Here is a 72,089-nt window from a genome sequence, read left to right on the forward strand (position 1 = left end):
AAAATGAAGAGGAGACAAAGAAATAGCAGAAATTGATTCTTATTTTTTGAAAACAAAAAACATTTTCCACCTCTTTTGAGTAATTTTTTAAAATTCAAAAATTAACTTTTGTTGATCGAGATTTTCCATTTCACACCAAACATAAAAAAGAAAAAAAAAAATTCAACAAAAATGAAGTGAAATACCAACTATAGTATACGTAAAAACGCATTTTTATTGGTTAACAACCATGACAAAAAAAAGCATTTTAATTGGCCAGATTGGGCTGACAAGTCTATGCCAGATCTTAACTCATATTGACTGTGTTTTGATTGCGTGTTTGCGCGTTCACGTTCACTATTTCTGCGTTTTTTTTTTTTTTTTTTTTTTTTCCCAAGCCGCAGTTGTTGACCAGATTTTCCATGAACAGTGCTTAGATGTACTGTTTATGGACCCACAAATTACACTTTTTAACAACTTTTTCATTAAAAATGGGTCTCACAGCACTATTTACACATTTAAAAATTATTTCGCTACAGTATTTTCAGTTTCAGTTTTCAATTTCAGCAAAAATAAGCTCAATCCAAACAGACCCAATTGTCGCCGCAATGAATTTTATATTTAAGTTTGAGCTTTCTCATGTCCGGTGTCCCCACTTCCTCAACCTTGTCTTCCAAATTAAGAAAATAGAGGGAAAAAAAACCATAATAGAAAATTAATTAAAATTCAGCTACTAAAAGAAGAAAATGAAGAAACCATGGCTACTTTTATAATAAGATACTCCATAATATTTATTTTTTTGGTAATATAAAGGACTTAATCTAATCACTAATTATCAGTCCTTAAAAATCTTGCAGTTAAATAACATTATCTAATTTTTCTCTTAAAAAAAAAAGATTAAATCCTCCTCCCATGCTTATTATAAAAGAAAAAAAAAATTGCGGAATTGCCAATGAGAACAAATAGACTCATTTTCATAGGTACAATTTTTCATTCAATAATTTGATTATAATTTTTTTTATTATCAATTTCTATGGATAAGTTTAAACTTAAAACGTACCATAAGAATTACTATCAAAGCGCAAATCAAGAAATAGGTTATAGTTAACTCAACTAGTAAGATTTTTTGTCGTTAAATAAGATATTTAAGATTCGATCTTTTTTTTATACCAAAAATCAATTAATGTTTTGATCCGATAATATCATAAGTTTTTTATTTTTATTTTTTTAGAGAAAGTTTTAATTTATGACATCTTTTTTTTACGATAGCTTTTTACCATCAGATTAAGATACTAGTCTGTTTTTTGTGACTGTTTGGATTCGGCTGAAAAAGCCAACGTGTCTGCGTTTGGCATTTTTTTTTTTTTTGATGCACACATTTCTGAGTAGAAGACAAAGTTACTGTTCACGTACACAAAGTTACTGTTCACGCATTGTTCACACACTGTTCATGCACTATTCATGGAACCCACAACCGCTTTATTAAAAAAAAAAATTAAAAATGAGTCTCACGGCACTATTCACATATTCAAAATTATTTTTCTACAGTATTTTCAGTTTTCAACAAAATAAGCTGTATCCAAACGGACCGTTTACATAGGCAGAGATTGAATCCTATATCTCTTATTTAACTATCAGAAACTTTATAATTTGAGCTAATCGGAATCCATCAATAATATAATAAGTTGAAACTTGAAACCATATATCCTTTCCCCCCCCCCCCCTAAAAAAGAAGTGCAAATTAGGAAAATGTTTTTATAATAAAGAGTCCTGTTAATTGGTACCTTAGGACAATTGTTAATAAAAAAAGTTAACGAATGCCTTAACGGCATTAGTTTAAGGAACTATTTTTAAATTTTTTAATATATTTTTATATTTTCGATAGAAGTAGTATTAAAACTTTCATAAAATGATTCATTAACAAATGTTCTAAGAATACCTATTAATATGATTTATTGTTAATAAACTATTTTAATAAAGTTTTCACACTACTTAAATATAAAAAACCATAAAAGTAATAATAATTTTTTTCTTTTCTAATAAAAAAATAGAATACAAAAGTTAGTGAGAAAAAGAAAAAGAAAAGTCGTCGGCAAGAGCGCGTTGTGTTCAAAGAACGCGGGGTGTCCTATAGGAGGCTACAGGCTAAAGACATATTCACATAGACATAGGGATATAGGGGTTTAAAAGTCATCGGCAGGTCATGTTTCAAAGTCAAACACTCTCATTCCTAAATACTAGTACTACTTAAATTCAATGTCCTTTTCTTTTCTCTTCCAAAATATCTAATATATCTTTCTCTTCTGGGCATTTCTCTCCTCCTCTCAAGTCACCAACACCACACTTTCTCCTAAAACAAATATCATGACTGGAAGAGAAATCCTCCACAAGATAAAGGTCAGTCACCTTTGTTAATGGGTGTCTTTGTTTTCTTCAAGTTGTTGTTGTTCTTGTTATAGCTCTTACTTATTCTTGAAAGTACAGTTACTTACAAACTGATTTTTGTGTAAGTAACAAAGTAGTAACTTTTTAGTTGTTTATTATATATGGAAACTTTTGAATGGTATTTAGATGATGTACATCAATGGTATGGATTTATAAGGAGCTATATTTATTTTTATCTGTGAAGTCAATGCCTGGGTGCTTCCTAAATTGAGTCATTGGTGTTTCCTTATTTTAAAGATTTGGGATAATGTTTCAATTTGGAAAATGTGGAACATTCACCATATTTTCAAATGTACGAACATGTGTTCTTAGAGAAAAGGTCGCATATTGATATTCGATATTCGATATTAAGACTGTCATTCATGATTGTTTCACACACATATATAATAAATAATGAAAAACTATGATAGAAAAAACATAATGAAATTATAGAAAACTCAAAACTTGATCTAGTATTTTATTTTTTTATTTTTTTGGTGAGAAGAAGATTGTTGATCTATCATGTTGCAGACTTAACAAAAAAATATACTATAGCCTAGCCTAGTGTTGAATCGCCTATTCATTTATTCAAACTGGGTGATTCAAAAATAGAGTTAGTTATTATGTAGTTGGTTTTCTTCTGTTGACAAGGTTCAGTATCTAGTTCTGTCGATGATGACAAATCCAAAGGCTTGTTTCTCAAAAAAAGTAAATCTGAGTTCTATTTCATGGCTATCCAAACTCACATGCATTTGACACTGAGGTTCTCCGTAGTTGGTTAATGCACTACATAACTCAAAACCTCTGCTTCTGTATATATTTTAACAGAGGATTTGCTTCTAGTGGTTGGATCCTATTGCTAAAACAGTAGTTCATATCTGTGTTGGTGGCATTCTGTTGAATTACATCTTACTCTTATGGACCTGTGATGTGCAAACTCAATTGAACCTCATTCCACTGGAAAAAATGTGTGAGTCCGTTCTGCAAATAATGGGCAATACAACAATTAAGTGATCAAATAATCATATAAATTGAAATAAAACATTTTATATAATTCATATAACATTTATATAAGCCCCTCCTTTTGCAACTTTACCACAAAAATTGCAAGGCAAGCCATTTTTTGTTTTTTGGATCAGCTAGATTTGAGTACTTACATACAATATCCGTTCTTGAATTTCCAGTAGCCATAATGCCTTGTGACTAATTACTAATATAAGTTATAATTTAATCATTTAATGAGTATAAGTCTATAAGAATTAGTCAATTTAAGATCAATGGTGAGCTGTGGGGTGATTGCAGTCCCAAATGCGTCTTCTAGGGTTGGGAAGAATAAGAAGCACACCATAACATTGAATTTTATATACAAAATCAATGATCTATAGCAATAGTGTTAAGATCCTATTGCTACAATTCAGTTATGGTTTTTTATTTATTTATTTGAAAAATATAAAAAAAAAGTGAAAAAAAGCACACCTAATGTGTGCTTCTTTGAATGTGCCTTGCTTTAGAGGTGAAAAGTACTGGAGCCTTAAGGCTTCACGCTCTGTGCTTAAGCCTGCTTTTACCAACACTGATTCTGCTACTGGTTGCCCAACATGTATAAATAATGTTGGACATTTAAATTATTTTTTTTTCATTTATACTGCACTAATGGTTTCCATACAGAGAGATAGTTAATTGAAAGTTCCAAGCATTTCAATGCTTTTTCTAAGAATGAATTCCTTCTCCCTTTTCATTCCCAAGAGGTTTTCTTTCATATGGAGACAGAAAATCTAAGGTTCAAGAATTCTATAAAGAGTTTATAGAAGATGTGCCCACAGATGAAAACGGTTTAGCAGTGTAATAAAAAATGTTATGACCTGATATGAGGCACTCAATATTTAAAATGCATCAGCAAGGGGCCTGGTCGATTGAATATTCCCCTAGCTTGAAAGTAGTTTCTGGAAAAGTTATGATATTAGCATAAGTACTTTAGATGTAAAGGAAGATAGAAACCCAAACTAAATTTTAAAACTATAATATGTGAGGTGAGGTGCTATGATGTATGTGTGATCCATTGTGGAAAGTTGTCGATACTCTAGACTTACAATGGTAGCACATATTGTTGATATTAAGCAGAAATGTCATACATTTCAAGAAGTGTACAATCTGATTTTTTTTCTGTTAAATGTAGAATTAATGAAAGCATAATTGTTCACTTGGGGTTAATTGCTCTCCATCACTTACTTTTTGAAAATCATGTTTAGAGTAATTACTTGTTCTTATTTGTTGGTTTCACTGGTTACTTCTTTCTAGGTGAAGGCCTTTGGTTCATCTGACACAGGAAAAGGCAAAAGCAAAGTGTTGAATCACATCACACATGGCTTTCACATGGTAAAGGGAAAATCAAATCATGCTATGGAAGATTATGTGGTTTCTGAATTCAAGCAAGCCAATAATAACAAAGAGTTGGGCTTATTTGCAATATTTGATGGCCATTCAGGCCATGATGTTGCAAACTACTTGCAAAGAAACCTGTTTGAAAATATTTTAAAACAGGTACTAAAAATATCATTCCCAGATGATTTTTATATTTATTTTCTTGCATTTGATTCTTGTGTCTAGTTTTTATTTTCTGCAGTTTCTATGTTCACTATCTTCATCCAAACTTTTTAAAAGAATTGTATTTTTCTTTGCTGCAAGCAGGATGACTTCTGGACTGAAACAGAGACTGCTTTAAGGAGAGCTTATCGTATGACCGATGATGAGATATTGGAGAAAGCATTAGTATTGGGGAGAGGAGGTTCAACAGCAGTAACTGGGATACTGATCAATGGTGAAAAGCTTGTCATTGCAAATGTAGGAGACTCTAGGGCTGTTATATGTAAGAATGGTGTAGCCAAACAACTATCAATTGATCATGAGCCAAGCAAGGAGAAAAGGCTGATTGAGAGCCGTGGTGGTTTTGTAACCAACCTTCCAGGTAATCAGCTTTCTGAAGTAATAACCACAGAGAAGAGATTTTGTGTTTATTTAGTGATAGATGAAAATTCAGGATTTAGAAGTTCCAAAATTTCTGTTATACACATCTGTTTTAACCAGTAGGTATTTTTAATTGAGCCACAGGAATTATTTGACTGTTTCAGTAGTATTGTGTTTTTAGGACACCGATGATGTCTTTGAACCAGTTACTTAAGATTGATTATTTTGTATAGGCTTCTGTAGCCGTGTCATGCGTAATGCATGTAATCTTTTATGGATTTGGATGTTTGAGCTTTTGCTGAAATATCAATTTTCAAGGACAAAGAATAAAGTTTGGCTAGCAAATTAAAAGGTTGACATTTGGATCATCTGTCTATCTGGAACCTTATTGTCCATTTTCCTATACATAACACTTGCAATGTAAAGAAAATTTTAAGTTCTTTTTGTGCTTTTCTTTATTAGATGGAGTATGAGATGTATAGTTTAGTTGGCTGACCATGTATTTGGAATTGAGTACTAATTTCTGATTCTTGCAGGTGATGTCCCCCGTGTTGACGGACAGCTTGCTGTAGCAAGGGCATTTGGTGATAGGAGCTTAAAGATACACCTTAGTTCGGAGCCTGATGTATCAGTTGAGGAGATAACTGATGATACGGAGTCCATTATTTTTGCAAGTGATGGGATATGGAAGGTCAGTTACTCTTCATGCTGGTTAGCCACTTCATGTTTTTTCTATGCACTTTGTAACAAAGCTATGGAGGATGATTTGGCTATTGGAAGTCAAACTAAGCATTTGCAACCTTACTTCACCTAGGAAAAGCAATGATGCAGCAAGTTTTTGTTTTTTGTTGCTATGTCTTATCCATGTGGTATTTTACTTATAATTTTGATTAAAGATAACCCTAAGAAATTTGATGACGTGACAAATTTTTTTGTTAAAACAAGTATGCGACGTGGTTAACTATCCATGTAGCATATGCCAAGTCAGACAAATTCCTTTGTCAATACATTCCATCACATTCAAATGTCAAACGAACCTAATTGTGACCTTTTAAATTTTTTTGTGGACTTGATTGTAACCTTTTGAACCTTGAGGACCTAATTAAAATTTTGTATTTTTTTGGATCAAATTAGGGGTGTGCCCTAATTTTAAAGCTGAACTAATGTTTCTTCTTTGTTTGGTATGTTTGCTGTTTGCATGCTCTTGAAATGTGGATTTCTGAACTTTTTTCAATGTTTGGGCAGGTGATGTCAAACCAAGATGCTGTGGATTCAATTAAAACCATTAAGGATGCTCAGTTGGCAGCTAAGCATTTGATCGAGGTGGCTCTTTCTAAGAAGAGTAAGGATGACATATCCTGCATAGTTGTTAAGTTTCAATGATATATTCTTTGTGTAAGCCGAGTTATGGTTTAAATGGAGGACCAAAAATGGGTTGTATGTGTGTATATGAGACACAAAATTTATATTGTGAACTGTAAAGATTATTGGAGACTTGGAGTCTTCTATAACATTGATGTAGGATCAAGAATCATATCCATTACTTTTCTTTTCCCTTAAAAGTTAAAACCACTTTTTAAGGAATGACAACATTATGGATGTGAAGAATAATTTGGATTGAAAGAATTTGAAGGTCATTATTGAGATTTGGATCAAATTGATCAATATTCTTACCAGCATCAACAATTATAAAGGCAATGGGGCTAATAAATATCAAATAATTGATGTAGAAAGGTTTTTTTTTTTTTTTTTTTAAAAGAAAAATCTTCTGTTTCGTTGACATCAAACAACTATAACATGGTTTATTAGATGTGGAATGCGATTGGCCGATAGGGTTTCTGGATCTCTTAAAACAACATCTAACTATAAGTAGAGAGTAGAGACAGGAACCAGCAAAATTGAACTCTATAATTTTAAACAGTTGTTGGAATAAAATTCACAATTTTCTATGTTGGCAAGAAATATCCCATTTTTCAGTCTGTATCACCATTTTGCTTGTCATAAGCAAAATCTATATTGTAATTTGTCATTCAGGGCAAGCCTTGTGGATGCACAATTCAAATAAGCTGTGTTTGATAGATTAGATTATGAGATGGAACAGTATGTTAAAAATAGAAGCAACAATATTTTCATTATCAATTACAAATTCATGTGGGGATTATGAAAGCTGTAATTTGCTCCCACTATCCTTTGTGAGGCTTAAAAAATTGCATTGCCTACTTAAACTACATTTTACGATATGAGTAATGTTCATTTATATAGAACCAACCAACATCTTCTGTGTAAGTTTTTCACCATGGGTCCATATTGTGACTCAATCTTGCAGATAGAAAAGAGAGATTGGTGTTTGTGAATGCCAGTGTGTGCATTGTGAATGTGAAAGAGACTTATAGGGTGCTATTCATGTCATTAGAAATTGGGAACTTAGTTTACACACCTGACTTGCCCAAAAGAGCAGCAAGGCAGGAGTAAATCATATGACTGGTTTGACATGCCAAGTCCTGTATGCACTAGCAGATCCTCCATTTATCAATTTTATCCCTTGCTAACTTATTGAGTTTGGTCTGATTGTAGCAGCCCCACAATGGTGTCAGTTCAGGCCCCTCTATGAAGTTCAATCATGGAAGGGAAGTCCCAAATCTGCACATTTTGGTTCATCCCATTTCAGAGCCTTGGCTGACCTAGAGACTATAAGCATAGCTGTTAGAAACACATCATAGTAATGTGACATGCTGTTAGAAACTATAAGCATAGCTATTAGAAGCACTGGTGATAGTTGTGACATGCTGTAGTGGTGTCTAAATAAACCATACAACTTTTGGTGGCGATGCAATTACAGATGTGAGATATTCAGTAGTGATGGATGTCAATCTAGCCTTGATGAAAAACATTAAATGGTTTCTACTGTCTAGTAACACTACCATTGGTTGTAGAGAATTCCAACAGCATTAAAGCTTATCATGAAGAAAATGGTTATAAGTTAAATCTGTACAAAAAGCATGACAAGAGTAATGAATAATCATATGGGTCCACTTCCAGCAAGATTAATAAGACAAGATTAATATATATTCATTGAGATCAAGATAAAATATTCAGTAAGGCTAAAATAACATGTTGAACAAAGTCTTTATAATGCATCCAACAGAACTCAAATGATAATACATGTAACCCAATCAACCCGCGTGCTTGTGAGACACACACTCCAAAAAGCAAACAGAAGATACTTTCTCCTATTGAAAATGCCCTTTTACTGCTTACCAAATCTGAGAACATGGTTTTAAAAACCGGATTGGACCGGCCGGTTCAACCACCCCAAAATTTGTTGGTATTTATTAGGAATAAAATTTTATGCATGATTTCCTCAAAAAGAAAAAAAAGTCATCAAATCTTTAAAATAAATCTGAAAAAAATATGTCCAATTGAGGTTTTGCTAAAACGCACATTAAAATAGGGTAGTAGAAAGAGGAAAAAGAAAAAGTAGAACCCTATAATTGAAAAATAAAAATAAAAAACCTATAAAACGGCACCACCATAGTATCGTAAATTTAAATTCAGTTTACCGTGCACATGAGATCCCACTCCCAACTATTTCGGTGATTGACAAGCGCATAAATCTCTAATTGGAATTTATGAGAGAGAGAGAGAGAGAGAGAGAGAGAGCCCTTTGAGCATGTGCAATGCATGTGCGATAGGAATAGTTTTATAATGTCTAACCCTAGTATCTGCACGCAATCTATATTCGTATCAGCACACAATCTCCACCTCTGTTTTTCTCATTGCTCAAAACCCACTCCAAAAAAAAAAAAAAAAAGCCATCCAAATGATAATTTAAAAAAAAATTAAAAACAAGAAATCTAATTATCACAGCAAGAAAAAACCAGAATTAAATCATCCAAATATATCACACAAAACAAACCAAAATCAGGTCAAATACAGAGGGATTCGGAAAGAAACCTGGAAAAAAGTCGGAGCCTTGAAAAGATGTGTGGTAGAATCGGTGGTCCTTGGCGGCGAAGAGGTGGGAAAGGCGGAGCATGTGGCAGTGGTTGGGGTTTCTGAGAAGAACAAAGAATGAGGATGAGAGAGGCGTTGAACATGAGAAAAACAGAGGTGGAGGAGGATGAGAGGGGCTTGGCTTGGCTTGGTTGTGTGCCGTCTGGGTTAGATTGAGAGAGTAGATGCCCTTGCTGGTCTGACGTTGCTGAAGAAAAACAGAGGTGGCTGGAGGTTGAGAGAGAGGAAGCTCTGTGGAGGAGATGAGAGAGCAGTGAGTGGCGTGTTTGGGGAGAAGACCTCCTTCTGGCTAACGCTGTTAACGTTAGGGTTATCGGCACTCAACTTAAAATGGGTCATGTTCGTTCACATGTCCCTTGCATGTCCCTTGCTTATGTGTTCCTTTATGTGCTTGACACCTCTCCTATTTGCAGTAGTTCCACCAAATATGTTTCATCTATTATTTTCACTACAATATTACTGTGCTTTCACCTCATCCTCTTCAGCAATGCGTCCCCTTCCCCCTTTATGGTATCAAAGCCACTCTTTTCTAGCCGGTGGTAGTGTGGTTGTGTTCTTTGTCTCTTGTCCGTGTCTACCCGAACGCTTGATATTCCGTTATTGTGTTCCCTTCTTACCGTCGTTGGCGTCACCCTAGTCGTAAAGTGAAGTCCTAGAACCTAGCTGTAAGGCCCGCTTGAGCCAAGAGAGGGCGTGTAGGGCATGAGAGGTATAAGGTTGGTTAGGGTATGTGTTACGAAATGCAACGGTTGTGAGAAAAACATGATAATTAAGTGTTGAACCTAGGATAGTATGGATAAGTTGTGGAAATCCAACTCCTCTATCAGCTCCAGGACTAGTTGTCCTCCTGATATTGTAAATGAAGAAGATCACACTATTGATGATAATGAGTTGATCCTTGATTTTCATAAATGGACTATTCCTAAAGTTGATACTAAAACTATTTATAAAACTAGTTTTGTTGAAAGTGCTTTTCATTCTGCTTACAAAGTTAGAACTGTTGAACAAATTTTCTCTATTTCGAGAATTCATGAAAAATGTTGTTTGTTTACTAAAAAGAATATTAATGACTTCCTTGCTGCTAAAAAATTCAGTTATTTGCATATTGGTATGATTCAAGTTGCTATTAAACCACTTACCCGAAAGGGTATTAATGCTTCTGTTCTCATGTGTTTAAGAGATGCTAGATTTAAGATTTTTAAAGATAGCATTCTTGGTATGATCACTGCTTCTATGTATGATGGTCCTGTTTATTTTAACTGTTATCCTGATCTTACTCTTGCTTTGGATGATCCTAATATTGTTAAAGCTTTGACATTGAATATTGCTTCATCGGGTTATCACATGGAAGAGGGTAGTAAGCCTTTTGCTTTGATCTACCGCATTTATTATAAACTAATGGGTACTCAAATGAATCCTTCTGCTATGATTCCTAGAGAACCTTCGGGTAAAACCATGTTAATTCAATGTTCAACTCCTGATGCTAAAATTCAAGTTCCAAAAATGATTCAATGGCAAGATGTTAAACTTCCTAATGATTGGTTGTTAGAACAAGAAACCCCTCCTGCTAAACCCATTTTTGATGAACTTGATCTTACTCATATTCAACAATATCTTGATGGTACTGTTAAAATAAGTTTTCAAAACAATCCACCTTTGAGGATCAACGAAGGAAGACATTCCTTTGCTGGATCTGAAAGTATTTCAAAAAGAGATCGAGAGATCAATGAATTTTTGAAAAAGAATTTGGAAACATCCTCTGATTTAAAGCTAAAAGGTATTTCAAGTGATAAATCTCAAATTAGCTCTGTTTACTATTCTACTAAACCTGAAACTTCCACTCCATTTAGTAAAACTGCTAATAAAGATGAGGAAGACACTGTTTCTGTTACTCCATCTGATTTTGATTCTCCTATTGAAAATCCTCCTGTTTACCAAAATCAATTAAGAGTTTTGACTGTTTTAAATGATGATTTTGAAATTGATTGGAATTCTTTGTACAATGAATTAATGCTTGCAATAAACAGAACCAAGAGAAAATATTTCCAAAATAATTTTGCTCAGTCTGAAAAAGACCGTGTTAAAAGAAAATGGTTGGAAATGATGAATCAATTGAAAAAACATATTTTGTTTTTTGATTTTCTTGAAAACCATTATATTTCAAAAGATGAGGTTTCAAAACAACATTTAAATGTGATAAAGAAATCAAATTTTGTTAAGATTGATAAAACCATTATTAGGTCTAGTCATCCTCCTCTTGATTCAATTTTGATAACTACTAAGAAAGATGAAGTGACAAAAGAGGAAGTGAAGGCCTCTCTTTTCAAAATTGCTGATGATCAAACTCCCATTGTTAGTCTTATTGAACAAAACAATTTTACTAATCAATCTTTGCATATTATTGGTCAACAGCTTGACCGTATTGAAGAAAAAATTGTTGAAAAATCTGTTTCTGTTAAAATTGAGAAACCTTTGATTGATTTACCCAGTCAAAGAGAAAAAGTTGTGTTCAAAACTTCTCAGTCCAAGACTCTTGAAATTGTTGAAAAAATGTTTTCTGATTTAAAAGTTAAAACTGAGGGTACTTCTACAAGTACTTCAGCTACTCGGACTATTTCCAAAAAAGAAATTGTTTCTGAAGAAAATACAGATTCTGATACTGTTTCTTCTGTTCCTGCAAAAAGAATCTTTGATGATGATTTCCCAGAAATTAAAAGATTTGTTGGGAACTCCAAACCCATGTCTTTTACTAAAAACTGCTCTTCAAAGCCTACTCCTTCTGATATGCAGTTTGAAGAGAGATCTTTTCAAACACAATTTTCTGTTTCTACTGATAAACTTTATGAATGGAATATTGATGGTTTGTCTTAACAGGAAATCGTTACTAAAATGATTCACATGTCTATGGTCGGTATTGCTTATCAAAATAACCATGATCTTAATCAACTTGATATTGTTAACTTGCTTATTACTGGTTTTTCTGGTACTCTGAGTGGATGGTGGGATTCCTATATCACTAAAGAATCCAGAGAGTCTATTAAACATGCTGTTAAAAAGAATGATGAAGGTTTGCCTATTTTTGATGAAAGTATTGGTCGTGGTATTCCTAACGATGTCAATACCTTGATCTATACTATTCTCAAACACTTTGTTGGTACTCCATCCAATATTTCATCTCATGATTATTTGAATAATTTGAGTTGTCCAACTATGTCTGAATACAGATGGTACCAAGATGTTTTTACTTCCAGAGTAATGCTCCGGAAAGATTGTCATAAGCCTTATTGGAAGGAAAAGTTTATTGACGGTCTGCCTCTTATCTTGGCTCATAAGGTAAAACAAGAATTAATAGATAAAAATGATTCTATTGATTATGATAATTTAACCTATGGTGATATTTTCAGTACTATTAAAAAACTTGGTATCAATATGTGTAATAATAATTCTTCTGATATTAAAATTGGTGGTAGAGGTTCTTGCTACAATGTTATTAAAACCAATGTTCTCACCAAAGGTAAAGAGGAAAAATTTAATAAAAAGAAATCCAAAGAACTAACTGTTAATGATTTACAACATGAAATTAATATTGTTAAACAAGAGATAAGCGAACTAAAACATGATTTTAAAGATATTAAAAGTGATAACAATAATCTTAACCAAGGACATGAGCATAAAGATGGAGATGAATCCTGTCAACAAGCTCTTCTTTCTGGTAAAGGTATTCCTGATGCTTTCACTAATTCTCAACTTGCTCTTGTTAATAAAATAATTCCTCCAAAATGGTTTACAAAAGTTAAAATTGTTGTTTCTCTTGATTATCATTTCACTGTTATTGCTATGATAGATTTAGGTGCGGATATGAATTGTATCCAAGAAGGACTGATTCCTTCAAAATACTTTGAAAAATCTACTGAAAGATTAGTTTCTGCTAATGGTTCTCAGGTGAAAATAAAGTATGAATTGAATAATGCTCATGTATGCCATGCTAATGTCTGTTTCAAGATTCCTTCTGTTCTTGTTAAAAATATGACTGATAAAGTGATTCTTGGTTTGCCTTTTATAAATGCTTTATATCCTTTTCTTGTTGAACATGATGGAATTACTACTGATCCTTTTGGACAAAAAGTAAAGTTCAAATTTGCTTTGAAGTTTGATATTGATACTAATACTGCTTCAAACATGATTCATGCTAAAATTAAACATCTTAAATTCCTTCAGCAAGAAGTTAGATACAAGAAAATTGCTGAACAAATTTCTGATAAATTGTTGCAATCCAAAATTGATAATTTTCAGAAAATGTTGATTGATGATGTTTGCTCCGATGTTCCTAATGCTTTCTGGCATAGAAAGAAACATATTGTTGATTTGCCATATGTTAAAGATTTTGATGAGAAAAATATTCCCACTAAAGCTCGTCCTATCCAAATGAATGTTGAAACTGTTGAATTTTGCAAAAAGGAAATCCATGATTTGTTGCAGAAAAAATTAATTAGGAATAGCAAGTCTCCCTGGTCTTGTTCAGCCTTTTATGTCCAAAAAAATGCTGAGATTGAAAGAGGAACCCTAAGATTAGTCATTAACTAAAAACCCTTGAATAAGGTTTTAGAATGGATTCGGTATCCTATTCCCAATAAGAATGACCTTGTCTATAGGCTGAGTGAAGCTGTTGTGTTCTCCAAGTTTGATATGAAATCTGGGTTTTGGCAAATTCAGATTAGTGAGAATGATAGGTACAAAACTGCTTTCACCACTCCTTTTGGACATTATGAGTGGAATGTTATGCCATTTGGCCTTAAAAATGCCCCAAGCGAGTTTCAAAATATCATGAATGATATTTTTAACTCCTTCAGTCATTTCACCATTGTTTATATTGATGATGTTCTTGTTTACTCTTGCTCTATTGACGAACACTGGAAAACATTTGAATTCGTTTCTAGATACTATCAAAAGAAATGGTCTTGTTGTCTCAGCCAAGAAGGTTAAACTATTCCAAACCAAAGTTCGTTTTCCTGGCTATGATATCTCTGAAGGACAGATTCGTCCTATAGATAGAGCCATCCAATTTGCTGATAAGTTTCCTGATGTTATCATTGACAAAACACAATACTTAGTTAATTAATAAAAGATAGTTTCTCAAAACAAACTTACCTCGAACATCTTGAGAAACAATATTAGTTGGACAACAACTTGCAAAGCAACAAATCCTAAAATGAGGCGCTAGCCTACCTTAATTTTTTTTTTTTTTTTTAAGAATTAACTTATGAATGTGATTACTCTCTCTCTCTCATATATATTTATATGGTCTTTGTACTATTTTTTTAGAATTAAAATTTTATGGTACGTACATACTGAATACAATATTCCTTTTACAACGCTTATGAAACAGTTAAAATTAAAATGTTAAAAAATATATACACATTTTTGTGGACTAGAAAATGTGAAACTGGGTTATATTGCTACAATACCCAATTTAATTATTCGGTGGTTACGTAACCCAGTATAAGATCAAGGTTAAACATAACATCACTAACGTGATAAATGCTCGATCAATAATAATTTATTATTTAAAAATGTATTCAATCAGATCATATAGATATATCTTCAACACAACATAGGTCATCAAAAGGATTTCAAAGACTTGAACTTTTATTGTATTTGAAAAATGTTTCTAAAGGGATCTTGATTGATATTGCTCATCATCATTCAACCATTACATTAAAACTAGTTTTCGGTGCTGGTTATCTAGTTACAAAAGTAATCCAAACCAAATTCATTGCACTACATTGCTGGAATTCATGTTGATAACAACATAACCATTGACAATAACAACAATTTTAATAAAGACAAGGTGACCCATTGTTACCTTATCTTTTTTTACTCTGCTCAGAAGGTCTAACTAGCCTCATTCAAAAAGCTATGAATGAAGACAAGATCAGGGAGTAGTCTCTATGTCGGTATGGCCTACAAATGTCCCATATATTTTTTGTTGATGATACTTTCTTGTTTTTTCATGCTCAAATTAGTGACATTCAAACTGTTCAAGAGATTTTGGAGTTATATGGAAAGTTTCGGGCCAACAGATTAATATAGAAAAAACCACTCTCTTCTTTAGTGAGTCTGTTTCTCTTGAAGTTAAAAACTCTATAAAATCCCTCTTGGGGTCCCTAAAATTAAAATATATATATGAGAAGTATATGGGATTACTAGCGGTGGTAGGCAAAAATAGACAAGCTAGCCTTAATTTAATTAAGGAAAGGATGTGGGGAAAATTACAACATATAAAAGAAAAATTATTGTCGCAAGGTGGGAAGGAAGTTCTTTTGAAAGCAATAGTGCAGGCAATTCCCACGTTTGCTATGAGTTGTTTCAAGTTACTAGTGGGTCGATCTCTATAAAGATATTGAGATGCTAATCTATAAATTTTGGTGGGGACAATGTGGTGACTGTAGGAAAATTCATTGCAAAAAATGAGAGACTTTATGCAAGCCAAAAATGGAGGGTGGTATGGGTTTTAAGGATTTATGTAAATGCAATGAGGCTATGTTGGCTAATTAAGCAGGTCTAGAGACTTATTCACGATATTGATTCCATTTTCTATAAGGTATTTAAAGCCAAGTATTTCCATAGATGTTCTCTTTTTGAAGCAAAAGTATCATCTGGATCTTTTGCTTGGAAAAGTATTCTCCACTCAAGGAAAGTTGTCTCTTTGGGTGCAAAATGGAGGATTAGGGATGGCTCCCAATCCTAGATTTATGATTCAAATTGGCTGCTAGGGGATTCACAAGGCCATGTGATATCTCCCTTGTCTTCTCTGCCAAAGGATTCTTTGGTTTCTATGTTGATTGACCCTAATGCACATAGGTGGAACCTGGATATAATTGACAAAAATTTTCTGCCCTTTGAAGCCCAAAACATCAAGGTTATCCCACTCTGTGCTATGACCTAGCTTGACCTTCTGTATTGGCCACGTAGTAGAGATGGCTCATATGTGGTTAACGAAGGATATCAATTGCTATGTGAGGAAGAGAATAGGGAGTTAGCTTTGGCTTCTAGCTCTAAGGGAGTTAATTATTTTTGGAAGAAAATTTGGGGGTTGAAGGTTCTAGGGAGGATTAAACACTTCATGTGGAAAGCTTATTCCACTGCTCTGCCAACCAAATAGAACTTGATGAAGAGGAAGATCATTAGTGATGATGACTATCAGTTATGCTTGAGACAATCTAAATCTACAATGCATACTCTTTGGGAGTGTGAAGTGGTTTGGTCTGTCTGGGAATCTAACTTTTCCTGGATTGATTGAACTGGTATGGCTAGGTGCTCCTTCAAAAACCTGGTGGATAAGGTTCGAGACAAACCTCACCTACTTGAACTCTTTGTTGTAATTGCTTGGTTGTTAAGGACTTGACGGAATAAAATCCAAGTGAAGGAGAATGCTCTCCCTTTGAATCAGGTTGCTCTTGAAGCTAAGAGATTTTTATCTCTTCGTAGATCCCATAGAAGATTCCCAAGGAAGAAATCTCGACCTAAATCAGTGAGTTGGGGCCTCCTGACATACATGGCTCTAAAACAAATTTTGATGAAGCCGTCTTTCAAGATTCGGGTGAAGCTGGGTTAGGAGTGGTGATAAGAAATCATGAAGGTGATGTTATGGTTGCTTTGTTGGAGAAAATTCCTTTGCCTTCATCCGTTGTAATTTTGGAAATGCTAGCAGCTCAATGTGCTACCCTGTTTGTCCATGAAGTAGGTCTCCATGATTCCATTATGGAGGGGGACTCAGAAATTGTCATCAATTCTCTTACAAAGGGTTATATGATTCAATCTTCTTTTGGCCATTTAGTTAAGGATACTTTGTTTTATGTTCACTCTTTAAGGAGTTTTTGTTTTTCTCATATTTTTAGACAAGGAAACTATGTTATTGATGCATTAGCTAAGAAAGCTAAGTTTTCTCCTTCTTTTTTTGTCTGGATGGAATCTGTTCCATCGGATATTAGTAGTTTTGTAATGGCTGATGAGCCTATTTCCTAATGAATAAATCTTTGGATTGTTTCTCTTATAAAAAAAAAAAGTAAGTTAGACCTTCTTGGTGAATTTGAACAAAGTACTCTTAGCAAAGGTGGCAGGCCCAGCTCACCGTTGGCTGGGCCTGAAGTTTATTAGTTCTAAAGTGGGCTCACAAGAAGGATGAAGAGACTCAACACAAACGGGTTCAAACATAGCCTTAAATTTCTTAAACATGAATGAATAAAGTGTTAATTGTAAATTGCAGTAATGTGTATAGTTAGATTTGTAACTTTGTTAGACGTTGAAGAGATTAGAGTGATGTAATTGCCATGAAATAATCATGAGACCAGATTCATGTAGAGATGGATATATGTAACACGAGTGCCTTTAGTCTCCCTCAGGTTTGGCTCCTCTATTTCTTCCAATTACACCCTGGTAATTCCTCATTGAATTGTGATGATGTGCAAATTGTTAGTCTTGTAGGATTGTCTAGATGGAGTTGAATCCTTGTCACTATCTCTACAAATGTAGAACAATGGCTCCCTTAAGGTGGTCACCGATGTGGTGTCTACCACAACGTCTCCGATGCCAAAGTTAGTATATAGGAGCTTTTAGAGAATAATAAGAAAGTTCTGAATATCAGAGCATCTATGTGAGAGTACTTACTGGGTGAATTTTCTATGTACTTGGTTTATCTCTGATCAGTGTATATATATACAGCTTCATGGTTCCTAACAATTGGGGCCTTAATTGTAACTTTAGTGCCCTTTTTGTAATGTCTCAGTGCTCATGAATATGAGTTTTGATGAGGCTTCAACGGTCTGCCAACTGATTGGTAACTGTCTGAGGCATTGAATACTCTTATTAATGACTCACCACTGTTCTTCTGTGTCGTGCTAAGGTGGACGAGTATATTTGATGAGGTCATCCAAGGAAGGTGAGTTCGTCAGTCCCATCAAATTGCTTTGTCCAATGATTGGAAACTTAGAGAAGTAAACATGACTATATCGTCTCTATTATTTGTTAATTACATTTCTTGGATTTCATACACTATATATACCCTAATCACTCATATTGGTAACTCCTACAATAATATCATGTGAATATTTCATAATAATAATACTGCTACTAATACTACTACTACTAATAATAATATATTTTATAAGATTACACGAAGACAGCTAAAAATATATATTAAAGATGCAGTGCAATTACTAGTCTATTCTTAAAATACCACCCATAATTATGGTATGAGTACCATTTCACTTTAAAGTACATGTTATTTAAAATTTTAAATAATGTAATACTAAAAACGCTTTTAATCTATAATATTTAATCTAAATTATAAAATAGATCCATTTCAAATAAAGAGTATTCTAATAAGTTGAGAAACTATAAGTAGATAAGAATTTTTTTTTTTTTAGTAAAAAGTGATAGTTTCTTTATTCATACCAAATAATCTCTTTGTAGTTTGTACAACGAGGAGAAGAAATGATGGCAGTCTTCAATCCAAACTGACATACCCATCAATTTTTTATATATTTAAATATCCATCATTTTTCTTAATTATCTGCTTATTTTGTTGAAACTGAATTTTTTATTGAAAGTATTGCAAATAAAGATAAAAGTTAGCCGAAATAGTATAGTGGGACTCATAAATAATAAAAAAATAAGCTGAATAGTCAAATAAATTGGCAAAAATAATCTTTGCCAAACGGACACGTTTTCTCTCAACAAAAGCAAAATTAAGACAATTAATATATATATATATATATATATATATATATGCGATTTGAAAAACATAATGTCTTCTATCCTGGGTCTCCAGCTCAGTGTGCACTACCTTAGCCGAGTTTAATTTATGTGGTAGGTTAAGAGTTTAAACTTTTAGGGAAATTTTTATTTTTAATTTTTTATTGATAGGAGCAACAAAAACATATTGATCTGGTTTAAGAATTATTATCCTCCACTGCTTTATATTCAGCACAAAAGAAAAAGTCCGCTTAAAACAAATGAAAACTCTGTACTGTCAAGGATTTTTTTTTTTTTTAAAGGAAAAATAAAAAAATCTAAATCTTAGTTGGTGCAATAAAAGAAATAACTTCCAAAACACTCATGGCCACTACAGCAATTTTTTTTTCCCCGGATTAGAAGAAAAGAAAAATTATTTGATGCAATAAAGGACACAAGTCCAAAACTCTAATGTCCCTACAGAAAAAGAGTATCACTGCTATATGTAACTGAATCATATTTATCAAAGTCATACAAGCAGCTGATTGGTTAGACAAACTAGCTCAGTTCAAGAAAGTATCATCAGAAACTCAAACTTTTCTCACCAACCAAAAGTTAAAAATGAAATTTATTATGTCAAATCCTTTTCACATATTTATTAAGGGATCATTTGTTCACTCCCTAATCAGTGGTCCTTCAGTTCGTGGAATGTTCCATCCTCATTTTAATCATCTTAATTTATAGAAAAAAAAAAAAAAGTAAAAAAAGAAAACAACTTGGAGTGGAACTCTATGTAACATTTGTCAGACAATAAATAAATAATAAAATGTATATAAAGTGTGTTCTAGATTTTGCTTTATTTATTTATTTATTTATGAAACTTTAATTATTTCAAGCTTTTTTTATACACTATTCATACACCTCATATCATATGCTATTATATACTTATGAACAAAATCTGACATTTTTGAAAAATATGATTGCCTAACCAATATAAAAGGGAAAATTAAAAACCACTAAAATTTTATAACTAGATAATAATTAATATAATTAGTGTCACTTCAATAAATTTTTATATATTTATTTAAATTACTTTTTATAATTAGTAATATATTAATTTTTAAAATTTATGTAATAAAATTTATAATATATTTAATATAGTTTATATGAAAGTACGTACACGTAAATAAAACTATGTGCATTACGTGTATGACTATGAAGTGCCCATCGAAAAGCTTCAAATGATAATTTTCCTTTATTTATTTATTTATCTCAACCCCAATCCTTTCTGTCAGTTAGAAGCATCATCAAACTCTTAGTGACACCAACATGGCATCATTACCCAAAGCAAATCCAAAAACCATCTCAGAATTTTCAAAGAGACATAGAACATACACATAGACAAGGTTTTGTGTGCTATGAATTCTCAATCTGCCACATACCCATCTTTGCATGCCGATCCCAAATACTATGCAGCCACGCATATCACCGCCCATAACTATCTAGCATCCTCGTCATGCTTCTCCACTCTCTTTCTCTCTCTTCCTCTCTCTCACCTCGCTATATATATTTCAACTCCTCTGGTACCTTCTACATCAACATCACACATTATTTTTAGTCCTTTCTCTCACATAAATACACCCACAGGATGAGCAGCATTTGTGCAGAGCAACAACACAACCTCCACACCTCTTACCAACTCATCTCCCCCAAAAAATCACTCAAAACCATTGATATCCCACCAAGAAAGCTCCTCAGTCGCCGCCTTATCTCAGAACCAGACATGTACTTCTCCGATGACACCCTCTTCCAGAGATTCCTGTCCAACAACAACGTTGGTGGTGACAATCTTGATGAGTCAGATTCAGACTATGACCCTTACTCCTCTGACCATTTCCGCATGTACGAGTTCAAGGTTCGCCGCTGCACGCGAAGCCGGAGCCACGACTGGACTGACTGCCCTTTTGCTCATCCTGGCGAAAAGGCTCGCCGCCGTGACCCCAGAAGGTTTCATTACTCAGGCCAGGTGTGCCCTGAGTATCGCCGCGGCTCGTGTAGCCGTGGCGATAGCTGTGTGTTTGCTCATGGTGTGTTTGAGTGCTGGCTTCACCCTGCTAGGTACAGAACTGAGGCATGCAAAGATGGGAAAAATTGTAAGCGAAAAGTGTGCTTCTTTGCTCACACACCTCGCCAGCTTCGTGTTCTGCCTCTGAATTCTCATCACTCTTCGCCTGAGCTTGCATGCAACAAGAAATTGGCATCCAATCATTGCTGCTTGTTTTGTCGCTGTGCTAATTCTTCACCGACTTCAACACTATTGGGTATGTCTCATTTGTCTCCACCACTTTCACCGCCTCTCTCGCCAGTGAAACACCGTTCCATTAATGGGTTTTCTCCAATTTCTCGCTACGCTGACCGGTTTGTGAGTTCTGAGTCCAGTGGTGGTATGAATGCCCAGATGAATAGTCATGGGGTTCAGAGCTACAAAGATGCATTAACTGAGTTAATGAGCTCCTTGGAGGTTATGAATTTCAGTGAAACCTCTTCACCTTTGTCTGCTAAAAGCCCAAATGTGCCTTGGCTTGATGTTTCTTTCAACAACGAAACCTCTTCACCTTTGTCTGTTAAAAGCCCAAATGTGCCTTGGCTTGATGTTTCTTTCAACAATATTGAAGATCAGCAACAGTTTATTCTTTCTCCTTCAACACCAAACCCGCCTTCTTTTAGGTCTGCAAATTTTTTCAGTGGGGATTGTTCAAGCAATTGCTTTGCTGATGAAACCAACAACAACAATGAGGAGTACAACAAGGTCAATGAAAATGGCTGGTCTTGCTCTGATCCGGATCTTGGTTGGGTCAATGAGCTACTGATGTAGAACACTAATGATCTTGATGTTGACGAGAAAGATGATGAATTTGGAAGTGTACATATTGCACCAGCCGTATATATGACAGTATATATATGTGATTTGGTGTTATATTGTCAAGATAATTGTCATTGTTAATTATTGTATTGAAGTTGTGGATTTTTCTTGTTAAACTTTCCTTTTCTTAAGTTTTGAGCCCGAGTCTCTCTTCTAAATAGAAAGCTCAGAGCTAAATCTAATCTTCTTTCATGTATTGATAATGAAGTTTGAACTATTAAGAAATGAAATGGATGATGCCTTTTCTTTCTAATGTTTTCATTTTCTAGTTTTTGTTTTGTTTTATTTTATTTTATTTCTTAATTTTTGGTGCATGTAATATATAGTTTACGTGTTAAACCTAACCAAATAACCCAAGATTTGTGGGTTCGAAAATCATGCTTAAGATGTTTTTTGGGATCTAGTTAGCTTAGGTGGCATCTCAAATCTTCAAGAGCCAAATGGCAAGCATGCAATGTATGATAGCATGGCTTGATTAGGAGATGATGGGATGCGGTGGTTTGTTAGAGAAACAGTTTTTTCAGTCTTAATTAGCTTCTTGATTCTTGTAGAAGAAAATTTCAATCCAAGTTGTTGACCTGAGTTGAGAGTTCAACTCTCACCGCCAACCTGAAAGAAAAGAGTATAACTCAAGGGATATAATTTCCAACTAGCTATTTGAGGTTCATAGTACTTTGTCATATGAGTTTCATCTGGTAAAGCAGGCACACATTAGAACCAAAAATGCATGTATTTTATATTCTATGGACTATTGAGATCATCACACTGGAATTTTCTAGATAATATCAAGAAAATTAAAATATGGGATTTTTGCATTGGATCCTTACAGAAGGATAAGTCAATTTATATGTCATTATTTTTCATGGTCCATGTTTATCATATAATACTGATTAATTCATAATTAAGTGGTAGGGGACAGGGTATAAAGCTTATTGTTGAAATTTCGACTTCAAAATCAAATGCAAGATTTTAAATGATAAGCACTGAAGTTTCTAGCTTAGCCTAAGTTCCTTGAATCAGCCTTTGTACTTGCTTGTACAGGTGGCTCAATGTTCTTTTTTTGCAGACCCCTAGTTAGGTGTTCTGTCATAATTCCTGTACCTTAACTTTGAGAATAAGGTTTCACTAATAGTAGTCAAACAAAAAACTAACAGGGTATCCTACAAATTGATTAGCTAATGAATCCAAAAGAACAATAATCCACAGATGAAAGAAGAAAAGGTAACAAGGAGCTCTCATAGTAGCCTTCTTATAAGACTACTTTTTCTCCCAGTTCAATTGATCAGCACACCAAAAAAAAACTGTACAATGCTTTCCACAACTTATTGGTTGGTAAGTTGTCATTAATGTCATATCTTTCTAATATAATTCAATACCATTTTGCTGACAGGTTATGGAAACAAGCTATGAACTAATTAATTTTGTTGTTATTTTAATTTGTTAAGAGTTTTGTATCTTAACTGGTCAATACTTTTATTTTTAACATCTGATCATGATTAAACACTCAACGTTGGACACCACGAAAGAAGAGAATTTAATTACAAACAGTAATGGGCTAGTGTACCACTCTTATCATGGCATATTATTGGTTTCCCAGGAGGGCTACTTATCTGAAAGACAGCTGGGATGGTGGGGGAGAAATGACCCATAAGGATGTGTTTGGAATATCTCTTTTGATAGGGCTTGTTGGCTCTAGCAGCTGCTAGGTGCAATGCAGTGCGGGGTTAGGTGGTGATTGCAACTGACTCACAAGAAATGGTGTGGGGATAGGGGAGCAGCCCATGCTAAAATGACCCATGATAGATAGGGTTTGGGGTCCCCTAGCTACCTGCCTTGACCATTGGTATTGGGGTCACATTTTTTCTTTTTCATTTATGGGGATCGATAATATTGAATGCATTGTTCCAAATATGGGACGAGAGGCCCATACTTTCTAAATGCATGTGACATTCACCCTAACCCAAGGTATAGTTGACACCTGTAAAAATTGGTACCATTTTTTTTAGATCCCCATCATTTGGATCTACGTACGTACATTCATCTCATTCAGTATAGACAAACATCAGAGCATTTGTTGCAATAACTATAATGTTATTTTAGCTCCACTATTATATCAAAAAGGGCCAGGCAGCAGTGGAGGTATATGTATAAATTTTAGCTGAATTGCTACAATGCACATCTATCTTTAGATGTGTACTGTAGCAGACATCTAAAAATAATAATAATTGTTTATTCACCCCAGATTAAAATAATATTACTTTGGTTATTTTTTTCATTTCCTTTATCTTACCGTCTTCTCTCTCAGTCACTCTCAAGCTCCCAAAGCTCTCATCTTTCATCTCAAGCTCTTATCTCTCAGTTTACTGACATCTCAGCCCATGCCGTCCCAGCCGCCGATCACCTCACCCCACACTGTCCCAGTCGCTGTGGTTGTGGTTTTGTTTTGTTTTGTTTTGTTTTTTTTCTATGTTGTGTTGTAGTTGCTGTGGTGGTTGTGGCTGGTGATGGTGGTGGGCTGATGGTATAGGTGCCATCCTAGCCGCTGTGGTTGTGGTTTTGTTTTTTTGTTTTTTTCTATGTTGTGTTGTGGTTGCCGTGGTGGTTGTGGCTGGTGATGGTGGTGGGCTGATGGTATAAGTGTCGTCCCAGCCGCTGTGGTTGTGGTTTTTGTTGTTGTTGTTGTTTTTTTTTTTTTTTTTTTTTTTTTTTTCTATGTTGTGTTGTGGTTGCCGTGGTGGTTGTGGCCGGTGATGGTAGTGGGCTGATGGTATAGGTGTCGTCCCAGCCGCTGTGGTTGTGGTTGTGGTTTTGTTTTTTTTTTTTTTTTTTTTTTTTTTTTTCTATGTTGTGTTGTGGTTGCTGTGGTGGTTGTGGCCGGTGATGGTGGTGGGCTGATGGTATAGGTGCCGTCCCAGCCACTGTGGTTGTGGTTTTTGTTTTTTTTTTTTTTTTTTCTATGTTGTGTTGTGGTTGCTGTGGTGGTTGTGGCCGGTGATGGTGGTGGGCTGATGGTATAGGTGCCGTCCCAGCCACTGTGGTTGTGGTTTTTGTTTTTTTTTTTTTTTTTTTCTATGTTGTGTTGTGGTTGCTGTGGTGGTTGTGGCCGGTGATGGTGGTGGGCTGATGGTATAGGTGCCGTCCTAGCCGTTGTGGTTGTGGTTTTTGTTTTTTTTTTTTTTTTCTATGTTGTGTTGTGGTTGCCGTGGTGGTTGTGGCCGGTGATGGTGGTGGGCTGATGGTATAGGTGCCGTCCCAGCCACTGTGGTTGTGGTTTTTGTATTTTTTTTTTTTTTTTTTTTTTTTCTATGTTGTGTTGTGGCTACCGTGGTGGTTGTGGCCGGTGATGGTGGTGGGCTGATGGTATAGGTGCCGTCCTAGCCGTTGTGGTTGTGGTTTTTGTTTTTTTTTTTTTCTATGTTGTGTTGTGGTTGCCGTGGTGGTTGTGGCCGGTGATGGTGGTGGGCTGATGGTATAGGTGCCGTCCTAGCCGTTGTGGTTGTGGTTTTTGTTTTTTTTTTTTTTCTATGTTGTGTTGTGGTTGCCGTGGTGGTTGTGGCCGGTGATGGTGGTGGGTTGATGGTATAGGTGCCATCCCAGCCGCTGTGGTTGTGGTTTTTTTTTTTTTTTTTTCTATGTTGTGTTGTGGTTGCCGTGGTGGTTGTGGCTGGTGATGGTGGTGGGTTGATGGTATAGGTGGTTGTGGACACTGCTGTGGATTTTTTTTTGGTTGTAGGATATATTATTTTATTGTAAAGGATATATTATTTTAGTGTAGAGGATATATTATTTTATTGTGGTGTTTATATTATTTTATTGTGTTGAAAGCTATAATAGATCCACTGCTATAGCATATCTATAGGTAAAATAGATAAAGTAACTTTTGGTGGAGCTAAATTTTTAGCTCCACTGCTGTGGATGCTCTTAGAAGAGAACTATTTGTCTACAGATCGATCTTCTTGACAATTGGCTTTGTGGTAACTAAGAGCAAGACTTAATTATGAGAAAATTTAATTGAGGCAAATAGGGCAATTGGTCTTTCTTACTGGTTGGCTTACTAAAAACATATTCGAATTTAAGTACTTATAAGAACCACCGGCAACAACATAATTGGGGAACCACCGACATTTTTCCTTTTTAAATTTTTTGTAAGGAGTTGTTTTTTTAGCTCAGTGTTCCTTGCTCAGAGGGGATGGGTCAAGGTTCAACATTTGGTGCAGTGTGAATAATGTAATTTTGTTTTGACTTGTATACAAAGTTTGTGTAAATGTTGTCCCCCATCATTACTTTTGAAATATTTTAACAAATTATATGAAAAAACATATAGTATATGCAAAGACAGTTAAATCACAAACCCAGGTAGATAACAATGATCTCATATTGTTGGATATAATTTTATTGTGGTTTATTTTATCTAATGGACCAAGAGCCCAACTTAGTGCATGTAAAGTCCATCTAGTACTAACCCTAAACTCTACTGCTCCTATATAAACCCTATTAGGGTTCCATGTATCACACACCGCATCATATAATAACAGTTATAGCCATTAGGGCTTTACACCATAGACGTAAGTTGTCAAGGCCACACTACGTAATTCTTTGTATCTCTTCTCTCTCTCTTCTGCTCCCTAGTCTCTACAATTTTTTTTTCTAGTTTCTTCCATTTATTTAACATGGTATCAGAGCCTTCAATTCATGGTTCCTCAATCTCAACAAGTTACCTCCAATTAGATCCCTAACCCTAAGTGCTCCAATGAGTGTAAGGATAATATAGTTCTTTAATAATATAATATAACATTTGTGGGATTCTTTTCCTCCCATATCCACTCAATATGGGAGGACATCAAATTTTAAGCTCAGACAGAACTCACTCCTCTCTTTCCTTCCTTACAACCAAATAAAGAGAAAATGGCTCTCTTTTCTTTCCTCCTTCCACCAATCCAAAAACGGTGTTAAATAAGGCCTGAAAGACAGCTTTTATATGCTTACTGAGAAGCATTGTACATTTAGCTTTTAAAGGACATGCACCAAATACTTTGAATTTGATCTTGATGTTTTTTTATTCAGCTATGACGGCCAGATCAAAAAGATTCTCTCTTTGGTTAGTCCCAAGTCAGAAAATAAATAGTGTAAAGTATCAACGCCCAAATCTTTGAGAAGATTCTAGGACCACGTAAGAGATTGCTCTGGAATATCCTTAAAAGTCAAAACTTGATTGGGAAAAGAGTTGTGAAGGACCATGTATCAGATACCCGTACTTTTTAAAGGAAAATAGTACAGAACAAATAATGGTATTATTGTGAATGTGATTTCAGCTATCCATGCAGCTTTGGGAGAACCAAATAAAGCTAAAGATGGTGATTTTGGTTCTAACTCAGCTCTCTGATATGGTCAGTGGTTAATGGCTGATTAAAAAGAGGTGAATAAATTAACAAAAGCAAAAATCTAATTACACCGCCTTTTGAATTCTTGTCTTTAATAACACAAATTCATGATTTCAGTTAAAACTGTGAAATTGTGTTTTAAAAACATGATTTTAGTCATATAACAGTGCATGTACGGTGTGTAATAAAGGGAGTGTGACTATCATTACTCTCAACAAATCTCAGCTAATGAACACTTAGCATGCTTAATTCTTACTTTTGGTAGTTCAAGATTTATTGATCTCATAAAGGTTCAACAAACAAAAATTAGATTCTAAAAAAAATGCTGTGATTTGAATTATTCATTCTTACCAGACCAAAAATAAATATTATATATACCATTCATTGTTGTAAGTTATACCAATCCGATATCTAGCAACCTATATGTGCTGCATACATTGTTGGCTTATAACCAAAAAAATAGGAAGATGCTACAACTGTGGCAACTAGAAAATGTTAAATTCAATCTGCTGGATTAATTGTGTAATTTAGTTGTCTTTATTTCTGGAGTAGCTTGAAGACAATCTGGACTGTGCCTGAAAGAAATCAAATGGGGCTCCCGATCCAAAAGACCTTCGAGTATTTGGTGAATCTGATAGTAAAGGTTCATAAACTGGATTCCTGTTCTTGGGCTGAGTTATAGACAAAGGGGAAACCTCTTTCTCTAAGATGGGTCTTGGCTGTGGTTCAATGCTCCCGAGAGACAAAATAGGTCCACCCAATCGTTCAGCCTGCTGAAGTATATTGATTTTACTTGGTCTGTACGTATATCGGAAGTACTTGAGAGCTAGAATTGGACCCATCCCAGCAGCAACTATGAGCTGCAATGGAATTGAAGTGTAATCAGTACATAAACTTGGCACTACTAAGATGGGTATTTGCTCCCCTCCAGGGCTGTGCCTCTCAGGCAGGGCATTTTAGGTTTGGCAGAGAGGGTAGCTTGGCCTTTTGTGTGTGTATGTGTGTGTGCGTGTTCTCTTTCTTTGCTTGAACTATTTAACAGAAGGCCTTCTTTCCCTGGTTTGGCAACAGTTGGTAAATCATTGAATCTGAAGAGCAGATAAAGGGGTAAGAACAACAGTGCCTTGCTAGTCAAACAGGACTACAGGAGAGTGAAAGGTATGGTTCATCTCCTAGAAGAATATATGAGGGAGAACAAATCATAGTAAAAAGTCTCACTGTCATCATTTTTCCCACAAAAACTGCAACAATAAATATTTCCCATCTCTCTCCCTCTTTCTCCCAACAAAAAAATAAAACAAGAAGAGAGACATTAACTAGAAAGAGATACTTACGAACACAGTTGTCCAATAAGATGGTTGTCTACACAACCGAAACATAATTGTATACATCCCTGATGATGGAAGGGCACTGAAGATCCAATTGATGAAATAGAAGGAAGCCAAATTCCCCCATATAGCAATACATTGCAGTATAGTTAAGGAGCTGCATGCGTCAAAGTAGTTAGAGCAGACTCAAATCATTTTTAACCTTTCTAGAAAGTTTTCAGGAAAGCTTTCAGGGCATAAAATTATGAGCAACACTAAAAGGAATAGACATGTTTTAAAGTTAAAATAAATGAATCTTATATAAAGTGTTGTACACATAGGATGAAATTTATCGCTGTATGGTGAATACAACAGTAATGCTTGTCTTTCTTTCATTCTTGGTGAGTAAGGAAACACCATCAAAGCCCGCTTTTTAATTTTGTATTGAGAACAAAAGGATATAAACAAAGATTACTAAAGCCAGTTTAGATAATGCCAAAGTTAGTTCAGAGGAGTAGAGTGAAATTTGCATTTGCGACACTAGAGTGAAATTTGCATTTGCGACCAAGTATGAGATTGAATCTTACTTGGTTTCCAGTGTCACAACAAAAGCCTGCAACCAAATACATCCAGAGAGTGCCACCATTGAAACCTCCTCCATTTCACTTTTTTCATAGGCATACGCATGTATGCTGATTACAAACACAACAATTGCCTGCAGATCATAGCCAGCGTCAATAGGTAAAAGTAACTGGTATAAATTTTTATTGAGCAAATCAACTCATTTGGGTAGAAACTTCAATTTGCATTTATATATGGGAAAAATACCTCTTATAGATATTATTAAATGATCTGAGATGAACTCCTTTTTTCTTTTTTTGGTTTTATTTTGTGGTTGATGAGCAATGACTGTCGTTGAAAATAAGACCAAAGGGGAAGCAAACCATTTGTACACAGAAGTTATACAAGAGAAGCACCAGAAAAGAGGAAAAGGAGAAAGAATCCATAAACAAAATCTCCTAAATCAACAACAAACAAAGCCTTAGTCCCAAATTTTTTAGGTTAGTATGGATCCTTAACAGGTTAGTTAGGGTCAGCCGTATATATTCTTTTCTTCTATTCTACTCTATCTATAGTCATACTCTTTGTTACTCCCTTAATTGTCATGTCCTTTTTTTATTATTTCTACTAATGTGCCTTTTGGTCTTCCTTTACCTTTTTTCGTTACCAACTTGGATCAACTCGCTTTTTCTTACTGGTGCATTAGTCACTCTTCTTTGAACATGACAAAACCATATTAAGTGTCTCCCTCATCTTTTCATCAATAGGGGCTACCCCTATCTTTAAACAAATTTCTTCATTTTGAACCCTATCTTTCTATGTATTTCTACTTATCCATCTTAACATTCTTATTAATAGGGGCAAACTCTATTACAAAAGAAATTTTTTGATTAGAATACAAGAAATTAACAAGGGAAACACCAAAAGTGAAAGAAAATATGCTCAAACTAGGCTAACAAACCATGGGTGCAACGATGATAGTAAAAGAAGAAAATAGGACTCACATGGAAGAGAGATCGCCCAAACCATCCAGCAAATGTGCTAGGATTTAGAAGCCTGTTTAAAAATTGATACTGTGAGTTCAGTGACCATTGACCAACAGGAAGCCTAATTTCCAAGCTCACATCCCCACAAATAAAAAAGTTATAAAATCTAATACATAAAATTTGAAAAAATAAGGTGGATAACGTTATGAAATCAAACCTCCCCGCTTGGCAGTAAAATAAAATTTGTGGATGCTGCATAACTGTTTCTTCACTAAGATCTTTGTCAAGGGCACTGACTAGAACAGGAATACTAGTGTAGAAAACATTGTAAGCCATCAAGCTGAGAGAATTGAAAAGACTAGTTCCAGAGACACCTGAAATAAAAGAGAAACTGAAAGTTCTCTAATGTCAGTACATCAGAAAAAAATCAAATTTGAAGTAAGTCTATTACTCAAGACTCAAGAACCACAATAGAGAAAGGCATCAAAATGAGGGACGCTATATGTGGAAACTCACAAGATTTGGATGAAACAAATCAGAAGGGATTTATAAAAGGAATACTGGGACAGAAACGCAGTACGGTTGTATGAGTACCGCCCATGGACTAGTATCAACCGCTTCAGAAACCTGAACTCTGCAAAACAAGAGAAGCAGTCAAAAAATTTCAATATTATTGTAATATGATAGTCCCTCTGTCCCAAATTGTTGGTCCTATATTCCATTTTGGGATGTCCCAAAATGTGATCCTCTTTGAAAAGTCAATAAATAAATTTCCTAACTTACTCTATTTAAAAACTCAATACCATTCATTCACTAAAGTTTAAATTAATGAGGGTAGTTTTGGGAACTTATACATTTTTAATTAAAAGACAACACATTAAATAGTGTTCCCTTAAAAAGTTGGATTTTCTAAATAGGACCAAAATATGAGGAGGGAGTATTTTTTTTTTTTTTTTTTTAAACTAACATTAACCATCATGTGTATGTGACATGATGAGTTCAAAGAAATAAGAAACAAAACTTGAAGGACATTATAAAAAAGGGAATTTTTTCAATATGGAACAACATATTGATCGTAGCAGGCAAAGAAAAGCCATCATATGAACAACATTTTCCTAGTGCAATTCTGAATTTATTAATGAAAAATTCCATAACAAGATATGATTTTTTGAGAGGTAACTAGGGACATGGCCTTAGATATGGTCAAGTTGTGCAAAAGGATCCATCTAGCCAATCCCAATTAGTTGGGATTAAGGGTTAGTTGAGTTGAGTATAATTCCCAAAAGAGAAGGTAAGCTCGCATGGTTTACTTCTAAGAAAGAAGGATCGCGTTTGAAGGAGCTAAAATATCTTTTAAGTAATACAAAATTAAATCATGTAAAAGACGTCTTCTGGTAGACAATATTGCAGTTCACCAGATCTATTCACAAAAACTTCAGTTTTGACAGGAAATTCTGAAATGAAACCCACAAGCATAAAATATGCTCGAAGAAAAAATTTGTTGCACATGATCATCACTGCATTATTAGTTATTTAGTTACCAACAGCAATAGAACCAATGCGTGATGGATTTATAATTCCAGTTGAGGGCGCTATTGGGATGGTTTGAGCAACTTGCATAAATTGACAACCTCTTGCCATTTGATTTTATGTAGCTTTATCAAGATCATAAGAAAATTGTGTGAATGCTTCTAGCTCTGTAAGAGTGATAGGAACAATGATGTTATCTCCACCAATCATAATCTAACCATTTAAGTACAGTTGATATAGTTGAGGCTCAATCAAAAAGTAGTCTTGAGGGGTGGGATCACTTTTGTATACATATAGCATATAATATAATCTGATTGTCTCTTTTAAATTTTGTAGCGTCTATACAAACTTAAATAGTTTCTCTCGCACTTCCTAGTTTTAGCTCAAATGTGTGGAGCGTTTCAATGTCAAGACAGGTATCAGCACATGGAAAAGCTAGGGAGAATTCATTTTAAAGCCAAGTCAGCATTGAAAGTTGAGACTTCAATGGAGCATTACGGATGTTCACACACAAAACCGATAAAGATAGCAACTAACATTTTGCATTTGAGAATTCCATTTACAGAAATATAACATTTGAAAGAAATTAATAGCAAAGTTTAGCTGTAATTCACAACCATCAAACAAAAATCAAATGCAATACAAGTACATACCTACAAGTTTCTATCTAAAACAACTTTCTCATCCAGATATGCACACACAACACAAGCAGAAATGCATGGATAGGTATGCATTAACTTACTCCCAATACTATAATCAGCTGCCCTCGCTGCCTGCAGTCCTTCTCTCCCACTGATGCCAACACCAATATCAGCTTGTTGTATCATCCTCACGTCATTCCCACCATCCCCAATAGCTAATGTCCTATAGTCGCATGATTTTAAGAGCTCTACAAGCTGCAATAATTAGTACAACAAATATTAAATGTCTACTCTACCAGACAAACAATTGCCCTTGCAGTTAAGAGTATAAGTGAGAGAAGAAGAAAAAAAAAAAAGGTTTTCTCCATAACAAAAGTAGTCATAGCATGTAACCAGCAATTAAACAATCCTTCAAGACCACTACAACAGAAGATCTTAGTGATATTTCTGATACAGAGGATGCTATATCTAGAGATTCAAAGCACTTGCATCAACCAAGTCCCTTCCCCTATCAAACCCTAGAAACCCTACATGCTTTCCCTACAAATAGAGATAACAATGCAAACTCTAATTCATTCCACAAACACCCTAATTCTTTCTTTTAAAATCCTAAACCCTAAACCCATAAATTCTCGTAACCTTAAACTCACCACAAGCACATGTAGACGGGTTTTCTGTCAGTACTGAACGATTAAAATTTTTTTTTTTTTTTTTTCTTTCATGCTTTTTTCTTTACTTTGGAACCCACATCCCTAATGGTAGCTGTAAAGCAACTCTTGCACCTAGACAGCAGAAAAGGAATTTATACACAATATAACCAATTGGTTGAACATAACTTCCTTCTGAATATCTGCTTTAGATTATGTTGATCATTTTTTAGACATGGCCTACCACCAGCAATAGATTCAACATAGCTAATATTAGATTTGAATATCTTGAGGCATCCATTAAATTTGGTTATCAGGAGGTTTGGTTTTCGAGGGCCGAAATTTAAAAATTTAGAGATTCTTCCTCCTGGATTTTAATATTTGATTGCCGTAGTTCAGAATTCATTAGCTATTAGAAGCTTGGTGCATCTTATATTCATATTAGTACAGCAGTGAACCTCGTTCGTGGGGGAGGAGGAAAAAAGAAGATAAAACTATATAAGCAAGAAATAGGAATAAAAACAGATAAAGAAAATCTTAAAATAACCAAGTATTTGCATGTATGAAGATAAAAAGTAAACTTAACAAGCCAAAGGAGTACAAGGAAAAGGAATACAAATATAACAAACAAAAAGTTTGATTGGGCCACCTGCGCCTTTTGTGATGGTGTCACACGACAACATATAGCAGTCCTTGACAATATTGCTAATTCAGTAAAGGCCTTCCGATAATACTTAAGTGCAATTTCAAGAGCCCAACCATCAACAGCAAATGCCACATCCTGCTCAAAACATTAAGGCAGAAAATGAAATTATAAGAAAAATTTTATGTTAAACAAGGTACTGCTTGCTTAAAGTTAAAAAAAAAAAAAAAAAAAAAAAAAAAAAAAAAAAAAAAAATTCTCCTGTTCAATTACGTATAGAAATGCAGCAGACCACAATAACCATCACTGTTGCCAAACCTAGTCAAACAATTATGACTTCAAGACTATATCATTTTTTTTTTGATAAGTAATAAGAATTCATTGATAGTAAAAAAGATACACCCAAGCACACAGGGAGTATACATGGGGGAGCAAGTCAAGAACGAAAATTACAAAAGTCAAGTAAATCCAAAATAGAAAAAGGATGGTTTCTCCACACAGAGAACCATTCAAGTAAGGTTCGGATGAAAAGAAGCTTGAGGTCAGGCATGGCACGCTCAGAGTCTTCAAAGCATCTACTATTCCTCTCCTTCCAAATACACCACATCAAACAAAGAGGAACGACCTTCCAAATAACTCCATTGCGGAGGCGACCAAAGTGACCTTGCCAGCAAGCAAAGAGACCAACAACAGACGAGGGCATGATCCAACACACTCCAAATAAACCAAAAACCATATCCCATAACTCCGAAGCAACGGGGCAATGAAGGAAAAGGTGGTCAACACTTTCACTACTACGCTTGCACATATAACACCAATCCAAAATGCAAACCTTTCTTTTCCTTAGATTGTCAAGACTATATCATCCACCAATACAAAATGCAATGTAGGTAAATATGTTTTAGACTGGACTCTAGAGTCATATTTCACATAGTATTATAGAGTTTCAAATATTTCTATAATAAAAAAAGACTCTATCCCAGCCCCAAATACTTCTAAAAAGACATTAGAATATTTTTTTCATGACGTGAGCAAAGCGCTAGCCCTATCTATGCAATACCCAAAAGGAGTAATCAATTTACAATTAGAACTCCCTGTTATCACTTATGAAGCTCAAATCCACCTAAAACATGCCCAATATAAGACTCAACACAAACCTGTGCAATGCCATACACAATCCAAATCCAGAAAATCACACAATTCGAGGTGTCACAAATCTCCCTCACTCAAATTCCTAACGTCTTGTAAGGGCCCACATTATTTTGCAATGCCCCTGAGTCAAAATGGCATCACCAAGTTGGCCCTAATACCATTTGTCAAATTACAACCACACAATTCGAGGTGTCATGGTTTTATGCACAAACACCCACGAACTCAATTTCATTTATTGTGTTACGATTCACATTTTCAATAGATCCAAATTCAGTTCATACAGCAAGTAGTATTATAATACAGATATATATCATTTAATCATTACAGTTTATTACCTTAGCTCCCAAGAGTGTCAATGGATGCAAATAACTCATGACTGAATTTCAATTTGACTGACAGACTGTAAAAGCTGTACCTTAGGTTCTGACGTTGTTATCCTCATTGTGAGTAAAACTCTCTCTAAACTTTGACGAACTTCATCTTCAGTTTTGCCATCAATTAATAGAAGCTGCCCTTTTGGCTCTGTCAATTCGTTAAAAAATGCAACAATTAATGGTTCTGATATTTGGTAATGTCATAAAATTATATCTAATGAAAAGTTTCAGTCTTCCTAGAGCTTTCAAAAGCAACACTCATGTTGTAATACCTGATAAACCAAGAACACCAATTAAAAGAATATTATGCAACATTCATGTTAGAGACATTTGTATCAGGGAAATATTTAGAACAATAATACAAGGACTCATTAAGAACCCAACATAAATGTTACATAATCCTTTGAAGTTTTAGGTTTAGTTTCCAATTTTCATAAATTTACTTCATTATATAATTCAACAAAAAGAGAAAAATTGGAATTAGATCCTTAGCACAAGTTAAAACAAAGACCATTTGTGTGTCAAACAGGTATATGGATGGACAGAAGTATAGAAACCCAGATACTTAAAGTCAGCAGGTGAAGCATTGCAACAAGAGAATCACACAGAGCTTGATACTTTGATCACGACTTTTCTCATTTGCATGCATATGTGTCTCAAAATTTAAAAGACAAATAGTAGAACATTGTTAGAAAAAAGGGATAAGACAAGAAACGAATGAAAATGATAGCAACTACCAGGGGAAATAAAATTGCATGAGAGAGCAATCTGTATGGCAGTGTTCTGCTTGTCTCCAGTCAGCATCCAAAAGTTTATCCCCGCTTTTCTTAGTGTTTCTATTGTTTCTGGTACACCATCCTGAAAATTTTAAAACAATTGGATAAAGTCAACATTTGATGATAAGTGGTTTTTCTCCTTTTTCCCTTTCATTTTTTGTTCTTGTGGATAATAAGTAGAAAGTCATATCCCATCTCCACCCCCCCACCCCAAGGATCAAAAAGAATGAAATTTCATGCAATAAATAAATAAACAAAATATACGTCAACTATCCAACTACAGATATTCACCTGTAGACGGTCTTCTATTGCAGTAACTCCAAGAATTTCCAAATCATGTTCCAACCTTTGGCAGACTTCAGCAATTCTCCACTGCAAAAGTAAGAAAATTGAGGAAACCAAGAGTCGATATACTTGGATATATCTTAACTAGAATATTGAGATGTACATCTTACCTCCCTATCAACTAAGGTGCTGTTAGCCTCTTTAAACAACAAAGACCATTCTTTGTATTCATCTCCCTTTAATTGACGCCAAGCTAAACATAGTGTACGCAGCCCCAATTGAGAATACTGTTCCACAGCTTCAAAACAAGCCCTTGTTTGCTGTCCTGAAGTAAACTCAGGGTTAGCAGAGTAAGTAATTTAAATTGGTTTGATTTTTTAGATAACTAATACAAATGGCCGAGTATTCTCAGCTAAATGATCAAAAAATTACTATTAGAATCTTTCTTGTTCTTTTTTTTATATATTGAGGAACCCCCTCAAGTTATGGGCCAGTGGAACCACCCCTGAGGGGTAAAACCCTGGATGCCTACACACCCCACTAAGTAGGCATTGGGTAAATCGAGAAATGCCTTAGCTAGGAGTCAAACCAAAGACTTCTGGATTTAAATTTAGTCCAGACACTCTCCTTTACCACTGAGGCACCCCTGGTGGGGGTTCACCTTTAGAATCTTCACACAATAGTCAAGCCTTGCAAGAATTAACGAGCACCACCTTTTTCTTTTTATGAGTCAAAAAAGAGCCACGGTATCATAGCAGCCAATAATATTTAGTAATGAACATAACTCATTCCATTGCAAAAGAATAAGGCATATGCAAGCAAATACAATGAATCATCCAATCAGAAGGGTAACAGTAGACTACATAATGTGAAGTAGCCTTGTCCTCCCAAATCCCCGTTTTCCCCTGGGTGAATCCAATACCTTCTTTTTGCTAAAAAAGACATGATTAAGTTCGTAAATAACATACAAAAGTAAAAAATTTGCATTAAATTACCACTACATTAAGGATGAACTGTGGGGGCAAAAATCAAGAACCAAAATTATAATGATCAAGTAAAACATGAAGGGAAAAACAAGAACAATGCGATAGAGTCATACTCCAAGCAAGGAGAGTATGTAAGAAAAAAGACTTAATCTCTAGCAAGGACCGCTCAAATCCCTCAAAGCATCTAGCATTTCTTTCACTCCAAATACACCACATCAAGCAATGCGGCATAAGTCTCCAAAAATCTATATTGTGATGTCGCCCAAATTTACCTTGCCAAGACTCAGACAAAGGAATGGCAAAGCCTTCAATTTTAACACCCTCTCCCCTCCTGCTCAGCCCAATTAATTTGTCTCTTCCGTCCAACATCACAAGCAACAAGAATGCAACACAAAAGCAGGCTACAACACTGTCAACAGCAACCATGCAGGGTCCTAATCCTGAGACCGCAATACCTATGCAATGACATTAGGGTACTAAACTTGTAGACAACCTAGGACAAAATGAGCACTTCAAATAGGTTCGCTCTGACCCACAATTAAACCTACTTGTTTGACTCTATACTTCGACTCTGCCCTTCTAAACGGATCAATTTAGACTGCACCATACTCTGAATTTTAATGAGTTGCTTATTCCCTTTCCTGGGAAGAATAAAAACCACAAGTTTCTGCTCATGTAGATTTCTGACCCCTAATATAGGTGCCTAAGGAGATTTATTTAAATAAAGTAGCATCTGCTACTCTCTCCCTCCAATGAAAAAGAGTATCAACTTCAAGAGTGAGAGAATTGATGGTTTGGTGCTTTTATTCCATACCTAAAAATACACAGCTTTTACTAACCAAATGGGAGTGATTCAGTACCAAATTCATGTTTCTCTTCATTAAAATGAGCGAATAAATAAATAAATAAATTTTGTTTCTCATATGGAACATGAATTTGGAAGGAACTCCCTAGCTACACATCTTATAATGCTTTCCTACAATCCTTCTGAAAGAGTTAAGAATATCATCAATAGCTAGGGTTTACCAGGACATGCATAAGGCAGAATAGCTTCATCTGCTCCCTTTGTCAAAAGGAGGATCTCTTCATTCTGGCAATCTTTCACAACTACCGACATTCTTTTCCTATCAGAAGTGAACTCAAGAGTTTCCAAGACTTCATATTGAATTGTTGAAGCATTGAACTTGATCTCTGCAATAAATTTAAGGTAAACCATATCATCACCCTCACTATCTGCTACATGCTTTCTAGTACAGCAAAAGGCAAATAAATTTTACCAAGAATATTTGCATTCTTATTGACAAAAACCATATGCAGCCAAGCAGCAGCACGAACAAGAGCATCTTCATCCTGAGACTGTGCCTTGTAAAAGATATCTCCAGTTTTGCTATAGGCAACAGAAGAAACGGACAAGAAATATTTCAAAACTATAGTATATGTGCATGTACATCTAAAGCAGACAAAAGTAGAAAGTTTCCTTGATTTGAATCTGAGATAGATCCCAAAATCCCAGGAGGAATTTAACCATAAATGAAACGATACTCACGTCTTAATTGGTATAACCGTATTACATATTGCCATAACTGTAAGAAAATGTATAACATCAGGAGAACCACTGGAAACTGCATTGTGAAGCTCCACATCTGTGTATCAAAGCATGGAACTGATCAGAGTACAAGGTTTTGCAATCTAAAAGAGTTTTTAGAACAGACGGAACAAATAAAGAGAATCAATAAATACACCAGCAAATAAGACAAGTTAAGCTTGATAATTCATGCATTAGTATAAACACTTGCATTTTCATTAAATGTTTCCTTCTGTCCATCATGTTAGTTGATTGGACAAATCAAGGGATTATAGCATGACAAACTCAAGTGAATTTTCCATTGAGTAACCATGTCCATGTGAAGCACATGGTCAAGTAACTCAATCCAACAAAAACACTACTTTATAATTTGGTCAAAGCAAGGAAATGGATGGAAAGGATAATCATGAAAAGCTTAAGAATAACAGCAGACTAGAGCATTAGATTAACACAGCAATGATTGACTTAAATCAGCACTAAGTGCTTGGAGTTAAAAATATAAGAAAAAATCAACATTCATGCATTGACTTTCTACATAGAGAAATTTTAAATAAAAAAAACCCCTCAAATTTGGCTGTGATGTGAATCAAGAGAAAGAATGTATGTGTTTTGCTATATTCTAAAACATCACCGAAATCTTCAATACATGATTCTATATAGGTTTTGTTTTTTATAAACATGATTCTATATAGGCGACTCAACTGTATGACACAAATAAAACCCTAAAAAAAAATCCAGAGTGATTACTGTTTGACAAGTGTCCAGGTGTAATTTTTGACTTATCTATATATCCTGAAACCCAATTTTGATTTCACTGTGCATTACATAATATATTGAGAAAAAGTTTGCAATGCAACAACTAAATGTGACAGATATTGCTTATGGAAAAAAAATAATAATAATAAAAACAACTATATGTGACAGAAAAACAAGAAAAAAAGAAAGAGCTCCAACACTGCAAAGAACCAAACCTTTTAAAGCATCTCCACTATCATTTCCATAGAAAACGCCATTGATACAACATCTTCTAAAGATCATTTTGTTTTCAGTTAAGGTACCAGTTTTGTCAGTTAAAATGTACTCAACTTGTCCCAGGTCCTCACTTATTGCTGTACTGCCACATAAAACAAACACCTCCTAAAGATATATTCAACACAACATTTTTCATATGGTAAAGTTTGGTGAAACTTTTTTCAAGTCACTTACTTTGTTGCATGGGATGGAGTACCAGTTTCTTGGTCAATCATCTCATTGTCCCAATCAATAAATTTTGCGTATAAGCTCTTCACAAGATCCAGGGATACCTGCCAGAAATAAACATTTCAGTTTTTCTCATTACTAGTAATGGTATACTTTAACATCTCCACACAATCTCATAATGATCCAGAAAATCAATCAAAGCAAAATTGTCTTAACTAAAAATTTTCAAGTTATTATTATGGTCTCCCATCATTAATCTAGCACTAGCAAGAAAATATGCAATGCTAAGGATCTATTCTATATGGAATATTACACCTAAAATAAGAGAGGGTCTTCAACATAAGTGGTATTTTCATTAAGACCACAAAAATTGAATTACCCCCTATTTCTCTCTCTCTCTCTCTCTCTCTCTCTCTCTCTCTCTCTTCCAAACTCTTCCTTTTTTTATAGTTAAAAATAATTTCATTCAGCAACAGTAAAAAGTACAGATACAACATTTTCAAAAAAGAGAAATTATACAGTCAAATGCAAGCTAACTAAGAACTCTAAGAAAGAAAAGGAAGGGATGTTTCCTAAGACAATCATCCACTCAAACAAACATCTTAGCAACAATTGCTTGATATTATGAATTGGACACTTGACACCACAAAAAGTTCTACAAATATGCTCTTGCCAAATTACCCATAAAACAAAGGAACAGCATTCTAGGCTTCAGAACATCCATAAAATGCATAAAGTTCAACTATTTCTGGATTTTTTTAAAATAGGATTTGGTTGTGTTAAATAATAATAGCAAACATTCCAAACCATTATAGTGAGAATGTAGACAATCTAAGGTTATTAGCATCATATGCAACAGCTTACCTTAATTGATATGGGAATCATGATGGAACAAAGAAGCTCAAAGCGAAGAGGGATAATCAATAGTTCAAACCATGGACCTTCCTCTGGATATTTAACATACCATTGCTACCCAAAAAAAAAAAAAAAAAAAAAACCAAGAAGGTGAGTATATGTTTGATGATAACAGATCTATAAGGACAGTTAAAATCAAAACTCAATTTAAAATTCAGATTTCAAGCAGAAAGACAACATGCTTCTAGATAATGACATGAATCAGCAGTTAAATATGGAGAAATGGAAATTTAAATTGATTAAAAAAGAAGGAATGAATAGAGAAGAATTGCAACAAGGGGACAGTCATCAATAACAAAACCAACAAGAACAAAGAGGAACATGTACGATAATAAATTAATAAAATCACCATATTTTATATCTTTCAAGATTGTTTCAACATGTACAAGCAAACCACTTCACTTTGATTCTAAATCACTTGGGTATGGGATTCAGGTGTAGATATGTGTCTTCAGTGTCTGACTCATCTAATGTTCAAAACTTGGGAACAAGGATCCAAAATTGGGTACAAGTGATTGGACACACCATGTCAAAAATAGTTCAAAATTCTATTCTTTAAATCTTATCAGTTCAACTATTATATAAAATACATTATTGTTATTTTATGGGAACCCTTTCTTTTGATATCTTTCAAGATTGTTTCAACATTTACAGGCAAACCACTTCACTTTGATTCTAAATCACTTGGGTATGGAATTCAGGTGAAGATATGTGTCTTAAGTGTCTGACTCATCTAACGTTCAAAACTTGGGAACAAGGATCCAAAATTGGGTACAGGTAATTGGACACGCCACATCAAAAATAGTTCAAAATTCTATCCTTTAATCTTATCAGTTCAACTATTATATAAAATACATTATTGTTATTTTATAGGAACCCTTTCTTTTTCATTATTATTATTATTTTTTTATCTTGGCATGATAAGTAAAAATTAAATCATTTTACGTGAACATTAAGAACCTCCCACTTTTTTACCATCGGAATTAAGGTTTAAATATTTTTTATTTAGGTCATATCAGTTTTAGACTGACACAACACTCAACTCCCAAAAAAAAAGGAGTTGCGCGGGGGGGGGGGGGGGGGGGGGGGTTGGGGGGAGATGGGGGGATGAAGAACCACAATATTAGCCAATAGAATAAAAATGAAGTATGGGAATATGAAGGAGCTCACCACATTTAATCAAAACTTTTATATGACCATTAAGTATGCATTATAATTCTAATTATGCTGGAGAGTTCATCCCCAATCCCACCATATTGTGCAGAAATCATGTTCCATATTATGAAAATCAAAGGAAAAGTATAGCAAAGAATCAGTTCAAGGGCAAGTTGACTAACAAACATTACATCAGAAATTCAGCAATTACACAGAATTTCTGGACCCATGAATCCAAAATCCCATTGGAAATTTCATGGTCAACTTAAATAATAACAGTGAATAGGTCCTTTCAGAAGCCAAAGAATGTCAACATGCAGGGTATTTGGTTGTCATCATAATCAGTAGCACAACTTATAAAAGGCCATACCAACAAGTTGCAAATAAACCAGCAGTGGCTATGAAGTTATGCCATCAGGGGCAAGTCTTCAACAAGATGAGAAAGTCTCAATGAGAGTTTTTTATTGGATAATTGAAATGCTAAGTGGTGAACAAAGACATTCTACACATGCTAGAAAGACATGTAAACTCTTCTCTAAGAACTTCATCAAGAGCAAAAGGTCAGTTTTGATGTACCTTCCTTGCTTCTGTGTCCTTCCAGACATTACCAGCTATGCCAAGAACAATAACAACCACTATTTGAAAAACAAATATAGCTCCAGTCAACTTGTCAATCATGGCATCTATAGCCGTAAGCTTTGGTTCAGGTATCCCCCTACACATGCCCAGCTTGGTTTCATTGCCTGAAAAAGTAGAATATGCAGAAATCACAAATCAAGCAATAGCTGCAACTGCTCTCAATACCATCATGGTAACTCATGGGATTCAGAAATTGTCCCAAAACACCAACAGCAATTTTTTTATATATATCTTTAGGTAATTAAAAATTTATGAAAAAAGAAGAAGAAAAGATACAAAAGAGGAATCAATGAAGTATTTAAGTATACAGGTTGTGTGCCCAAGATTCCTTACAAATAGCTACAAATAAAGAGAATTAAGGAAATTGTATAGCGTAGGTAGAAGCCATGTGCTATATTTAATATAGCATGTGATATATGTTAGTTAGTTATGGATAATGTCATCACCAATAACTAACTCCTAGGCTATAAATATCCATGTACAACCATTATAAAGGAGGTCTTTTGTTAGTGAATGAAAATAAGCCTTTGAGAGCTTTTCCTTGAGAGCTTTGGGTTCTTTGCAGAGGAGCCTAACCACCTATCAATTTGTTCTAAACAACTCACATCCCATTTAGCTCTAATTCATATCGTAGCCTATCACATTCCCTGCAACATAACCTCAACTGTCATATACAAGTATACAACTGAGAAAAGAAGGATGGATGGAACCAGCCTAATTTAAAGTTCCTACAAGGCTATAATACAAAACTAGACTTAGTCAATATCAATTTTTTTGCACTAAGATAGCTCTAGGTATAATTTTACTTCATCGCTCACTGCCATACACAGAGAACTCTATATTACATATTTATTGTGCTCCATCTTTTCGAAGAAAGAACATATCAGATAAATACATTTTGCGGCTTAAATAACCATCTTGACTTGTGTTTACTTCTTTATTTTCACTTCTCTAAATTTCAAAAAGGATTAAAAATAAGGGGCACATCAGAAATAAACTGATACGTCGTTAGCTATAAGACATTTCTTATTCTTAAGAACTTGCCAGTGTAGACAGCTACTCCACAAGCCCACTCTGTATTCCGCAAGTAACATGACTGGAGAATTGTGTTTTTTATTGTTAAAGGGCACACATCATTATCAAGAAATGGGGGGAACAACCGCAGATTTGCATCAAATCTCCTAATGTCCTTATCTGGACTAGGACACTCGATAACACCCTGTTAAGAAAAAGAGAGTGTCAGAAAAGAACATACTAACCACCAATAATGCAAGTTGCAACATAAGGATAAATCTTGAACAAATCTTCCATCTAAGATAATTTACAAGAAACTTGCCTTGATCTTATGCAGTAGTTCAGAATCTATTCCCATGCAAGCAGAGGGTATAACCCTTGTCTTCAAATCAGTTTCACCATCTAAGGCAGCAGTCTGTTAAACATGTTACATCATGAAATTTTACAAATTTTCTAAAGGACATCCAACCAAAAAGAAATCTCAATACTAACATTTAGCATCCTTCACAAAATAACATATTTTGATAAGTAACAATCTTTATTAAAGCAGTAAAACTTCCAAGTATACAGGGGTATACAAAGAAAATCCAACATCAACATTTCAAAGAACAATGCTCTAACAAATCTAAAAAAGAATCACAAGAGAAAGCTTGAAGAGCTCTAGCCCAATCCAGCATAGAAAGAATGAAAAAAGATTTAAGCTCAATCATAGATTCAAAGTTATTAAAATACGAGAAATTTATCTTTCCTCGGAAATTGCAGAACCTTGTAAATTTGTCAGATATATGAGGTATAAAATCAAAGAAAGAGAAGAAGAAAAGAGGAACCCTAATAGCTGAGCCATAAATTAAAATAAATGAGCCCAACGCCCATCCTACCTTCATTTCAACTTGTATTCCCATAACTTAATTTGGGTTGACCTTGAACAATACTTAGCTCAGCCCAAAACAAGCCCAACTTGCAATACAAGCATACTGGTCTATAATTTGCCATGATCTTGTCAATCTCACAGTCCAAATGACAAGCCAGCCATTTAGTTTCTCAATCAGATCAAAAGGCACAACTATCATGCAAATCAAACGTACAAGAAGTGTAACATCACTGAAAAGTTATACTTTGCTTTACTACCTAGCACCATCAATCTGACCAAAACCTAATGAATTATAGATGTAGACTAGATGCATAACGAGGTCAGATAGCAGCTTTGTCCCCGTTCCAACTAGCTCGACCACATTTTAGACCTGACACCCTAGCCCCAGCCCCTTTCTGCTATCACAGTTGACTTGGGACAGTTGTACATGAGAAAAAGTTCAAATAAGGTCCGCCAACCTGATTTGGTGACAAAGAAGCACCAAAATCCATATTGACCACACGAGCACCATATAATCATGGTTGCTTGCTACTTTCCTAATGGGGAGTAATTATATGACACTGTAAAGTAGTGAATACCCAGCAATGTAATACTACAACAACAAACCTTGGTCCCAAATTTTGGGGTCGGCTATGGATCCTCAACAAATTAGTCAAGGTCGGTCGTGGTATTCTATTCATGCCTCTCTTTTTATTTCTTTTAATTTACACAATGAGAATTTGAGTTTTTGTTTAAGAAATTTGTTTTATGCTCCCATGAATTATAACTCAACTGGAACTTCCTTCTCGCATAATAATTGGTTAGAGGGTGAGATTTTTTTATCGCAAAAATGAGCTATAGCCCAACTAGCACTTCCTTCTCCTATAATACCATAATAATTGGTAGAGGGGTGAGGTCATGGGTTCAAGACCCATCGGATGCGTAACTTACCAATAAAAAAAATTGTTTTACACAAAGTAGGAACCTAGTTTTTTTCATCTGTTTATTTTGCTTAAAATTAAGCTGGCAAAAGTATAGTTGTACCTAAAAAAGTTGAGACTTCAAAAAGCTATACATTCTCTTTTAGGATGAAACTAAGCTAAACCAAACAGGAAATGGGGAGGGGGGGGGGGGGGGGGGGGGGAGAGAGAGTCCAAATCCTATGTTAAACAGAAATTTGCAAACATAACTCACACTTGAGCTCACTTGAATACATGGTAGAATTCTATTTTCACTTTCCTGTTCTACTTTCTATAATCAGGGAACACTTCTAAATAACAGAAACAAAATGTAAAATAAAACGATTGGACTGCTGATAACATCAACCTAGGCAAATTCTCAATCAGAATGATATATGGAGCAGCAGATTTACCTCTATATAGCAAACACCCTGTGGATCTGAGGTACCAATCAAAGCAAGATCACATGGCACTTCATCATTCTCCCGGAGCCATATAATGTTACCTACATGAATATCCTGCGCTTGGACCTACAAGTCAATGCACCACCAAGAGATAACAACAAAAGGTTAGATTCACAAAATTTAAGAAAAAATGAGAACATATATCTAATCCAGGAAAGTATTAATTAGACAAAATCTAGTTGAACAGTTATATCATTGGACCTTCATAAAATAACGTGTAGTTTCTATGCAGAAAGTCTATTTAACTCTTTTAGTTTATCTATAAAAAAAATAAATAAAAAAATCTCATAGTTAGGAACCAACAAATGATCTAAAAATGCTATTTTTACCAAATGAGTATTCATAAAAATACTTGTGCATAGATATACATTTTGCGTGCAAAGGAACCTAAACAGATGTCTTTCTTTTTATGGATAGCAGTTAGGGGTGAGATACTCACTGTTGATAATCTAGTTAAGAGAGGTCAGTCCCTAGTTGATAGGTATTGCTTGTGTCATTGTGATGGGAAATTTGTAGATCATCTTCTACTCCACTGTAAGTTTTCTCATGCTTTATGGAGTGAAGTTTTTGAGGTGCTTGGGATCTAGTGGGTAATACCGAAAATAGTTAGTTCTCTTCTTTTTGGTTGGAGGAATTAGTTTGGAAAGCACCTGTCAACTACATGCAATATGGTCCCAGCATGTTCAATGTGGTTAGTTTGGCAGGAACGTAATACCCATACCTTTGAAGACAATGAGAAACCCTTAGATCTCTTAAAATCTCTTCTCTTCAGTACTTTGTTTCAGTGAGCTCATATTTGGGGTTTTATGTATTGTATTTCAATTTTTGAATTCTTACAATCTGTTAGCTTTAGTTCTTGAACTATCTGTATTTGTTTCTTGTCCATCATGAACACGATGTTTAGTTCTTTTAATGAAATTCTTATTACCTATCCCCGAAGAAAAAAAAAAGTACTCATAAAAATACCCACCATTCATTTATCATAATTGTGAAAACCTTAAGTATCACTATTATAACATAATCAAGAAACAGAATTATGAAGCAATCATATCCCTTTAATCATTGATGACACCGACTAAGTTTACCTATTCTTCAACTTCTCCATATTGCCTATTGGTAACCCATTTTGGTAGCTCTAGAGGGTTGAGGCAATAAGGCCCCCTATCCCTATTTCCTGTTCCTCTTCACTCAGTTACTAAGATGTAGAGTATGATGTAGCAGCAGGATATACAGGGGTTTCCTTCTTACACAATTTAATGTCTGCAAGGAGAACCTTCATGTCTACCCCTTACTTTATAAAGTGTAACTTGATGTTTTGTGAAATACATATAACCAGAAAACCAATGGCATGCTTTGCAGGTGTTCTCAACTGGTATCTACTATCTTTGTTCCCCCCCTCCACCACCCCCTCCCCCCCCCCCCCCCCCCCCCCCCCCAAAAAAAAAATACTTGGGTAAGAGGCTGGGAGCACACCAACAAATTCATTTACCATTATTTATTGTTAAAGTAGAGCAATAAATAATTAATTACCCACCATTAATTACAACACATGCATCAAGTAACTACAGAATAGAGCAACAGGTGCTGGACATGCCAAACCATTTGATCAATTGCCAACAGAGCAAGTTAACTTTGCTCTTTCATTTCAATTTGAAACATAAACAACAAATCAAACCACAAAAAAGAGAAAGGGGTTTTAGGAAAAGTTTCCATACAAGTTTTCTTATGCCATGCATAACAACCCAGACTTCCTTCTCATTTGCCTTCTTGTCTGATAGATATCTATTATAATCATCCCACGCCTCTTTTGTTGCAGAGACTGCAAAAATAAAAATAAGGGGACCCCATGTACTGGCAGGATTCACTGGAGTAATAAGCGGCCATAGCTGAAGGCAAGCAATCAGTAAAAAGTATTGGTTCATGAACCGGCTGAAAATAGAAGAAATAAAATTAATTAGAAAACTAAAGAAAAGAGAAAAATAATTTTAGAAAACCATTAAAAAAAATATTCAAACATAAAATCATACTAGACAAAATTTAGAAAATGAAATAAGGAAAAAAGTAGTGATGAGCATAAAACCAACCAAAAAAAAACTGAAGGGCCAGTCCACAAGAGAAAGATGAACTGCCATGAAATGAACAACACTGTCCAAAATGAGTCTATTTAACATGTGTGCAGCTCATGCTCAAAAAATATATGGTTTGAACAGTCAACCACAAGAAATGAACCATCACATCATGGCTAAATAATCTCCAGGCATACAACAAGTATAAACAAGTCCAAGAGAGAGAGAGAGAGAGAATTTGATTTTTACAAAATATTCACAATTTTACTCAAGCAAACTACTACAGAAGTTGTGATGAGAACCAACATAAAATCAACAGCATTAATTAAAGAATCACCTGAACTGTTCCCATAAGTTTTTTGGGATAAAGTTCAATAAAGTATATTTTCTGTTTGATATGCGGTTGTCACAGTAAAGATCACGTTCTGATTCATCGTCATTGATGTAAACGTAACGCTTCATTGTTGAACTAGAAGCATCTGATCATGTTTAACTATTCTGCAGGTTCACTACAGAAGCCACCACAAGAATTAAAGTTCATAGCTTCATATCCTGCCAAAATAAACCAAACACTGCAAAAATCACTATTTTCATCCATATAACACATAGCTGGCATGTACTACTTAGGGCACACAAGAAAGAAGCTCACAATAAACATTATGAACAGGGTATGTTTCTACTTCTTTGCAATTGTAACAATAGTATGGCCACTTGCATACCAATATTCAGCATAGGGATCATGATGCTACTTTCGAGAATCTAAACAAGGTACAACATGTAACTTTAGGGTGCGTTTGGATACCACTTATTTTGCTGAAAACTGAAAACAATAAAAAAAATAATAAAAAATTTACTATTCACTATGCGGTTACTGTTCATATGCCTTGGTGCACTGTTCATGAGTACTGTTCCAAAAAAAAAAAAAAAAGAGCAAAACATGGATGTTGGAAGCGCAAAACGCACTTCCCAAACGCACACTTAATATTAGCTGTGTCTAATGTCTTTTAACAGCTGCTTGCATGCACAAATTAAGAGAGTTTTTGTAGGTACCCCCTACCCAGGCAATGTATCTACAAATTCTCACTTTTTAGACATATAATGTGAGAAGGACCTCAATTCAAAACACAGTTTATACAGAGTCATTCTTGGAGCTCAGTTAGCGGTATCAATATGTTAGGCTACATATGTGCATGTGGTGCATGGTTTATAACTCTATGAGAAAATTTGTAAGCTGAAATAACATGTATCTCTTAGTGGAAAATCTAACATACTATTCTCAATGTATATATCTATTTAAATACCAATTTAATTTATTTAAAAATAAATAATAAATAAAAACCAAAGTTTTTCTACTTGCCAATGCACAAAAATGGCATAAAAACATTCAAGAATGAAAAAACCACTTCTTGTTTTCAGTACAAAGAATTTTTTTGGACTTAAAAACTATCTCTAGAAAAACAAAAACAAAAATTGAAACTTGCTTGGTAACCACAATTGTTCAAAATTCAAACAGCTATGAAGGGCTCCTTCCCTCTCCTTTCCTCCCTTCAAACCTCTCATGGCCGAAACTGCTAACCACCACACCTCCCACAGCCCAAACAACACTACCAAAGCATCATCACATGTTGCCACCACCACTAATATCCCCAGAGTTCCCAAACCTGAAGCAACATCCACTCTCAATTTATAAAACATCATAATGGCCCTTTCTAGCATACCAGCAAAGACATTCCGTGCATCCTCCAAAACCTCACATTTGCCATACGTGTCAAGAAGTCCACAAAGACACAAATACCAAAACCCATCTTTACAACAAACCTAATGTAGGAGCATCGTGACAGCTTAATGGCTGCCATGTAGGCAACATGTGTCATTTATTTTATGTTTCTAGTTGTCTTTTATTTGTCCTTTTTTTTTTTTTTTTGATAAGTAATAAAAATATATTAAAAAGAAGACCTGAGTATACAAGAAGTATAAATTAAGGACAAATACAAATCAAGTGCATAAAGTACAAAAGTCCATGAAACCATGGACTAAAGAAAAAAAAACAAAAGCCAAACACTGTAACCCCATCCAAAAGAGTCTTAAGAAAGAAGAGTTTAAGATCTGCAACTGATCTCTCTAAATTCTCAAAATGCTGGTTATTCCTCTCCCTCCAAATGCACCACATCAAACAATGGGGCACAGCCATCCAAATAGCAGAATTCCAATGCGTCCCCAACTTTCCTTGCCAACAAGCCAACAAATCCACCATTGTTTTCAGCATAACCCAATGAATGCCAAATAGAGTAAACACCATAGACCATAAATCAAAAGCAATAGAGCAATGGATGAAGAAGTGGTCAACAAATTCCCCATTTCCTTTACACATACAACACCAATCCAAAATCAAAATTTGTCGTTTCCTAAGATTATCAATAGTCAAAATATTCCCCAAAGCTGCAGTCCACACAAAAAAAGCAACTCTAGAGGGGAACTTAGACTTCCAAACAGTCTTCCAAGGGAAAGACAGATCGAAACTATTAGTCAGCACCTGGTAATAAGAACGAACAGTAAAACCTTTACACCTAGTAGGTTTCCAACACATCTTATCGTCCCCAACTCCTTTCAAAGAAGCTCCATAAATTCTAGACATTAAACTGTAGAAGGATTCCAAATCCTAATCTTCGCTATATCTTTTAAAAGTTAGATCTCAAAAAAGAACATCATTTGGGAACTTCATCAACTCAGCCACAGAGGCCTCCTCATTTCGACTAAACTAAAAAAGTCTTGGGTAGAGCACACACAAAGAAGCGTCCCCACACCAAATATCCTGCCAAAATCTAACTGTAAACCTGGCCCCAACCTCAAATTGGATGTGACGAACAAAAGATGGCCAACCACGACTAATAGACTTCCACAAACTTACACCATGAGAGCCAATAACGGGAAGAGAGCACCAACCTCCCCCTTCACAACCATATTTTTGGGGTTTGTTGGTAGTTGTTACAGCCATTTAAATTCCAAAAACCAAAGCAAACAAGTCCTTTATTACATATCTAGTTTCTATGAGTCTATTCTCACTTTAGCCTTGAAAAATGTAATGTTTTGAATTTTAATTCCATTCTACTATGCTTAGAGGGCTGTTCTAAGCAACTATAGAAGCTACTTGACTTCTACTTTAACACTATTCCCTTGAGTGGATTTCCTTTGGGTGGTGAGTTTTGCTCTCATCTCTATTGGCGGATTCCATTAGAGTAGCAAGTACTGCTCTTATCTCTACCGGTGGATTACATTAGAGTGGCGAGCTTATCTATCCTTTGAGTGTGTTCTATTTCTCCTCAACGTTCATCCCTCTACTAGTATCAAAACCCATGAACTCCTTTCCCAGTTTTAATCTAACACCGAGTACTGCAATACTTCAATGCCTTTGGAACAATAAAATCACCTAATAAAAACCCACTTTCTTGCATCTCACAAAATCTAACAGAGTAACCAAGTAAAAGTCACCCTACAATGCAACCATATAATAGCAATCAAGAAAATACTTCCAGTACCCACAGCATGCAAAATAAACAGTTCGGCAAAATGCCCACAACTTCAAAACTACCAAGCATCACCACTCTTTTCAAATCTACCACTCACCTATATGCATTAAACCTCTAAATCACCGAACACTACCACACCACCAATCGCCCATTAGATCACCTAAATCACTGCCCAAAAGCTACCCTTAAACACCCAACAACTCCAACTACTGGGGTTCCCAAATTTCTCTAATCCAATACCGAAATCAAAACCACCACAAGGAATCCTCCTAATAACCCCCATCAGTCCAAAACTGACATAGATCAAAGACAAACAAAAGAAAAATTGCTAGAAAAAGAGTGAGAGTGAGAGCTCAATGGTACCATCTACAAAGGTTCCTATTTTACAAAAATGCCATTAATGAGACCAAGCTGTTCTTATTTTTTTAACTACTAAAAAAAACACAGACTAAAAATACTGAATACAAAAAAAATGGTGATTTCAAAAAACAGCAATTTTGAGTTACATTTTTCATAAAATCAAAAACAAAAACCGATCCAAAATCAATTTGTCTCTATCTCTTTTCCTGTTTCTTGAAACATGAAAGGTTTTTTAAGAACAAGTCCAATCAGCCCATACATTGCAATGCAGGGATGCTTATACTTATGCAGGCACACAAAAGATTAACAATACAGTAGAAATTTCAACAATATGATTAGAAACACATTGATAATTGATTACAGTCTAATTCATGCAAGGAAAATGGTAATACTGTCCTCAGGATTCAACTAGAAATTTCAACCATTGTGATGTTGCTTATGCAGGTGAAGTGTTTAGGATGTTTGGGATTCATTGGGTAATGCAGAGACAGTTGCAACTTTATTCTTTGCTTGGAGAAATTGGTTCAGGAAACATGACTTGGGTGCATGGAACTTGGTGCCGGCATGTCTGACGTGTATTGTGTGGAAGGAACAGAAGAGCCGAACGTTTGAGGATGTTAGAGATCCTTGGATCAATTGAAAACCTTGCTAGTCCGTACTCTCTTTGATTGGTCTCGGTTTTTGGGTTTTACACATTGTTCTTCCATTTTAGAGTTCCAAAATTCTCTTGGATCTTCCATTTGACATTCTTATATTTTTTATGATATTTTATATATTCATCATCGTGAACATAAAACATTCTTCAATTTCAATAACATTTGCATTGCTTATCAAAAAAAAAAAGTTTAAACGTTATTTAAGTTTCCAATCTGCTCTAGAAACTCTTGATTCTTGAATGTAGTTCCTAGTTGGGTTGCTAACACATAACAGCCAAAATAAATAAAAGCAGGGGAAAGGAACTTATTTATACCCCCATTAATACAGTCATTTACACAATACAAGTCAATCACAATTTACTCAATTTTTTTTTTAATCAATAAATAACCAAAACAATGCAATAGTGAATTAAAACTAAACATCAAGAATCAATCTTGAATATTAAATATCGCATTAACACTGACACTGAAAAATAATCCAAATCTTTATAATGGGTTCTAACATAAATTCCAAACCTTCCACAAGAACTATCACACGAGGGCTTCAATTCCTAAAAGCACAAGGTAGTAAAGAAAAACAATAAAAATAAAATAAAAATAAAAATAAAACCCAAATGGCCATAGTTCTAACCAGGAAAGAAAACCCATTAACGAAAATCAGTTTCAATCAATGGGTCGTCAAGACTTGAATCAAATTCGATCCAAATGCTACGGAATTTCAAAAAATCTCTCAATGGGTTATCATATTTTCGGAACTAAAATCGAAATATTGAGATTGAGAGAGATGCAAGAAGTGGTCAAAGATCATACCTTTTCTGTTCTTCTTCTTCTTCTTCTTCTTGCTGACGCTGGTTTGTGTATTTGGGGTCTCTCTCTCTCTCTCTCTCTCCGTTTGAAGAAGAGAAACGCTAATATGTGTCCGTATGTTTGTACTGATTTGACTTCGTGTTAAACTGGTGGCTGTTGCCGTTTTTACGGTGCGAGGGGAATGATTCAATGCGGTGTGTTTTTTATGAGTATAATTTACAGCTCCCTTGATCTTGCCACGTCAGCTTGTGTTAACATTTTTGCTGGGGTTGAGTTAAGAAAATTCGTGCTAGATAAGCTGTAATAGTTTTTCCAATGCTTCCTAAATGGTTTGGTTATATTTTTATTACAATGAATCGTTATTATTTATGAAGGATTGTAATAGCTATTCTTTAGGTGAAATAATTTCTAAAATTAATATATGAAATTGGTTAATATTTCATATTCACCATTGCACATCCTTGGTGTGATAATCACTTTATAAATATAAGTGTTTATAAAGTGTGGAGGGTAAGAGTCAGGATTCAAGTTTCTAGAAAAGACTTTCTCAAAAAAAAAAAAAAAAAGTTTCTAGAAAAGAACTTCACACACATATATACTTATATTAGTATATGAAATTGGTTAATTTAAAATCTATTATGATTGAATAAAAATTCTAAGATTCAATCCTCATTTACACCAAAACTAACACTATAAGTTGAAACTCTATAATAAAAAATAAAAAATAACTAATTTTTCTCAAATTTAAAAAATATAACTTTTTAGGAAATATAATTGTATGAGTAAGATATTTCATAAAATATATCTTAAGTTTTATTATAATACAATAACTCACACTAAACTTATGATTATATTTAGTTATTCTATTATAATACATTTCATTTTTAATAATAAAAATTATCATTCTTATCATAATCCTCGTCGCAGAATAGCAAATATACTCTAAGTTGACAGTTAACCAATAATTTTTCTAAAAGTTAACATACAATGACTGCAAATAATCAGACTTATTTAGGCCCACAACAATCCTAACCATGAAGGTGTCGTGGTGTAGTTGGTTATCACGTCAGCCTAACACAACAATCCTAACCATGTACTACTGGACATTATCATTGAGACAGTTCAATTGACATTGCGATAAAAAAAAAAAAAAAAAAAAAGACATTGCGATAAATAAAATAAAATAAAAAAGGTTCCATTGACATTGCCTTTGCAATGTCTCTTATTAGCATACATATAGAAACTTTTACAGTTTAACCTCACCCACAAAAAAATATATATAAATAAATAAATATTAAAAAAAAAAAAACACTTTTACAGTTTTGAACCTTTGACGCAGAAACAAAATTTCACGTAAATTTTTGCACCATCTCCCATTCACTCGTTTTTTTCTTTTGGTGAAAAGGAAAATTAGATTAAAACAAAGTTAAGATTATCGAGCCTATATTTATATCTATATTTATTTATATTTAAAAGTTAACATTTAATGTTGCTACTCTCTTATTGTGTCACATTAACTACTTATTTTCAACTATTACTTTCTCATTTTTAACTCTTTTTGTCTTTATTAATTTCTCACTTTCTCTAATATTTCTCTCTTTTACCTTTTTATCTTCTCACTCCTCTCTACCTACAGTACTCCTCCTCCATCCATTTATTTTCCTTTTATTTTGACTCATCCTATCCCCTCTTCTTTACTAAAAATAAACTATTATCTCTCAATTAATTCATATTTTTTTCCCACACAAGAAGGTAATCACTCTCTCTCTCTCTCATTTTTTTTTTCTTTCCTTTTGATGGGTTTATAATTCTTTCTTGCATCTTCACTGTAGGTTAATGAATTTTTGTTTTAAAAATTTTCTCCCACAAAGAAATGTGATTATTCTCTCTCTATATGTATGCATGTATGTATGTGCGTGTGTGTGTCTCTCTCTCTACATATATATATATATATATATATATATATTCTTTTGGTGGATTTTTTTAATTCAATCTTACATCTTTACTTTATGTTTATCTAACTTGATTATTTTTTTAACCTGTTATCTTTTTATTATTATTATTAGATGTGATTCTATTTTATTATTAAATAATTATAGGCGAAAACACCATTTTGGTCCCTACATTTTCACAACAGTCAATTTGGTTCCTATTATTTTCAACTTGCAAACAATTTCGCCCTTGCCGTTAACTCACTAATGGAAAATGCATATGTGGCAAGCTATTTGCATTGTTGACATGATTAATTTTTGAGATAATTACAGTAAACCCACCAATGATATGGCCCGTTTTCACTTTTCCTACTCGTGATTTAAAACTTTACACTTTGCCCACCTAAGGTTAGTCCCGTTAGCCTTCCGTAACCCACCTCTCCATTTGCCGTTAGAAAAAACACATTTTTAGGCAAAAATAAATATAACAAGAATCAAAAAGTTGGGGTTTTAATATCTATGGAAAAGCTCTAAAATGAAGATCGCATCTTGCAAGATCATATTCGCAAAATCATCACTGCTCATGCTACGCAAACTGGTCTCTGCATAGCAACAGCGAATTGTTGCTTCCATCTCCTTTATAGTGCTTTGGAACTTCTCCAATTCTATATTAACCCGAATAATGAAATACCTAAGGTATGCTACTTTATGCTTTTCCATGGTTTTTAATTTTTCATCGAAATGGTGAATAGGGCCAATTGAAATAACCTTAGGAGTGTAAGCTTGTGGATTCACACTGTGAATGTGATCTGGAACTCTGGTGATACAATAGTCAATTGATGAAGTTGTTGGCCTTTCAAGCTGTGATGCGATGTTATCTACCAACCATTTATTGTGATTTTCATTTCCACTTGAAGTTTTTGCTTCCTTGTGAGATACAGTACTTTGATTTTGATTTTCTGTTGAAGTGTCTGCTTGTTGTTGAATTCCCCCACCTGCTGATTCTTCCATCTAGTTGCGTTTCTTAAATTTCCTGATGACGAAGATATATAAGACTATAAGAGAGCAATGAAAAAACCTAGCTTTTTTATTCTTGTTATATTTGTTTTTGCCTAAAAATGTGTTTTTCTAATGGCAAACAGAGAGGTGGGTTATAGAAGGCTAACGGGACTAACCTCAGGTAGGCAAAGTATAAAGTTTTAAACCATGAGTAGACAAAGTGAAAATGGGCTATACCACAGGTGGGTTTACTATAATTATCCCTTAATTTTAAAATATTAAATGAGATGCTTGATGACTTGCATAATTGAATGTAATTTATCACTTCTCAACTTTAAACTTTAGTCTAATTTTATTTATTTTGTTGATTTTAGACTTGATTTTTGTTATTTAAATTTTATTCCAAATTTGAAGAAAATAAAGATTTACTCAAATAAAAGAGATGTGAAGCAACTAGAGAAAATATTGGGTCTTGGATAAATGGAACCAAAGGAAGATTTCTTTATGGCCTTAGAAGTTGGCAAGGAAAAAAATTGAAAAGAAAAAGGGCTAGAACAGAAAAGAGGGGTTGAACTAAAAGGAGCAACACGTTGGGGCTTTTGAAGCAAAACGTTTTAGGCTTTTTGGGCTGCAACAAGTTTTGGGTTGGCCTTTAAAAACGTAGGGCTACAAGAAGACAACAAAAAGGAGGCGCTAAAAGAAAAGAGAAAGGAGGCGCTTAACAAGAAAAGAAGTGTTGAAACAAAAAAAAACAAAAAAAAAAAAAAAAAAAGGGCGCTGAACAGAAAAAAGAAAAGTGGCGCTGAACAGAAACAAGAAAGAGGGCTGAAACAGAAGAAAAGAAAGAAAGAGGACTGAACAGAGAACAAAAGAAAAGGGTGTTGAAGCAGAAAAGACACTAAAAAATATTCTTTTGCGTTCATTTTTTTCCTTCAAATCTTCTCAGAAAAATTATGGTGAACTCATTTGTGTTGAATTTAATTTTTAGCATGAACTAAATTTTCTTTATTCTAGGAAAACAATGTAATCTAGTTCTGAACTATGCTTGCTTTTCTATGTTAATTTGAACAATTTCTCTTCATGTTTGTCTGATTTATTCTAAGCTTATTGCTTCTAATTAATTGGCCATTAATTAGATGATTTTAATCTTGTGATTTGCTGTCGAAAGAGGGGATTATAGGATAGATCTTGAATATTTCAGCATAGGTAAATATAGAGATCGAAAGACTTGTATGAACCTATGTAGCATTAAAATCGTTGGTCTTAATGTTTTCTTGCATTATCAAATTGCATACTCTTGTGTAAAATAATGAACAAGATTGTTTCCAATTGACTATCGAAAGAGGCTTTTGGATGAGTTTGGAGATTGCTAACAAACAGAGAAAATTAAATTCAATTAGCTAGATGAGTAAAGCATAGTGAGGGATTAGGTGAAATCGATTTCCTAGAAGTTTCTCTCTCATTAAGTTAATTTTCAAGCAACATCTTTCTTTTCCTCTGCGTATCTTTTATTTAAATTGATTTTATTTTGAATTCCAATTACAAAAACCTTAGTGACTTCTCTAGATAAAATCGAGATTAGCATAATTTTGGTATTTGTCAAAAGTAAGTTACCAATCCCTGAGGACGATACTCTTCTCATCACTTTACTATAAAACTACGATATTGTGCACTTGCAGTTTTGCACCGATCAATGCTGACATGTCAAAATTTTAGTGGCCACATCAGCGCTTAGATGTTAAAAAAAATATATATATATTCTTTACCAAAAAATTTATTTTCTTTATTTTAATTTTTTTTACAGTTTCTTTAACCAATTAGAATTTCATTGTTCTTCCCTAAACCCAAATTCAGTAGTTCAACGTCATCTTTACACCACAAAAGTCTCATACTTCACAGTCACAATGAAACCTAAGAATATGACTCAGAGAAACCTAGTTTCAATTTTCTAGTACCCTTATTTGAATATTCAAGCACCTCCTCCAGCATCATCTTCGCCTCATTTGGCAGCAAATTAGAATACACCTTTGATATCTTCACACTCCCAACATGAGATCCACCTTCACTCCCCAACAAAGTCACAATCACTGATGGTCAACAGGCACTTCCCTTCCTCCCCCTCCTTTCTCTTTTCCAACCAATCCATCATCCAAACCTGACTTTCACAAAAATTAGTTCATGATCGACCCTTGAAGAAGAAGACAGCCTCGGTCGTTTTCAAATTCCTTTGCTGGGTTTAAACTTAAAGTCGACACAAAATTAGATTTTCGTTTAAACTTCGCCATCCCATCGACTTCTTATTGTTAAAAGTGACGAATCTAAATCCTCTAGATCTACAAGTTTCACGATCATTGATGATCTAAGAAACAAAAACCAAAAACGACAAAGAAAAACAATTAAATCTAACGCCTTCATAGAGATAGCAATGGCTCTAGGAATGGTTTTGAAAAGACAAGCAAGATTGTCACTTTTAGTTTTCAGGCTCACTTTGATCCCTTGATACCATTTAAAATTTTGAAATTTGTTTTAGATTTGGTTAAACTACTGAATCTGGGTTTGGGGAAGAAGAACAATGAATGAGTTTTAAAATGAAATTCTAATTGATTAAAGAAATTAGGCGTAAATATATTTTTGGTCCCTACATTTTGGGTCATTTCTTGATTTGGTCCCTAAATTGATTTTGCTCCTAGGTCAGTCCTTGAAATCAAAAAATCGTTTCTATTTTGGTCCCTGCCGTCAACCCACTAACGGAAGATGCTGAGGTGGCAAACGGAAGTGCCAGGTGGCATGTTAGATCTGATGTGGCTAATAAAATAACATTAATAAATATCACGTCAGCATTTTAATGACAAGTCAGCATTTTAATTAATAAAAAAAATTAAAAATATTAAACTGAAAAAATTCAAAATCAAAAACAAAAAAAGAAAAAACTTTTTCAGAAGAACATTGTTCTTCTTCTTCCCCAGGACATGAACTTCATGCTTCATGTTCTTCCCCAAATCAAACCCAATAAATCCAAGAAATCAAACCCATAAACATCCAGTAAATCAAACACATGGCTTATAATTTCTCTTCTCCACACATAACCTCTCTTCTCTTCGACCCTCACTCTCTCTCTATAGTTCTCATGCACTCTGACTCTTCTTTCTCTCTCTACCCTTCTATTTCCCTTCTCTCACTCCCGTGACTTGCGATTGTTCTTCGTGGTTTCGTGGTTGTGCTCCGGCGATTCGTGGGTCTGATTTTGTGGTTGTGCTCCGGTGGGTCATGGGTCTAATTTTGTGGGTTTTTGTTGGCTATGATATGGGTTTGAACTTTGTGGTGGTCAGATTCATGGGTGAGGACGTGCTTGATGGTGTTGTTGTCGGTTTGGCCATGGGTCGTGGGTGACTATGCTTTGATGGTTTCGATCAGTTCGTGGGTTTTTTTTTTTTGCCATGGATCGTGGCTGATTTGGCCGTGGGTCGTGGCTGATTTGGTTCATGGGTTTTTTTTTACTGTGGGTTGTGGTTTGTGGGTTTTTTTTTTTTTGTTTGGCTGTGGTTGGTGGTTGCAGATTGAGAAGTGGTGGAAGAGGAAGGTTGTTGGGTTGTGGCTACTGTGGTTTGTGGTTGTAGCTGGTGGGGCAACGGTGGTGGTGATTTCGTTGAAGCAAGAGGACCCATAACACACCTAACCCACAACCCGCAACCCATATGCCACCAAGACCCATGGGCATGCCACCACTGCAACCCAATCAATTGATGATTCCGTTGAAGCAAGATGACCCAAACAAAACGCCAACATCGATGGAGTTTCGGTCAATTACGAATCCAAACGAAACCCAGATTTAAACTGAAAAAGCTATAGAGATTTGGGCATGGGTCTTTGTTGAATTTTTTGGGTTTTTTTTTTTTTTTTTTTGTGTTTGTTTCCCAAGAAAATTTCTAGGTTTGGGTTTGTTGGAGATTAGTTTTTTTTTTTTTTTTTTGAGTTTATGGGTTTGATTTGCTGTAGAATTCGGTGTTAATTGTGTTAGAATTTGTTGAGTTTGATTGTGTTTGTTCTGTTAATCCCAAAAAAACAATGAAAAGCAATTAAAAAAATACAAATTTAATTATTTAATTTAATGAGATTTAAGGTTTATTTTTATTTTTTTATTTTTTAAATTTTCTGACATGGAATTTTTATTATTAAAATGCTGATATTTTATTTTTTAAAAGCCAAATAATTTTTATTATTATTATTTTATTAGCCACATCAGATCTAACATGCCACCTGGCACTTCCGTTTGCCACCTCAACATCTTCTGTTAGTGGGTTGATGGCAGAAACCAAAATAGAAACGATTTTCTGATTTCAGGGACTGACCTAGGAGCAAAATCAGTTTAGGGACCAAATCGAGAAATTGCCCAAAATGTAGGGACAAAAATTGCATTTACGCCAAGAAATTATAAGAAAACTAAAAGGAAAAAAAGAATGAAAGGAAAAATTTTGGTAGAGAAAAGAATTTTAAAAAAAAAAATTGTCGTGGTTTTTAGCCATCTAAGCACTAAGGTAGCCACTAAAATTTTGACATGTCAGCATCTCATTTAATATTTTAACATTAAAAGTCTGTTTGGATACCGTTTATTGTTGAAAACTGAAAACATTATAGCAAAATAATTTTTAAATGTATGAATAGTGCCGTGGGACTGAGTTTTAAAGTTGTTTTTGCTGAAAAAAGTACTTGTGGGTCTCATGAACAGTGCATGAGACCCACAAAAAAGTAACGCAAATGCGCAACGCTGACTCTATCCAAACTCCACCTAATTATGTCAACAATGCAAACCGTTTGCCACATAGGCATTTTCCATTAGTGAGTTAACGGTAGAGACCAAATTGATTGTAAGTTGAAAATAACATGGACCAAAATAACTGCTGCTAAAATGTATGGACCAAATTGATTGTGATCCCAAAATATAGGGACCAAAATAGTGTTTTCGCCTATATTATATAATGATATAATGTTATTCTATTACATATACTGGCTTGGATAGCTTGGTATTTACAACTATATTTTTTGTTTTGAATATTCTTCTCGTTATCTTTTATTCTATAAATTTGTTATTCTCTTCCAAAAAAAAAAAAAAGTGATTATACTCTCTCTCTCTCTCTCTCTTGCAACTCTTGGTACGTCTTGGTGTTCCCAAAAGATGTTGTCTTGCTATTGTATAGACTTGTTCCTTTCTTTGAATAAAATTTTGTTGTTTATTGACTTTATTCTATTAAAAAAAAAATACAAATTACACGTCCTAAGTTTGGTAATTAAATTTTTAATATTTTTTAGTTTCATTCTTCAACTTTAGAGTTTAATATCCAAACACCTCCAAATTTTAAGGGTGTAATTTACAATTTACCCTTTTAGTTTTTGCCTTGTTATTTGTCAACTAATAAAGGTTTAAACTTTAAATACGTATTATTTGTAAGATTGTCTTGCTATTGAAGCTTCCCTTAAGTATTTGTAAGATTGTCTTGCTTTTTCTTATGCACTCCTTGATATAAATTTGTATATAGACATTGTGTTATTTGTTAGGGGAAGAGAAAGCTCAGTAGCTGTTATGGTCTTATTAGCATGGTTGGTCTAAGATACTGCCTTGCAATTTTATAGACTTGTTCCTTTCTTTGAATAAAATTCTAATGTTTATTGACTTTATTCTATATTAAAAAAAAAAAAAAAAAATTATTCGTCCTAAGTTTGGTAATTAAATTTTTAATATTTTTTTAATTTTGTTCTTCAACCTTTAGTTCATTTTTAATATGGTCCTTCCTTCAATTTCCGTCAACAAAATAGCCATTGAAGCCCTAAAACAATGTATTTTTGGTTCTTAATTGTGTCAACTTTGAGGATATCCACTGTGAGGTCCATTAATGGTTGTTAGAATCTCGATCTTGGATCTTAGAATCCTAAGATCCTACTATCCTATTCCATAAAAATGATTTAGATTAGTGTAGAATATTTTCTTGAGTAGGATTTACATGGGATCGCGTTCTTAGATGATGGAATATAAGATCCTACATCCTACTCTATAGAATCATTATAATCCTACCACATAGAGTCAATTTGTATTGGTGTAGGATTTTTCATATAGCCTCTAAACAACAAAACTGACATCCATTAAAGTTATAATTATTTGTAATATGTCTCTCAATAGTGAGATTAGGACTGTCTAGTCCTCCAAGAAAACGTTTGAAATTGTCAAAGACAGTACAAGGGTGGCTAAGCTCAACTTATTTAGGTTCTGAAGCCCAAGTGTAGCCCATAACGGGAAGAATCTGCATGGACAACCTTAGCTACAAGCAAAGTTACCATTATGCAATGTTGCTTGGTCCGGCCCAATCTAAGAAGCTTTGTACATCTGTGAATTTTTCTTTTGGGCCCATTTTATATAGAGAACTGATTATAGAGAACTGATTTTTTTTCCCCCTTTTAATGGGGGTTGTGATGGAGAATTCTATTGAGAGGAGGCCCCATGGCAAGCGATAATGTCCTATGGGCCTACTAAAGATTGTCATCATAAATAGATTGGGCTTAGTAAGATTGACTTTTATGAATCTAGAGGCTTTTCCATTTTGTTTCCTTTCCAAAAGGTCCTTTGTCTTTGGTGTTGACGAAGACAACCAAAATTTACTCGTAGGCGGTAGGACTATAATAAAACAAATTAAAAGCATATAATTTCAAGCGTCAATGGCTCACATTCATGCATGGGTTTAGTCTCGTTGAAATTCACCACCAAAGAAAAATTATTGTCCAATTTTATATTTCTTTTGGGTTGAAACTTATAACTTAAAACCTAGTTAATTACAGCAATAGAAATAAGAAAAGTGAAAACATAAACCAGCCGACAAGGTTACGACCCTGACCCCAGTTCAACCCATTAGTGCAGAAGCCTGAATTTAGATACGTGTACAAATGTGCTATTGATATAATAAGGTCTTTTATTTTTATTTCTAATAATTCGATAATTGATGATGAAGAATTTAAACCCATGATTTTTTAATTGAAAATGCCAAAAGAGTACCAGTGAACCAGGCTATATAAGCCTATAAAGGCCCTTGAATTCAGGTCTAGCTACTTGAACATGAAGCATGTTGCTTTATTTAATTTTAGACTTGGCTAGGTATGGGTGGTGAGGGCTTGGGAACAACAAGAAAGCCTGTGTGTGTGTGTGTGGGCATTGGTCAAGTTTGGTCAGGTCAGAGAAAACGCTGTGGCCAGTGGGTTGTAGTTGGATTAGGAAACTTAGCTCAATAAACAAATGCTTAGTCAAGAAAACAGTATCCAATCCAAGCATGATTGCAGATCGCACAAAAGTCATTTTTGGTACATGAAAAAAAAAATGATTCAAAGTTTCAAACTTGAAAAGCTGCTTTCGTTAATTTTAATTAATAAGTTGTGGTTGCGGTGTGACCCAGCATATTGATTATACAATACAATGCGGCAAATTGAGATAAATATTGTTGTGGTGCCCACACGCAATGGAATGGATGGAGCTACTGCAAGTCTTGTCACCATCGTTCTCATGGAGCAGTGCGACGAGAGTGACTCCTCATACAGACTCAATTGTATCAAAGCAAGGGATCTAAAAAATAATGTCTTGATTCCTATGCAACTCTTTTTCATGGGTGTCTGTCATATTCGGCGTATTTCGAATTTTGACATATTCAAAGTCCCAGTACCATGACCTTTTCCTACTGTTTTTTTAATGGTTGTCCTTCGATAAGAATTTTGTTTCACTGTCCATCGACAATGTAAATGTTGGATGTGTCCTTAAATTTCTGTAGATCTACAGCCCTGAGAAATGGATAATCATGGAAGCCATTACGACTTTACAAGTAATATGTGATAATTCGATGATTAGAAAATAAGTGATTTGAATCTCGAATGTCTTCGTTAAATATACTAAAAAATACTAATTGAATTAAAACACCCTTAAAAAGTATAAGCAATATTCATAAGGCCTATAATTTCCCATTTAACTTTGGTGTGATAGTGAGAAGTTGTTTGGTTACTTAAAGGACACATTAAACTAGGGCTGTTTCGTTTGCAGTACAAAGGTCAAAGATTGAAAGTAGGTTATTATTTGATTATTGGAGACACGTTAAATGTGTTGGACGAAAGTAGATAATCTGTAATTTAAAGCCCCCCCTATTGGTCTATACTCTATAGCTTCTGTAATTTAGTAATTTTATTCGTGTAGTCTAAATATTTTATTATAGTCACAAATTTTTTTTTTTTTTTTTGGGAGGGTTTCTCACTTGTTGAGATTAACAAACTCACACATATAAGGAGTTGAATTTAATTGAAGAATCTAATACACTTCACCTAAGTTGTTATAACTAAATCTCACCTTCTTCTCTTAGAAAAAGAAAAAGAAAAAGAAAGAATGTAAACGCCATCCTTTTTATTTAGCCACTCTTTGAATTACATTACATTAAAATTATACAGAATCCCAAGAACCTATGGTCAAATTATGAATTAGGAAAAGTCTAGAAACACAAGAAAAGTTTATAAAAAATTTTGACACTTGCTGACGTGGCATATTATTAATGGTAAGTAAAAAAATATGATGTGGGTAGTGAGCCTATATAAAAACTCGTCAACTCAACTTGTGTGAAAAATATTTTCAATTTTTTTTTTAATGTGTGTAGCATTACTCTATGAATTAACCCATTTCTAACCACCCCTTTTTTATTTTTTATTTTTTATAATATATGAGCAACAAAACCCCCCTATAAATAAATAGATAACTGAATTAACCCAATCGCACGTATTTAACAAGGCTGCCTAAAGGGCCGAAGCACGGTGGGCCTGACCAAAAAGCGATAAGGAAATCAAGAGCCATTGCTTGACCTCTATTGGTATAATGGTTTTTTTTATTTATTGTATCTTTATGAAAAGTGAAATGATTATTCTAGTAATAAAAACAACCAAAATTACTTGCAGAACTTTAAAACCGTATGTTTAGGAGAAAACTTCAAAGGAGCAAGGGTCACATTCATATCCCAAGAGAGTGACACCAAATCCCATTTCCTGTATAGGTTAATAGCAAAAGTTGTAGGTCCATTTCAATGTTTAATGAAAATAATTCTCTATAATATATATATGGCTTGGTGGGTTTCTTCGTTCTTGCTTCCTTTCAAAATAATGCTTAGATCATGAATGTAAAGTGTAATGAAAATGACAGGTTTCCTACTTCTAATAATTTTCTTACACGTCCTCGTAATGTTTTTTACCACCTTTATAATTCTTCACAAGGAAAAGTGACTTTGCCTGCTTGCCGACCTAAACAACCTCTCAACCTATAGCCCAATTATAAAACTCAACAAACAGGAACAATTTTTAAAAAACAAAGCTTTTTTAAAGTGACTCACGGCTTTGGAGGTTGACACTTTTCCAATCAGAATCCCCGGATTTGAAATTCAAAACCGAGGGCACCTTCCAATCATTGATGAACGCTTAAGCAAAGAGGTTAACTACGACATGATCAACATTCAGCCAAAAAAAACCTACGACATGATCATCATGTTGCGTCTATGATCATCTTTAGTCCGAAAAAAAAATATTAAAAAAATCATGTTGTGTCTATTTTTCTTTTTGGAAATGTATGAATATATATATATATTTTTTGATAAATGTATGAATATTATTGGGTGCTTATGTGATGCCAATTTTTCTTTTTCTTTTTCTTTTTCTATATAGAGTTTCAATCTGTAACATCTGCTTATGTGATTTTTGTTCTTTATCATCAAATCAAGATATCAATCAGTTTTTAGTGTAGACAATGATTAAACTCTAAATCTTTTATTCAACTATTAGAAATTTTATTTTTTTGAACTAATTAGAACCTACTTTTTTTAAAGGCCAATTTCTATGTGATAAAAGTTTAATTTATGACATACTACATTATTATACGGTGTAATATGGCAATTGAGAGCTTTATAGCTAAATTGACACTTTCTTGTTTTCTGATGAAGGTGCCTAGGTTTATTAATCTCTTACAATTTATAAATTTAAATAGCACTCTTGATTCATAATTGATACCTTATAGTTTACAAAGTCACAAGTAATATGTGAGCAGGTCTTGTTTGCTCGATTTAGGTTTATTATTATGAGTTAGATAAATAACATTTTGGGTATACATGTGTGATGTGTATAGGTCTAACTTAAATTTAAAATTGTGAATATGATGCAAATTAACCTCATGGACTAGAACAGAAAAATTGGAGTCACTACTTAAATTTAATGTTCAAGAACCAACTTTTCATCACTTAGACAAAATCTTGATTAAATTCAAAATTTGATATCTAACTTCTCGTTTGTTTGTTTGTTTTTGTTTTTTATTTATTTTTTATTTTTTTTAAATAGTGGGTTAGGTTCATGGGTCCATTTCAATTAAACGCAATTCATATGGCTTGGGTTGGGTTTCTATTTCTAAATTTTTTTTTTTTTTTTTTTTTTACAATAAGTTTGGGTTGTGGGTCTATTCCAATTTAACCCGATTCATGTAAGCTGGATTAAGTTAGAACGTTGAGCCCCTATAATAGATTAAAATTGAATTGAATTGAGTTTTTTTTCAACCTGAAAATATTGATTAAAATTGAATTGGATTGAGTTTTTTTCAGCCTGAAAATATGGCAAGTTAAAATTGAAAAATTTCTCTTCAATCCGAGCCATGCAAAACCTAACCAAATAACTCGCGGAAAACTTTGACATTGTCAAACACAGTGACGTTATTTGGTGATAAATATTGTACCAAGTATTGTACTAATATCCCAATTAAAAAAAGAGTGTAATAATGTAGATAGGGTGGGTGCCGTCAAATCATCTGGAAGGATACGGTGGATGCTAAAATTGAAAAGCGCCGCTAACAAAATACAATTGTCAATATGCTTTTAAGCATACGGCAGCACACAGGGCCACAAATTAAGGTTCAACATTCAAGGCTCCTCACAGACAGGTGTGGCAGTATCACTGGCCGACAACAGTGACTCTTTTTTATTTTTAATTTGGCCTTGGGTTTGGTTATAATGAGTAAGGACACGTGGAGAGTGATCTATGAAACTTGTGGGAAAGTGGGACCTAGCCGCACATCAAACTAAGCGAAGTCAAAGTCAGTGACCCACGCCTACCCTGGCGGCGAAGCTTTTCTGTCTCATCGTCTGGACACGTGGAGCGTCGTCCTGGTTCCTGTGCGCCGTACGTACCACTTCACGTGCTGTGATGCTTCTCCTTGTTTGCCTGTCTGCTCACTCTTTCTTTCCGCTCTCTCTCTCTCTCTCTCTCTCTCTCTCTCTCTCTACATTTCTCCTGTCAACGCCTTAACGCCCTGTGTGGTGTGCGTAGGAAACAGGTGATTTTTATTTATTTATTTATTTATTTATTTTCTAAAGCCTGAAGAGGAAAATTTGCATTAACCAATTTTTCACAATAAAGAATACTTTTTTTTTTTACAAAATTTAAATACAAAATTGATTAGTAGCCTAAATTATAACTTTCTTTATAAAAATTAATATTACTATATATTTTAAAATTTTAATCGATAAATTATATATTCTTTACACTATTAATATATATATGTATATCAAGTTTTGTGTCAATTGAATATTATTTACTATATGATTTATAAGTTTATATTTTATATATAGTTTTAAACTACAAAATATTTTAATTTAAATGATTTATCGATGATATAACTATTGATCATTAATTTTCTAAAAATTTTATAAGTATTAAAAATATAAGAAGAAAATGTAATCCAATAGTTTATCAAAATTCACCACCAATAAAAATATATTAAGGCTTAGTTTGAGAGTTCATAAGAGAATATAATGGAATTGAATGATTATAAGGGAATGGAAAAGAATAGAATGTAATAGAATTAAGTAACCTTGATTAGATGTTTTAAAATAAAAAAATGAAAATGAATGGAATGTAAATAATCTTGTTTGGGAGTAACATAGAGGGAATTGAATGGAATTATTTTCTGACAATATCATTATTAAACCCCTATTTTAAAATAAATGGTTGAATATATAGGGGCATTTTGGAAGTTTTAGCAAAAAAATTCATTAAATTTAATTTCATTCTCTCTCATTCCTCCCAATTTCAGGGGAATGAAAAATTTGAGACTTTAAGGGAATAGAGAAGAATGAGTTTTCTCTCCTACCCATTCCATTCCCTCCAACTTAAACTCCTAAATAAGGAAATGAACTTTCCATTCCCTCCATTAAAACTCTCAAACAAAGGAATGAAAGAATATTCTAAAATTATTATTTTCATCCATTTCCATTCCATTTAATTCATTCCTCCCAAACGAGGGCCAAGTAAGGTTGTGACTACTTTTTTTTTTTTTTTTTTTTTTGAGAAATAGTAAGGTTGTAACTTAAGTAGCTAAATTTTGTCCTTTACTATAATGTACTTGTGCATTTTGGAACTATAAATATGAACCAACATTAATTTGAGAATCATTTTATGATGCGATTCCTATGTGGTTTTTTAAAAGCATAATTTGAACGTTAAAATCATGATTGAAATAAATTAATTTTTTTGGTAAATATGAAAGAATTTTAATTTATGGTGTTCCCTCAATGATAATTACTTTTTATCATCAAATATAAACATCAATTGATTTTTGGTGTAGACAAGATTAGAACCTTAGATATCATTAAACCACAAAAATCTCTATCAATTAAACTAACTAGAACCCACAATTGAGATAAATTATTATGATTATAGAAGCAATTTTACTTTAAAATATATTAAACATATCACAGATGATTTAAGGATAATTTTAATGAAGTACTAAAATTTCCTTGTAATTTTTTTATAAACAATTTCCTTTTAAATTTATGTCAACATTAATTGTACTTTTTTTATCATCAAAATATTCTATTAACTTGAAGACTTATATTTCAACCCCACTAGTTTCTCAATATTCAACCCCTCAAACCAACCAAAAAAAAAAAAAAAATGCTAAGCTGTATGTGTGATATGATTTAAAACTAATATCGCCTATTATATAATGATTGCAATCTTTACTACATATGTAGTTGTTGGGGATTATAGCGTGAACAATGGAAAGAACACAAGAACAATAGGCTTAGAAGCCTGGATATCATTTTCTTTTAAGGAAATATTTTCTCTTAATTGAGTTTTCTATAGGGTTATCAAAAAATTCATCTCAAGGATACAACTAAGCCAGAATCCTCAAGATTCAATAAACAAAATACAAGAATCTTGTGAATTTCTCTCAAGGATACAACTAAAATCCCTAATTTCCCTCTTTTTTTCTTTTTTTCTTTTTTGAAAAATTCTCACCTTTTAAAACCATCTCGCTCAAGTAGGTATGATCTAGCTCGGGTGGGTTTTACTATCTCACTTTAGTGGCCTTCGAACGCCAATTGAGTGAACAATCCCAACACTTTGGCAGTACGTATTTGTTTATATATATATGTATATGTTGCTCATGGTCAATTGAAGTGTCAATCTAATTATTCTGTCGATAAAGGAACATTGTTTTAGAAAAGCAATATGAAGAAAAGAAAAATATGAAGAAGCAGAGTAAAGAGCAAGGAAGAAAGCAAGGAAGAGATGAAATTTGATGAACTAAATCTAAGTTTCTTGATTTCATTCATTCACTGAATCCAGTACATATACTCAACCTATTCCGTAAAATTTGGGATCACTGTAACTAACTATAGCCTGACTCATCAGATGCTTACACGTAGACTTGCAACCATAGCTGACTTCACTAATACATTTAAGCATAAACTACCTACAGTTTAGACTATAAAGCTACTCTACTACAGGTGCTTGAATATGCCATGTTTGGATCTGGTAAGCATTGGATGAGTATTAGGGTGAGAAGAAGAATTAGTGGACTCAGAAGGGGAAGATTGTGATGGAACAACACTAGAAGTAGGCACAAGAGCAGATGAGGAAGGAAGTACAGCATCAGAAACAATATCAGCAAAGACATTGGAAGCTATATCAGACCTAGGGATAGGAAAAGAAGGGGTAATAAATGAGGGAAGGACAACAGAGATGGTAGATAAAGGAGTAGCAGGAGAAGTGGGTAAAAGAGTTGATAACCAAAGGTCAAAGGAGGGGTTGTCAGAACCAGTAGAGCAGGAAGGAGCAGATAAAGGTGCAGGAAGAGTAGGAAAGACTGATTCATGAAAGATGACATGTGAAGTGATATATACTTTCCGTGACTGAGGGTCATAAAAAATGTAACCCTTGGATAAAGGTGGATACCCTAGGAAAATACACTGAGTAGACTTTGGTTGAAGCTTGTTGTCAGTATAAGGTTTGAGAAAGGGAAAACAAGCATAGCCAAAGGTTTTCAAACCTTGCAAAGACGGAGCAGTATGGAATAGTTTTTCCCATGGTGATTTGAAACCAAGAACAGATGAGGGAAGTCTATTAACTAGGAAAGTAACAATACTAAATGCATAACACCAAAAAGAAGAAGGAAGCTTAGATTGGTGAAGCATAGACAAACCACTCTTAATAATTTGTTTGTGTTTTCTTTCAGCTACCCCATTCTATTGAAGGGTATAAGGACATGATAACTAATGTTGGATACCATTTTCTAAGCAAAAGGACTTGAAATGATTACTAGTGTACTTACCCCCACCATCAGTCCTAAGGGTCTTGATGGTAAACCCAAACTGATTATCTACAAGAGCTTTAAAGTGCAGAAAAACAGTAAACACTTCAAATTTGTGCTTAAGCAGAAATAATTAGGTAAACCTAATAAAATCATCAACAAAAATGACATAAAATCTATAACCGAGCACAGAAGTCACAGGAGCAGGGCTCCAAACATCACTATGAACCAATTGTCAAGGAAAAGTACTTGACATAACATGTTTTGGAAAAGGAGACTTGTGCATCTTAGCACTTATACAATATGTACATTGTGAACAAATGTCATCATTAACAGAAAATTTGACAGTATTATTGAAAGAAGACAAGGCAAATTGAAGAAGCTTGGAGCAAGGATGTCCAAGTCTTTGATGCCATAGCAATGCTTGTGGAGAGACAACACTATTTACAAATGATTGAAATACAAAGGATGAAGAAGGAGTGGGAGCAGTAGATAGTTGAGAGGAAAGAGGGATTGGATAGACACCATCTTTACTCTGGCCTTGATAGAGAACCTTCCCCGTGGGTAAGTCCATAATTAAGAACTGAGTAGCATCAAAATAGCAATAAGCATTGTTTTGTAAGCAAAGTTTATGAATAGACAACAAATTGGAAGCCAAAGCAGGGACCCTAAGGATATTGTCTAAACGAAATTGATGAGAAGGTGTAAGAAGCTTACCATTTCCAATATGGGTCACAGGCAATTCTTGCCTATTGCCAACAGTAACTGATTCATTCCTTGAAGTGACCTGAGAATGTAAGGAAAGCTAAGATATATCTAGAGTCACATGATTTGAGCATCTAGTATCAGTGAGCCAAGCAAAATTGGACGCTAAAGCAGAATTAGCAGTTGCTGAAGCTGGCATAGAGGCTAGTTTAGCTGGAGCATGCCTTGATAGGCAAAGTTCATATGATGATAGCAGTCTAAGGCAATGTGTCCATTTTTGCCACAAATTTGATAGGTAGGTCTAGAATTCTAAGATTGAT

The 72,089-nt window shown here is 34.2% G+C and overlaps 3 protein-coding genes and 1 long non-coding RNA gene across 6 annotated transcripts; 2 read left to right on the top strand and 2 right to left on the bottom strand.

Annotated features, from left to right (window-relative positions):
- Positions 1-2,210: 2,210 nt before the first annotated feature.
- LOC126695577 (probable protein phosphatase 2C 58) lies at positions 2,211-7,004 on the top strand. Its single transcript, XM_050392391.1, has 5 exons — positions 2,211-2,376; positions 4,702-4,944; positions 5,092-5,368; positions 5,904-6,058; positions 6,613-7,004. The coding sequence occupies exons 1-5, from the start codon at positions 2,344-2,346 to the stop codon at positions 6,748-6,750; spliced, it is 846 nt and encodes a 281-aa protein (XP_050248348.1). The 5' UTR covers positions 2,211-2,343; the 3' UTR covers positions 6,751-7,004.
- A 466-nt stretch (positions 7,005-7,470) lies between these two features.
- On the bottom strand, positions 7,471-9,808 carry LOC126695578 (uncharacterized). Its single transcript, XR_007646057.1, has 2 exons — positions 9,322-9,808; positions 7,471-8,055 (listed from the first exon to the last, which is right to left on the bottom strand). It is a non-coding gene; the product is annotated as an uncharacterized LOC126695578 (long non-coding RNA).
- Positions 9,809-20,464: 10,656 nt separating this feature from the next.
- On the top strand, positions 20,465-22,289 carry LOC126695579 (zinc finger CCCH domain-containing protein 2-like). Of its 2 annotated transcripts, XM_050392393.1 has the most exons (2): positions 20,465-21,654; positions 21,721-22,289. In XM_050392393.1, the coding sequence occupies exons 1-2, from the start codon at positions 20,762-20,764 to the stop codon at positions 21,986-21,988; spliced, it is 1,161 nt and encodes a 386-aa protein (XP_050248350.1). In that variant the 5' UTR covers positions 20,465-20,761; the 3' UTR covers positions 21,989-22,289. The 2 variants fall into 2 exon arrangements, with proteins under 2 accessions (XP_050248350.1, XP_050248349.1); XM_050392392.1 differs by having other exon boundaries at positions 20,469-22,289.
- Positions 22,290-27,728: 5,439 nt separating this feature from the next.
- LOC126695581 (phospholipid-transporting ATPase 2) lies at positions 27,729-53,672 on the bottom strand. 2 transcript variants are annotated; one of them, XM_050392395.1, is made up of 25 exons: positions 53,506-53,672; positions 48,490-48,704; positions 47,802-48,015; positions 46,036-46,152; positions 44,136-44,228; positions 43,844-44,018; positions 42,737-42,903; positions 40,955-41,059; positions 40,097-40,194; positions 39,862-40,004; positions 38,852-38,948; positions 38,583-38,692; positions 38,332-38,496; positions 36,490-36,644; positions 36,326-36,406; positions 35,996-36,116; positions 35,300-35,406; positions 33,739-33,870; positions 32,544-32,697; positions 30,788-30,905; positions 30,489-30,662; positions 30,290-30,341; positions 29,312-29,439; positions 28,752-28,902; positions 27,729-28,277 (listed from the first exon to the last, which is right to left on the bottom strand). In XM_050392395.1, exons 2-25 carry the CDS (start codon positions 48,612-48,614, stop codon positions 27,945-27,947), a joined length of 3,315 nt encoding a protein of 1,104 aa, XP_050248352.1. In that variant the 5' UTR covers positions 48,615-48,704; positions 53,506-53,672; the 3' UTR covers positions 27,729-27,944. The 2 variants fall into 2 exon arrangements, with proteins under 2 accessions (XP_050248352.1, XP_050248351.1); XM_050392394.1 differs by having other exon boundaries at positions 35,993-36,116.
- Between the last annotated feature and the right edge of the window lie 18,417 nt (positions 53,673-72,089).

The sequence above is a fragment of the Quercus robur genome, chromosome 8, assembly GCF_932294415.1.
Source record: "Quercus robur chromosome 8, dhQueRobu3.1, whole genome shotgun sequence".
Lineage (NCBI taxonomy): Eukaryota > Viridiplantae > Streptophyta > Magnoliopsida > Fagales > Fagaceae > Quercus > Quercus robur.

Coding starts and splice junctions, on each gene's coding strand:
- LOC126695577 (XM_050392391.1), top strand. CDS start 2,344: ATGACTGGAAGAGAAATCCTCCACAAGATAAAG. Junction 2,377..4,701: donor AAATCCTCCACAAGATAAAG/GTCAGTCACCTT, acceptor ACTTCTTTCTAG/GTGAAGGCCTTTGGTTCATC. Junction 4,945..5,091: donor TTGAAAATATTTTAAAACAG/GTACTAAAAATA, acceptor TGCTGCAAGCAG/GATGACTTCTGGACTGAAAC.
- LOC126695579 (XM_050392392.1), top strand. CDS start 20,762: ATGAGCAGCATTTGTGCAGAGCAACAACACAACCTCCACACCTCTTAC.
- LOC126695581 (XM_050392394.1), bottom strand. CDS start 48,614: ATGAAGCGTTACGTTTACATCAATGACGATGAATCAGAACGTGATCTT. Junction 46,153..47,801: donor TGCATGGCATAAGAAAACTT/GTATGGAAACTT, acceptor ATTGACTTGTAG/GTCCAAGCGCAGGATATTCA. Junction 29,440..30,289: donor TTGGGCGATCTCTCTTCCAT/GTGAGTCCTATT, acceptor TATGATCTGCAG/GCAATTGTTGTGTTTGTAAT.